Source organism: Eurosta solidaginis, chromosome 2, assembly GCF_040869045.1.
Source record: "Eurosta solidaginis isolate ZX-2024a chromosome 2, ASM4086904v1, whole genome shotgun sequence".
Lineage (NCBI taxonomy): Eukaryota > Metazoa > Arthropoda > Insecta > Diptera > Tephritidae > Eurosta > Eurosta solidaginis.
In genome coordinates, this window is record NC_090320.1 from 157,686,060 (window position 1) to 157,758,148 (window position 72,089).

At 39.5% G+C, this 72,089-nt stretch overlaps 1 pseudogene; it reads right to left on the bottom strand.

Annotated features, from left to right (window-relative positions):
* Positions 1-24,247: 24,247 nt before the first annotated feature.
* Positions 24,248-29,769, bottom strand: LOC137241728 (uncharacterized; annotated as a pseudogene).
* Between the last annotated feature and the right edge of the window lie 42,320 nt (positions 29,770-72,089).

Genomic DNA, 72,089 nt, shown 5'->3' on the forward strand with positions numbered 1-72,089 from the left:
CCTATTCACCGTTCAGCAAAGCCTTTCAGCCACGGTGAAGCTTATCCGTGTTCGACGCCATAGCGGGTGCACCTATGCACGTATATGCATTCCACTAATCAACTACTAATACATGCGCGTATTTGGCCAAGTGTGTGTAAGTTAGGTTACGTTAGGTTGGGGTGGCTGCCCGAGGGCACACTTAGGTCAGTAGTACTAGGCCCGTTGTGATACCACGAAAAACACTGTTACCTCTCCTCTTCGAACCATTTTGAGGACCTGATGAAAGCTACCAGGTTCTTGACGTCATGCTCCACAACCTGACTCATAGTATCAAGAAATGGAGCTCCCAGAAAGCGCTGCCGTGCTCCGCTTAGCGCTGGGCAGTTGCAAATGAGGTGAACCACCGTTTCCTCCTCCTCATCTTCTTTACAACTCCTACAGCAACGACGATAAGGTGCTCCTAGCCTTTCTGCATGCCTACCTATGAGGCAATGACCCGTTAGTGCCCCCACACGTGTGGAAATTGTATCCCTTCTTAGGTTGTACACGTGACGGGACCTTTAAGGATCCCATTTAGGCCAGGTTTCTTTCGACGTTCGACATCCCGGTGTTTGTAGCCATCTTTGTCGGCTTGACGGTAGATGTGATCTTTTAGCATTAGCTTGCATGTGGACAGGGGCATACCTAAGCGTTCTTGTCCAGGAAGAACCTGCTTGGTTGTATCCTGCCTAGCGAGTTCATCTGCAATGTAGTTTCCCTCGATATCCCTATGTCCAGGGACCCATGTGAGGTGTATACGGTTCTGTTGAGCCATCTCTTGAAGAGATCGGCGACAGTTTAGTGCTAGTTCAGAATTGAATGAGTGGGAGCCCAGAGATTTTATGGCAGCTTGGCTGTCGCTGAAGATAAAAATTTCTTTGCCGACAATGTATATCCCTATCCTAGCTGCGGCTTCTATTATGGCTGCAACTCCTGCCTGGAATACACTGCAGTGGTCGGGTAGTCTGAATGAGAGCTGGAGGTCAAGGTCCCTTGAGTATAATCCACCCCCAACTCTCCCGTTTATCTTGGAGCCGTCCGTGTATATGGAAATGCTGTTCCCCATAGCAGTGTACTTATCCGACTCCGTCCAGTCATCCCTGCTGGGTATGTTTATCTTAAAGTTGGTTTCCGCAACTGTTGTGGTCGCACAGCGATCTGTGCTAGGAGGGAGAAAACTGTATTTGTTTAGTATACTTGAGTGTCCTGTGGTCCTGTTGTTCCAGCACGACAACTCCCTTAGACGCAGGGCTGACGTTGCCGCTGCTCGATGACCAGCCAGATCCAGTGGAAAGATGTCAAGAATGACCTGAAGAGCTTCGCTAGGCGTTGTTCTTAGAGCCCCGCTTATGCTTATCATGCTGGATCTGTGGACTTTACCCAACAAGTTTAGGTTTGACGCCTTGCTCAAGGCTGGCCACCATACGACTACCCCATACAGCAGTATGGGTCTGATAATCGCGGTATAAATCCATCTGCATATGTTGGGGGTGAGTCCCCATTTTTTGCCAATGGCTCTGTTACACGTATATAAGGCAATGTACGCTTTCTTTTGTCGCTGGATAACGTTGTCCTTCCAGTTCAGCTTTTTGTCTAAAACTACGCCTAAGCAGTTGATCAATTAGTCCCACTAGGGGTCTATTTACGTCCAGATCAGTTAAAGCAATGTTAACGGCGTCTGCACTTATGTTGTTGAATGCTCCTTCAATGTCTAGGAAGTCCACAAGACAATAATCCTTTTCGAACAAGGATGTTTCTCTAGTAGAGACTAGGCTGTGTAGCGCAGTCTCCGTAGAGTTACCTTTGGTGTACGCGTGTTGATAGTCCGAAATGAGATTCCTGTCAATGCTTGTAGTGAGAAAATCGCTAACTATTCTCTCTAGGGTCTTGAGTACGAAGGATGAAAGACTGATAGGTCTATAGTCCTTCGGCTCGTAATGCGAGGCTTTGCCTGCCTTAGGAATGAATATGACCGTGGCGCTCCTCCATGCACACGGAATATAGTTCATAGCCAAACAAGCGATATATATGTGCCGCAGCCAGTTGGCTGATACCTCCAAAGAGTAGATAAGTTGAGCGGGTACAATCCCGTCTGGTCCAGCAGCCTTAAAAGGTTTAAAACTTTTGACTGCCCACCTCACTCTCTCCTCAGTGATGGGTATATTCACAGCTTGGTTTGCTGCAGGTACTTCCGGTGCGTTGGTCATATTGCCCGGGAAATGTGTGTCCAGTAGCAGCTCTAGAGTTTCCCCTTCTGTGCTGGTCCAGGTACCATTCGGTCTCCGCAGAAACCTAATAGCTGTTTGCGTCTTAGAAAGCACTCACCGTAGCCTGGATGTGTCCACGATACTTTCGACTCTAGTGCAGAAGTTTCTCCATGAAGTTCTCTTCGCTTGTCTCCGGACTTTTTTGTAGGTTCTTAGTTTGTCCTTGTATTCTAGCCATTGTGACCCTTTATCAAAGAATTTGGCTTTGCTAAACTGTTCTCTACAGGATTTACGAAGTAGGTCCAGATCATGGGACTACCAGTGAGGTTTACGCTTACCGCGCGGTTTTGGCAATGGACAGGCCTGTTCTAAGGCTTTTGAGAAAGCCGATGTGAAGGTTTCTACCAGACCCTCTAGCTCCATCGTTGATGAGTGGCTTTGTGGGGGCAGTTCTGGTAGTTCTATTGCTAACAGCTCATTATGTAGTTCCCAGTTTGTATTACGTGGGTTACGTCTCGCAATGGGCCGATCGACGAAGAACTCTAACATTACTTCAATATAACGGTGGTCTGAAAAGGAATGATCCTCAAGAACACGCCATTTTTTAACCCACCCATAAACGCTTTCTCTACAAATAGTGAGGTCAATAACCTCTCTACGGTTTTTAGTAATAAAAGTTGGTTCATTACCTACATTGCAAACTACAAGGTTAGTTGTTAAAAGGTACTCAAAAACTGACTCACCCCGAGTGTTTATGTCGGAACTACCCCACTGCACGTGGTGGACGTTTGCGTCTGTCCCAATTAGCAGATGGCCTTTGCTTGAGTCGCCCACCAGATCCTTTACCGTCTTTTGCGGAGGAGGTTCATCTGCGTCGTACGGCATATAAACGGAGGCTAGCGTTAATTGGGTGCCTCCGTTTGCCAAGCTGGCCGCTGTGACGTCACCATTGCTATAATTAGGCAAGAGAAAGATATTTAGCTCAGACTTTACTAAAATGCATGTTCTCAGTTTACCTTCATCTGCAGCTCGGATGAGCTTAAACCCAGTGGCCCCCAATCCGCAAATCCTTGAGTTGTTCACCCAGGGTTCTTGGATAAGGACCACTTCGACGTCGCCTTTAGAAAGGCGACTGATGAGAGCAGCCGAGGCTGCCTTACTTTTGTGCAGGTTTATCTGGAGCCGCCTCAGCATGAGCTTGCTCAGACTCCCCTGCCTCCATCACCGTGATGTTGGGATCCTCTCCGTCGCTATCCAGCAGAGCATCCTCCATCGACAAATTGCCCAGAGCCCCTGCGCAATTTGACGTGGCGGAAACCAGGCTTTCGGCGTCGGAGATTTCCGCTTCCACTTCGGGTGCCTCAATGTCCGTGTCCAAAGAGGCACTCGAAAGGGATGCGCGCTGTGCGTCCCCACGGTATACGTGAATTACGACCTCCCCGAGGCCGTAGAACACTCTTCCTTTGCTCCGTCTAAGGGGCTCGAGAGCTTCCTTATTCAGGGCTAACACGACCTGTCTCCTAGGTCCTACAGCGTCCTCGACTTGGATGACACTCCAGTCCTGCGTTGGGAGAGCCGGGTTCATCAGTTGCAGCATCCTGAGAATTCTCTCAGGTTCTGCTGGAACCGCTGGAACCCATGCCCTGGCCCTTGGCCGAGCCGGAATGTCCTTCCAGTCAACGACCTCGATAATCGCGCCGGGATAGACTTGTCCCAGCTTCGCGGCTGCTGCCTTGTACAGCGCAACAGACCTTGCGTCCTCGCAAGCGAGTACCTTGATTTGGCCCTGGTACCATCCTGCATCAGAACCTCGCGGCGGACTACCCGGAGACTCCATCAGCACGTCGAGAACAGCATTACCGATTTCATTCCGGACCACGGTCATTCCCTCGGTCCAGGATTCCTATAAGGATCCGGCCCTTGGCTACCTCGGCAAAGCTGGGTTTGGCTACCGCGGGGTGATTCTGGTGCCTTTTCGGCGGTGGTTTGATGTCCTCATCGGACCTTTGACGTTTATATGGGGTTGCGCTTGTTGGCAGAGAACCCCGAAAATTCGGCAGTAGAGCTCGCGCCCTTTCCACCGAATTCCTGGCGTTCTCTGACAGCGCTTCCAGCGGAACACCCTCATACCTTGACAGGACTTTTGCAGCCCTTCTTTTGTTCCTGTGGAACGATCCCTTGTGGGACTCTTCTTGAGAAGGAGTCTGACCCGTAGTTGCCCTCGCGGTCGTACCCCCGGATGATGTCTTCATTATGGCTCCTTTCTCCTTTGGCTCAGTGTGACCAGATCGTGGGACCCCTGTCACAGCCGTGGGGAGAACAGTCGCCATACCGGCGTCAGACGGGCGCCCAGCATCAGCAGGCGCGTCAGTGTTCGCCGTTGCCAGCGCAACTACCTTCGCCGCCATACTGGTGCTTGCCCCCGTCCGATCACCTAAGACTGTGTTGACTGAGGTTGCCCTCTTGTCGTCCATGGGGAGCCGACTCGTCGTTTCCAACGCAGTCGCTCCCCCGGTTAAAGTAGCTGTTGCGGCCCGTTTTCCCTTGGCTCGGAGTGGCCAGGTCCAGCGACCCCTGCCACAGCCGTGGGAAAAAAGGTTGCCGTTCCGGCGCTTGGTCGGTGTCCGACAACAGCAGGCGCGTCAGGGTTCGCCGTTGCCAGCGCAACTCCCTTCGCCGCCATACTATTGCCGACCCCCACCAAGTCGCTCTTCCCTTTAGCGTTGGTAGCATTGGTAGCCCTCCCTCGTTTACTAGGGCGTATGGATGCCAATGCTGTTGTCCTTCTCCCTGTGGAGGAGGACGAATTATCTTTTACTTTGTTTTTTTTTGTTTTTGTTGTTCATCTTGTTCGTACGACCCCTTGCTAGACGAGGCCAGCTTAGGGTCACTTTATTGAAAGGGGGAAAAGTGTCGTCCGCCGCGGCAGAGCCCCTTACCGCGGAAAGACTATTTTTACTCTCTGAGGCGGCCCGGTGTCAGAGAGGCTCCGTACAAATACAGCCAGATTAACCTCCCGGCTGCAAACCATCCAATGGGCACGGTGCCGCATAACACCCTGGATTGGGAGGGGACAGATCTTGGTCATCGCTCACCCTAGGACTAGGCCACCGCAGCCATTGAGATCCATGTGAACCTGCATCCTACTGGGTGGCATAGTCCCGTGGTCAGCGACTAAGCCCTCGCATCGCGGCAAGATGTCTGCCCTTCGCGAGGGGTGTGTAAGTTAAAAAGGGGAAAGATTTTTGTATGCCGTTGCATACACATCTGATCATATACCCGGTTTTGTAAAAAAAAAAACATAAAAAAATTGACTACAAAGGCTGCCGTTACAGGCTCGCATCCGCCGATGGTGCCTGCATGATGGAGCGTGAGCGTAAAAGAAATTCATAACGCAGCCTTGGGTTTGGTTTTGTGTAATTATTAATTAAAACAATTAATTACAAAAAAAAAAGAATCCAATAATCAAGTCTACTAAATGGTCAATCATGCACCACTGCATCGGAGGTCGTCTAGTCTAAACAACTGTACCTAATATATGCAATGACGAGATCACAACACTTAACATCTAAGACAAGGACTACACATAACATGCAGCTATTATGCGAACAAGTCCTTGGCGTGGTATATCCCTATTGTCTTGCCACTGACGTCGGCGAGCTCGTACATAGCATTCCCTGTCGCTTTCAATACAATACATTTCAACTGTTTCGGTGCCAGTTTCGCGTTGAAGTTATCAATTTTAGAACTCTGCTTGAAGTTGCGCCGGAAAACATTTTGACCAACTTTGAAAACCACATCCTTCGCTCGCGTATCTTAAACCTTTCGACTTCTCTCGTGTGCCAACTTCAATTCTACCCTTATCTTGTTTCTGAGCATCTGCAGATTATCTTCCTTTGCACTACTTCTTAATCTGCATCCTTCAGCGCGCTTATCTTCCGGCTCAGTTCATACGATGCTCCGTGTTGCATCATCGGTAAATCGTCGATGCGTCACATTGTATGTAGAAATGTCTGTCAAAGTCCGGATGCACTAGTACTGGTGCAGATATCAGTTTTTGTTTCAACACCTCGACTGCCTTTCTGGCGTCCTATGTCATCGTAATTTTCTTTATGTTGTCTTTCGTCAGTCGGTCGTGTAGGTGCGCTGCGATGGTGCCATAATTCTGGATGAAACGTCTATACCATCCTGTTATCCCTAGGAATTTTCTGAGCTGTTTTGGGGTTCGTGGTTCGGGAAAGTCCCGCATTGCTACTATTTTGCTATCATCCATGCGGATGCATCCATCCCCAGCCACGTGTCCGAGATAACGCACTTCCTTAAAACAAAACTTGCTCTTTTCAAAGTTGATCGTCAATTTTGCATCACGAAGACATTTAGCCACTACAGACAACAAATACAAATGAGACGAAAATCCTCGGAACATACAAGCAAATCATCTAAGTAAACGAACACAGACTCTCGAAGGGAAGCAGGTATCACCTTATCCATCAGTCGGCACATTCGTTGTGCAGCGTTGCACAGCCCGAATGGCATGACTGTGAAATGATACAGGAGTCTACCAGGTCAGTAAAAGCATGTTTCGCCCTGTACTTTCGCTCTAACGGTATCTGCAAAAACGTTTCCTTCAAATCAATGGCAGATATGTACCTGGTATTCTGAAGACGCCCATCGATGTTCGGGAGGGGTAGGCATTCTTTATGGTTCGTTCATTTAACTTTCTTGCATCCAAACACAATCGGTTCTTCGGTCCTATAACTACAAGTGAGACAGGGGAATTCCAGCAGCTGTTGCTTTCTTCGATCACGCCCATTTCCAATATCCTGTCCAACTCTGTGTAGACCAACTGTTGTATAGCCGGAGAAATCGGATAATGCCTCTGTTTAACTGGAAAGTTTTCATCCGTCACCTCGATGGCGTGCTGCTCTAAATCAGTTTTGCCTAACCCAAGGACTGCGAATGAGGGGAACTGAGCTTTAACACGATCTAAAGCCGTTGTTTCATCAGAATTCAACACACGTTGCACCGCATCGAATGACAAGTCCCCTTCGGCGGGTGCGTGCTCTGATACGACCAACCCATTAGACGTAATACTCGGACCTCTGCTGACTACGTTCAGCTGAAAGGCTTGCCAGAAGTCGATCCCTAGTTAGACCTCCTGTTGTAACCCAGGCACTATAAGGAACTCCAGCTCTTTGATGGCATTGTCCCACAACACTGGAAGACTAACTGTTTAGGTCCGAGACCTAAATATTTCGGTCCACCCTCGTAAATCAATCCGCATACCGGTCTACAGGCAGAACCAATAGTTTCGCATATCTTTATATGCACTAACACAAACACGGCTTTGTGTTTGCCGCTATGAGCTTTTAGCACCGGAGCCTTGTTAAGAGGAAACTTAACGAAGGCTCTTGTACTGAGGGTTCAGCGTTTTTTTGCAATTGATTTCCTTTTTTCTTGAATCACGACCGGCAACGCGAGCAATTCTAGCCATCGAGTGTCAAGGTAAGAGTTACATCACTATTCACATATCCCAAACACAATTTTGTTGTTAAAGGCTTATTATTTAAAACATTAAAATCATTATTTGAATATATATTAATTCGAAACACAATTTAATTGTTACATAATTATTCTTGAATTCAATAAAATCCTTACTTGAATGTATATTTATTAACATCTTCCGTATTTTTTAACTTTTCTTTTCACGGCGTTCAATTTTCCATTGGCGATTGCGTGGAGATTCGAATCTTTCACGTAATAATTTGGTCCTTCCGAAGCCGAGAATTTAACAACCAATCGAATTACAGTCAACAACAAACGACAGCGATTCAATTTGGAAAGCAAACAGAGCGATTGAAGTTAATTACATTGGTAAAAGCATCTGCAGTCATCTTGGTTAGGAGAAATTGGGAAAGTAACCCAAAGGCAATTAACAGCGCAGAACACATTATACGGCAATTGCGAAAAATTACAACAAAAGCAAAGCGGACGTTTTTTTCCACAAAAAATTTTTCAACGAACTTATAAGGTACGTGGTTTTTAAAATTCGGGCACGTGTGTGATTATTTTTGATTTGAAATTTAAATTTAAAATAATAAAGTTGCAAGTAATTATTTACTTTTGTAAACTTCCCTTGACGCTCAGCGGTGATAACTTCTATTGTGCTTGACGTACACACACACACACACATACTTAAAACAATTTTCTTAAAATCCTCACAAGTGATAAGATCCTCCGGTCACAGTGTAAGTACGGGGTAACATAACCCCAAAAATCGAATATCACTTCACCGCTGCTCAACACATTTGCAGAAATAAATTTTAGTTAATTGAAAAACATCTTATTGGCATTAATTCACAACTGAATCTTTATTTGACATCACACGGTCACACAGCGAAGCAAACAAAAGTCACTTAACAGCGTGATAGTTGAAAGTTCTTCTAGCTATCCGCATATGTATATACACTCTACACCTATTGTTGTTTTGGGCGGGAAAGTTCGGAATATTTTTTTAATACAAACTCGCTATTCATATTGCCGGAATATACGTCATAATTCCGGCACAGTCCACAAATTCGTACGTAGCGGCGAGTGTACTTGCAACCCAAGGAACACCTTAAAAATTACTAGCGCTGACGTACAACAACCACAAATACACGAAGTGAAACGTAACGTGCAACGACACTCCAGTTGCCAAAACCTTTGCAGGACTCACCTTCGGCATTTTGTCAACCACGCTTTCTTCAAGTTTTTTTTTCAAATTGGGAGTAAGCCCTTGTGTCAGAGAGCTTAACTTTGTCCACTGGTCGGCCAGTTCTGTCTTTTTTTTTACTTTCACACGGTTTCTTATTAAACTTTGCGCACAAATGAAAAAATACTCGGTACATTTTCTGGCCTAATTAACTGGTCGGTTCTTTCAAACTAAGTAGCAGTTGTGCCACAGTCCATAGGAGTGTGTTGCACTTTAATCACTTTTAACACATTACACAAATATCACTTGGGTTCGTGCACATACCCATTTACCTATACTAGTTACGTATAGAGGCACGATTGTAATATCACTTCCGCGACACAGCGAGTGTAGCAACTCTCAGTCCCTAGGATGTTGACCAGTCACCTCATACACGACTCTCTGCAAAGGCAAATTTCATTAAATACTTTGTGTTTAATAATTTCGTTTTCCATTTAATAACAAAATGGAGAGCTATATCCGCCAGGCAGATGCAGTGGCAGAATTTGAGGTAGATTATAATGCCATGCCCACAACAGAGCTCAGTAAACACTCCTTAAAACTTCAAACGGAGGAACTAAAAGCCTTGTGGGAAAGACAAAACGGGCATACGACGATCTTCTGAGTTCATCAGACTTCCTAACAAAGGATATATCAGCAGTTAAAAAGAAACATAAAGCCACTTATTTCAATTTCTTACAATGCCAAGCGGCAATAAATGAGCTAGCTGAAAAAATAGAAAAGTTAGAGAAAGAAACAGATTCCGTGGGTCGCGAATATAGCATACGTAGGCCTCCTTGTGACACAGATGTCTTTAAAGGAGATTATATTTCATTGCCGTCCTTCAGGGACATGTTCAGCGCCATATACGTACTTAACAAACGCCTTACCCCAGTCGAAAAGTTGTATCACCTCAACCAAAAGACACAAGCGGAGGAGAAAAAAATAGTGCGACGATGTCCACTAACTAATGATGGGTTCCAAACAGCTTGGAAGAATCTATGCGATCGCTATGAAAACAAGCGTATCTTGGTAAATGCACAATTGAAAATTTTGTTTAATTTAAATGCAATTGACAGCGAATGCGGTAGCTCGATTAAAAAACTGCAACGAGATATAAACAATTGCATCTCAGCGCTTCAGTGTCATCAAATTAACATATCCAACTGGGATGCAATCTTAACATATTTATGCTCCACTAAACTGCCTGAAACTACATTGGCTTTGTGGGAGCAAACAATAGAAAACAAAACTGAAATCTCAAAATGGGTTTATATGGAGAAATTTTTGACGAATAGATTCCAAACATTGGAAACAGTCACAGGGCTGAAAGGAAAGCCCCCTAAAAATCCATCCTCTCGACCAAGCGTGGAAACACCATCGAAAAAACTGACCTTTCAGACTAGTGTAGCCAAACCAACATGCAAGATGTGCAAAAGTACCGCACACAGAATCGCAAAGTGTGAGAAATTCTTACGCCTGACTCCAAGCAGTCGCATTGAACATGTGAAGAGCATGCGAGAGTGCTTGAATTGCCTATCCGCTGGACATACTGTTTCTAAATGTTCCAGCACATATCGTTGCAGAACGTGTCAGTCAAGACACCACCCAACACTCCACCTTCCAATTCAACCCCAAGCAAACACGACACGTGATTCATCTGACAACAGTCTATCTACATCCAGACAAGCCAAAGCTAGGCGCGAAACTGAAACAGAAAACACTCGGGTTAATAACGTAGACTCATGTTTCGCAAATTCAAGGGAATACTACTAGGCACAGCGAGAGTCAATATACAACATAATGGAGTTAGGTTCTCAGCAAGAGCTTTAATAGATTCGGGATCAGAATGCTCATTCATAACCGAGCGACTCAAACGGCGAATTATGTTGCCTTCCAAAATAGTAGGTGCCCAAGTATCGGGCATTAGCAACACGATTTCTGCACAGGTAAAGGAAGCGTGTCACATACAATTAGGTTCATCAATAAGCCCTCTAGTTATAATGTATTTATAATGAATTTATTTATTACGGCTTTCCTAAGCCTAACTTAAATCTATTTTAAATGTTTATAATTGTCTTCTGGATTATGCAATCTAGAATAGGTACATCTATGTCCTACCTTGGAGTACTATGGATGGGAGACTTCCAGATCATGCGAACAAAGCGTTGTGCTTGTGTAGTATGTAGGCATTTTGCGCATGTTAGTAAAGCGCGAAGGCAACATCTGCACGGCGATGCACTGAGTTAATCGAGTGATGCGCCTCAGTATGTGCTTCGGCAGCCTTTTTTGTATGCGTACAAGAGCTTGGAAGCCTTGGCGCTACATAGCAGTATAGTTTCGCTGCACTTCTATCGATGCTATGGAAGTCCGCCTGTCCAGCACTAAATTGGTAGTGTTTTGCAATAATTGTACAATTTTTGTTTAAATTTATTGGAATGACATGATTTAATATCATTCGGTAGTTCATTATAGGATTTAAGACCTTTATAATACAGATTACATTTGTCTGCTTCAGTTTTATAAGCCGGCAGATTAAAATTATTTTTATTACGAGTATTTACAGAGTGCATATCTTTTACATATTTTATATTAGTCCTCAAATACGCAGGCAAAGTTCCTTCTATTATGTTTTTAATAAATTTTATGGTATAATAAAAAAGTTGCTGTCTAATGCTAAGCCAATTAAGAGAGCATAGCATGTCTCTGATAGGTTTGTCATACCGTTTTTTGAGAATGAATCTCATAGCGCGGTTCTGTTGCTTTTGTAGCTTGTATATCTGACTATCTTGCAAGATGAAAAATATAGTTGGGCAATAAATAAAACGAGGTTCGATTCTAGCTCTGTAGACGATGATTTTATACCTTCTATTTAAATATTTTCAGGTTCGTTGTGTAAAATATAACTTTTTCGCTATTTTTCCTACCGTATAATCCACGTGCTCGTTGAAATTCAGCTTATCATCTATTTGTATTCCCAAGTATTTTATGGTGCTGACTTTTTCAATTAGTTCGTTATTTATATTTAAGTTTTGTAGCTCACTTTTTTGAAAATTGCGTCTAGATATATCCATAAATTTCGTTTTATTGACATTCACTTGTAGTCTGTTTACGCATAACCAACCATATACGCTGTTAAGATCTTCTTGCAGCTTAGCATATATTTCAGTAATATTGTTCCCACTTATCATCAGCAATGTATCATCAGCAAACAATTTTATTTCACAGTGCTTAATGGAGCTAGTTATATCATTAATATATATATTGAACAGTATGGGTGCCAGCACAGACCCTTGAGGTAGACCAACAGGTACCTCCCTTTTATCCGATACGGACGTTCCAATCACTGTTCTTTGGTATCTGTTAATTAGGAAGTCTTGAAACCATTTTGGTTCTATACCAGAAACGCCAATGCAAGAAAGCTTTTTCAGCATTAAGTTTTGGTCGATCGTCTCGAATGCACGCTTTAAGTCCAAAAACACAGCTAATATCTGTTTTTTCCTGCTTAAGTCTTCTTTCCAGTTAGCTACAACCAAATTCAAAGCACTTTCACATGAATGTTTCTTTCGAAAACCAGATTGTTGAGGTATAATAATTACATTATCTTCTAAATATTTTACCAGCTGATTTTTTACCACTGTTTCCAAAATTTGTTCATCACATTGTAACGTGTTAATAGGTCTTATCTCCTCAGCTTTGATGGTATTTTTAACTTTTTCTAATGGCACAACTATAGAAGATTTCCATAAACTAGGAACGAGACCTTTATCTAAGCTCTCATTAACAAGTTGAGAATAGAAAAAACCGGTATACGTTATGGAGTATTTAACGACTCCTTCCGACACAAGTTTCTTCCCTCCAATTTTATTTTTAAACTTACTTACTATATCAACTATCTCTGAAGTGGATACTTTCTGAAACTTAAAAACATTAGGGCCATTTTGCTCATCTATAGTACCTTCATTACTAAAAGAAGTAGGAATATTCATGCTAATCTCCAATATACTATCAACGAAATAGTCATTCAAAGACTGCGCTATTTCATTTTCCTCTGTGTAGAGTTGGTCGTTTATTTTAATTTTTTTAATACCATTATTTTCTTTAGCCATGCTTATGTAATTTTTCAAGTTTGTCCACATGACCTTACTATCACCAGCACTATGGTTGATTTTGTTTTCCATGTACTTGGCTTTTTTTTTATCTTAATTGGCCGTTTATATTGGCGTTTCGCACTATAATATTCACTCCATTCTCCAGTGGATAGGCTGATCTTGTAAAGATTTAGCTTACGTTTATTTAAGTTAGCCAGCTCAAAATCATACCACTTGTTCATAAGTTTGACACTGACTTCTTTAGAGTATGTCAGGGTGGTCACTGCGCTTGATAGCGTATTATATAGGAATGTTGCCTTATTTTCGATGCTCAGATTTTCAAAGTCAGTGTAGTTAAGCTGTCGTAATTCATTAACAAGGCTGTCGCTTGTATAATTTTCCCAGGAAATTATTGTTCTCTTCGTTCTCATCTGAAAAAACTTATGTAATTTGATTTTGAATTTAATCGTTTCATGATCTGAAATCTTAAACTCTTCTAATTTTAAACATGATATAGAGCTACTATCTGTAAATAACAAGTCGATCAATGTATCTGTCTTATCGCCATTTCGTGTATAAAAATCTATTTTTTGCTCCATAGCAAAGGATCGAAATAAATCAACTAACTGTTTACTATAAGTTGTGCTCTTGTAAAGGTTTATATTGAAATCGCCCACGAAGATAATATTATCCTGTGTTACGCAGTTATTATTTAAAATGTCGTATAAGTACGTTATAAATTCTGCATCACTCGAGCTCGGTGAGTGATATATCAGAGCTATTTGATATTGGGGGAAAATATTTTTAACTTTTAGTATAATACACCAGATGTTCTTGTTTAATGTTCTGTTGTAACTTATTGAGTATTCAATTGTTTCATTTATATATATTAGCACACCGCCTGTGTGCCTGCTGTGGGAATCGCACCGTACAAGTTTATATGTTTGTATCTGTAGCTCTTGATTCGTTATTTCTTCAGTCGAACAAGTCTCCGAACAAAATATTAAATGTGGTTTATGTACATCTATCAGACGCTCTAGTTCAGCTTTATTGGCGACGATACTACTAATATTTAAATATATACAACTTAGCCCCTCTGGTATTCGTTGCTAAACTCGTGCCTTATTTCTTGGCTACGAATATTTTTTATACGCAGGACAATCTTTGCTGAAAGCGTAATGGCTAACATCGACGTCAATAACTTTTTTTTGAACAAGTTCGCTACAGTTTACACATTTAACAATGTTAGATGTGCACTCTTTGCTATCATGGGGTCCAGTACATTTGCTGCAAGCTACTTTATTGGTGCACTCAGCTGCTTTGTGCTTATATCCCAGACATTTAAAACACCTCAGAACACTTATATGCTCGTAAGCGACGCAAGTATCCCACTCTATATATAGTTTCTTTTGTTGCAACACATTATCGAATGTTACTCCATCTGTTTCCACTAACGCAATGTAGCTTACTTCTCTACGATTGGTATTTTCATACAGTTTTAACACTTTAAAATCCTTTCCGTTACATGAGTCATTTTGCTTAGTTAAGCATTCTACCAAACGCTCATTGCTAACTTTTTCAGTTAAACCAACAATTTTTATTTTCTTTTTTATTTCATCCTTATTTTTTGTTTTCTCTGCTTCGTAATCGTTTCCAATACCTTCTCTTACCTTTAGCTGGACTTTTTCACAGGCGTCTTTATTTTTACATTCTACAATAATGGCACCACTATTTACTTCTTTAACATTTTTAACAAGGCCTTCGGTAGGTTCGACAACTTTTTTTAGAGCTTCCTTGGTTTCGGTTTAATGACAATTTTATTCTCATTTACAGAAGCGACCTGAGCATAAGATAGTTTTTCTGGCTGATCATTTGCCACGCGTAAATCGTTAAGCAATTCATTGCTCTTTTTTAATTCATTAGATAAATCTTTTACTATCTCATTCTTCATTGCAATCAATTTTACTTCTATGTTATGCTCTTAAAGGAAGTTGAAGTCCGTAATAATGCTACTTTTAATCTGGGAGAATTTATTACAGAATATCTGCTCGACTATCTGTTTAATATCAACGGCTTTCATTTTTGTTTCTTCACATTTATTAATCAAATGTTTGATTTCCACAAATTTAGTATTGGTATCCGATAATGCACATACATTACAGAACCATTTTATGTTCATATTATCTTCTATTATCTTTTTTTCATTTCTTTTAATATTACTGCATTTCAAGCAGAAACTATAGCCACACCCACCAGAGCATGCTAATATGTCATCTACCTGTAGCAGTTTCGCAGTAAATTCTTTGCACTCTGCTGGCATTGTAAATGTATATCTTTATAAGAAAATGTAAAAGATATGCAACTTTACATGGCAACTTTGTGATACACAACTTTAAATATTCGCAAGACTGGTTTGAAAAAATAACCTAAAAAATATGTATAAATATATATTTTTCTACCGTGATGGCAGCCCTGTTTTAGGCTGACACTTTTCACTCTTTTATGTCTTCCACTTGCCCTTTCTATCATTCACCTTTGTAAACAAATTCAATGCTTATCAGGCGCTAATTTTTCGGGCTAAGTTAATGATAGCAAAGAAAAGTCAAAAACACAAAATAAAGAGCACAATTAGTAGCGACAGTATAGCAACAAAGCGGCTTGACAGGTTGTTGATGTTCTCACCCGTACTCAGCGTATCAGCAGGCGTTTGTGTGAAAGTGTGCTTGGCGATGTTTGCAGCGCGCCGACTGCGGTAATGGCAGCACAGCAGATAGCTTTTGCAAATTACTAACCACCTATGTAAATACTCCACTCTCCCAAACTATGTTTTTAGATTTGTCCACTTGAATACAGCTTCCCGCACCTGTTGTTAGATGTTGTACGTTTTTTTAGCGCTTTTGTATGTTGTTTACTATTTTTTGGTTTAATAAAAACACGGAGCACGTATCAAAACGACCGTCTTGTTCTTCTCTTCTCTGGACCGACAATACAGAAAATCGTGTTAGTCTTACCCCAACTAACAGGAAATCTCCCTAGCTGCCATGTAGATCCAATGACACGACAAACGTTCTCTGATCTTGTTCTAGCCGACAAAAGATTCTTCGTGAACGAACCAGTCGACTTGGTATTGGGAGGAGACATATATCCTCAAATCATGTTGGGCGGATTGAAAAAGGATGTGTTAAATAATTTGATAGCGCAGGAAACCGTATTCGAGTGGATCCTGACAGGGCGATCAGACTCGATCAACACCACCCAGAACATAGTATCATATTTCAATGAGGTTACACTGGCCAAACAATTGTCTGCGTTCTGGGAAGTAGAGGAAATCCCAAAAAAGAGGAGTGAGCACGAGGATGATAAATACTGTGCAGAACTCTTCAAATCCACCACCGAAAGAAACAGCGATGGGAAATACGTAGTTTCTCTACCTTTTAGAAAAGAGGTATGTTTAGGGCCATCACTAGAAAACGCATGTGCTCAATTCTATCGAAACGAAACACGTCTTGGAAAAAACCCAACCTTACAAACAGAATATAATAGAGTCGTATCCGAGTATGAAACATTGGGGCATATGAAATAAGTAAGAAACATAGCGCCAGAATCGACAGACTGCTACTTCCTTCCGCACCATGCCGTAATTAACGAGGACAGTACCACAACCAAAGTACGAGTTGTATTCAACGCATCTTGCCCCACGACAAATGGCAAAAGTTTGAACGATGCCCTCTATCCAGGTCCCATTCTCCAAGCCGATCTTACTGTATTGATACTCCGGTGGAGATTGTTTAAATACGTCTTCAACAGCGATATTGAGAACATGTATCGTCAAATTTGGGTAAATCATGATCAAACAAAATATCAGCGGATCGTATTCCGAAAAGATCAAAAAAAAAGTCTGTACGAACTTAAAACAGCAACTTTTGGGGTGAAATATGCTCCATACTTGGCAGTACGGACATTAGATCAACTCGCCGATGACGTGGATCACACGCATCCAATGGCAGCAGATATTCTGAGGAATTATATGTACATAGACGACGTACTCGCCGGCGGCCACAGTATTGACACCGCAATAAAGGCGAGAGATGAAATAAACGAGGCATTAAAATCAGCAGGATTTCCATTAAGAAAATGGACGTCGAACTACAAGAAAATTCTACAAGGCATACCGAAACCATATTTGCTAACGGAGAATTTTTTAGAATTTGAAGATACCAGCATGGTAAAAGCACTGGGCATAAGGTGGAATGCGCACGCTGATTATTTCTATTTTACGGCGAAACCAATAGAAGATTACAGCGCCACTACAAAGCGAAGCATACTCTCAGAGATTGCTAAGCTTCTCGACCCTCTTGGCTGGTTAACTCCAGTGATAATAGTCGCCAAAATCGTTATGTAAAAGATCTGGTTAGAGGGTACAGGATGGGATGAAGCCGTTTCACCAACCAGACTTGATCGCTGGCAAGCATTCACGCAGGAATACATGCGGATCAACGATCTGCGCATCCCGAGGTGGGTTCATTTTACGGAGAGAGACAAGGTCGAAATACATGGATTTAGCGATGCCTCGGAAGAAGCATACTGTTTTTTTTAGAGTTCAAGAGTAGCCCCAGTTAAAATTATTTCGTTGCCACGAATAGAGCTCTGCGGTGCCGTCCTGCTTGCCGAAATAACAGAATCGGTTCTTGAAAACCTAAACCTTGCAAATCGAGAAGTGTTCCTCTGGACAGACTCAACGATAGTTCTCGCATGGATCCGGAAGTCACCGTGCTCGTGGTCTACCTTCGTTGCCCACAGAATAGCCAAAATCATAGAAAAGGTAGGAATCAAGGTTTGGCGGCACGTCGACTCAGCGTCAAACCCGGCAGATTTAGCAAGCAGAGGACTGCCAGCGTCGGATTTAATAAAAAACTCTCTGTGGTGGCAGGGCCCTTCCTGGTTGCAAGAAGACCACGAAAACTGGCCAGCGCAAGAAGGCGATTATAATACGAACATCGAGGAAAAAAGGGTACGAATTCACGCAACGACCCAACAAACTAATTCTAACGTTCTTGATAGGTTCTCCGATCTGTCTCAAGATTTACGAGTAATTTCCTATATTTTCCGATTTTTTAAAGCAATCCACCCGAAGACTAAATCTTCTGGAAAACCGAGGTCAAAAGCACTTTCTCCACTCGAAATAAAGGAAACAACTCAGCGTTTAATAATTATCTTTCAGAATAAATATTACCGCGAAGAGTACCATTGTTTAAATGAAGGGAAATCGATAAGTGGCAAAAGCGAAATTCTACCCCTCAACCCCTTCATAGATGAAAATAGCATCATCTGAACAGGGGGGCGACTCGGCGCCTCCAGTGACCTCCCCTACAACGAACGCCATCCTATTATTCTCCCTTACTCCTGCAGGTTCTCTCGTTTATTGGTTCAATTTATCCATTCTATCTCACTGCACGGGGAAAGTCAGCTGATGTTACGCCTCATCCGCAATCAGTACTGGATTCCTCTCATCAAAAATATGGTTAGGTCTGTCATCCACAATTGCAAGGTCTGCACAATCTACAAAAAGCGTTCGCAAACGCAACACATGGGAATACTTCCTAAGGAACGTACCACGTTTTCGAGGGCGTTTACCAATACCGGGGTGGACTTCTGCGGACCGTTCGACATCAAGTCATACAGCGGTAGAGGATGTCGGACTTCAAAGGGCTATGCCTGCCTATTCGTCTGCTTCTCCACCAAGGCCATTCACCTTGAACCGACGAGCGATCTTTCCACCGGATCTTTCCTAGCCACTTTCTCCAGGTTTGCCGCCAGACGAGGCTGTCCGAAAAACATATATTGTGATAACGGTACTAACTTCATAGGGGCTTCGCGATCGTTAAGATCAGAACTCAAAGCATTTCTGCAAGAAACCAAATATCGTACCGTTTCAAGATATATCCACCAAAACTTGGCATGTCATTTCATACCCCGGGCGCTCATTACATGGGGGCCTGTGGGAAGCTGAGGTTAAAAGTTTTAAAATACATTTTAAAAAGATCGCTCTGGATCACAAATACACCTTTGAGGAGTTTGGCACCTTATTGTGCCGAGCAGAGGCGTGCCTCAATTCAAGGCCTCTCAGTCCTGCATCCACCGACTCTTCTGACCTGGAACCGCTTACCCTCGGTCATTTCCTCGTGGGGGGCATCTGTTAGCTCCTCCCGAACTGGACAGAGACCCCGGCCTCCATCGTAAATCGATGGCAGAAACTCAAAGCTCTACACCAAACCTTCTGCAAAAGGTGGAAGTCCGAGTATCCCACTGAGATACAAAAGCGGGTTAAGTGGCAACGATCGCAACCCAATCTCAGCCTAGGGGACTTAGTAGTCATTAGGGAAGATAACCTACAACCGGGTGGAGAATGGGAAGGGTCGTCAAATTGCACGCTGGTCCCGATGACCGTATGCGCGTAGTCAACCTGGATACCACCAAAGGGCAAACAATACGCCCCGTCGCTAAGTTGGTGCTATTACCAGCGTCCAGCAGCGATACAGACACTACACCCGCTTAACCCTTCAGGGATCCACGATCCACTGAGAAAACTCAATTCCTACTACCCACTCCGAAGTGCCGAACCATAAAAATAACAAAATCTCTATAATACAAATTATAAGCCCGCAGATTCATCCCATCACAATTCCAACATCTCCCAAAAGTATTTCTCTTTAAGAAGTAAATTCAAAAAGAAAGCATATTAATTTGCCGACTGACAACCCGAAACCTTCTCCTTTTGCCGATGAGGTTAAACCGGCATTTGTGCATCTCAAAATTAAACTATGATCGTTAACTATTTACCAACAAATTGATCAAGATACAATACAATACTAAAAGAAGACACTGAACTCCAGCGCTAAAATACAAAAGAAGAAATATTCACAATTTATCCAAAACGGTATTAAAAAGGAATAATTGGGGATATGTGAAAGGAACCAACAAAAAAAAATATATTGTCACGGATATTAGCATCACTAAATTATCCCATCACTAAGGCGATGCCAAGCAGTATTTACGTTAATAATCAAATCCAGTATACACATATATAAGGCAGCCCAGAGAGATGTCACACACAGATGCATTTACTTATACGCCTATATGCGCGCGAGAGACTGTAAACTACAAACATTCCCATCAATAATTCAATCATTATGTATCTACATAAACGAATAAATAATTGCGTCTACACATATGTACGTATACGAGCAGCGGAGCGGCAATGCCCAAACACATGCATATATCTTATCTGAGTTGTCACAAGAGAGAGCAATAATTTATGCACGTAGTTGTGGCTGGCGATTTTGTAGCCGAACTAACTAGTAACTTCTGGAAATCGAAGAGCCTAGAAGTATACAGCGTAAACTATAAAAGCGGGGCAGGCGAGTAAGAAGTAATTCAGTTTGAGTTGAGCTATCAATCAGTTTGATTAAGCACGCGATCTGGCGGCCATTAGTAGAGTTTCATTTGAGTTATCAATCAGTTTGGTTATTAAGCCAGCGAGTAGCAAAGTATAAGTGTGATTGTGAAGTACTTAATAAAGGCCATTTTTTCCATCATTCAATATTGGAGTTATTTATTCAACAGTTTAAGTGATTCGAACTTAGCAGAGGATTGCAAATAAGAGGATTTGCAGCAAATTCGTTACAATTGGTGTCAGAAGAGGAATTGTTGAATAAATTCCAAAGGACAACAAGGACATGGCAAAGTTCAGTGAATTGAAGATCCAGCAACTAAAGAAGGAGTTGGAGACCCGTGGATTGAATACAAGCGGCGTTAAACTTGAACTTCAGGCACGGCTACGAGAGGCAATGGAAGCAGAAGGAATTGATGTGGAAGAGCATGTCTATCATCTTGATAGCGAGGAGACAACAAAAATTGAAGAGAAAAACGAAACATCGCAGACGTTTACCAGTAAAGACTTGAACATGATTTTAGCTGCAATATCTGCTCAAACATCGACAGTGTCATCTCAACTGGCAGAACAGCAAACATATATGGAATCGCAGGAGAACCGTATAACATCCAAGATGGAAGAGCAGGAGAACCGAATAACATCGAAGATTGAAGCACAGGAAACACAAATTTCTTCACAACTTGAAGAACAGAAGACATATATGGCATCCCAACTGGAATCGCAGGAGACACGCATAACATCAAAGATGGAAGAACAAGAAGAGCGCTTATCATTACAGGTGGCACAAATGTCTTCACAGTTAGAAGCACAGGAAGCAAGGGTAACATCAAAGCTGGAAGCGCAGGATGCAAAAATCGCTCAATTTCAGGCAGAAGTCGATGATTTGAAGGGTCGTATGGAGCAGTTACAATTAAATCGTCCAGCAGTTTCAGCGAGTAAGCCAAAGGTAAAAACAATATCCTTTGACGGTTCTGTTCCTTTCCAGGTCTTAAGCTACAGTTTGAGAAGACCGCAGCAGTGAACAACTGGAATGTGGAAGATAAAGTTGCCGCGCTCTTCGTAGCATTGAAAGAACCAGCTGCCGAAATCTTACAGACTATTCCAGAGTACGAACGGAACAGTTATGACGCATTGATGGCTGCTGTAGAACGGCGATACGGAAGCGAACACAGGAAACAGATATTTCAAATAGAATTGCAAAACCGCTACCAAAAAGCTAACGAGACTTTGCAGGAGTTTGCTTCTGACATTGAAAGATTGGCTCATCTTGCAAATGCGGATGCACCCGTGGAATACACGGAAAGAGTGAAGATTCAGAGCTTTATAAATGGCATACGGGACGTCGAAACGAAGCGAGCCACATACGCTAACCCACAGCAAACATTTTCTGAAACGGTATCCCATGCATTGACTCAGGAAACGGCGTCATTATTGAGTAAACCAGCATACAAAGCTCATCGTGTGGAAGTAGAAAGGCCAGAGTGGGTAGATACAATTTTGGAAGCTCTGAAGGGATCTCAACAGAAGAATACCGGAGTTATTAAATGTTTCAAGTGCGGCAACCCAGGTCACATTGCACGTCATTGCGATCTTGGTCCTAATAGTTCCAACAATGTGGGTGGCCGTAAACGCAAAGCTGGAGGAGATGAGCAAGAGCGAGTAAGAGGTAGAGAGCTAGATCCAGCTATTGAATGCCCTGTGATATCTGTGTCGCAAATTGGTAGAAAATCGAGCAGTCTTACCGTCAGAGGGAATGTGGATGGCAACGAACGAATACTGACTGTAGATACGGGCGCATCTCATTCCTTGATCCGATCTGACTTGGTCAACAGGAGAGTAAAACCGTTACCTGGAGCAAAGTTGCGTACGGTCACTGGCGAGTATAACCAAGTTCAGGGAGAAGTGATATGTGAAGTATTGATTGGGAAGGTCATGGTTTTACACAAATTTGTTGTGGCGGAGATTGTTGATGAAGTTATATTGGGAGTGGATTTCTTGGTTGACCATGACAGCAAGATCGATATGCAGAGAAGGGTGATGCGTTATGAGAACCAAGATGTGCCACTTAACTTTAGTTTGGAAAAAGGGTTCAGCAGTAATCGGGTACTGGTGGAGAAGACTCGACGAAGGCCACGAAATTCAAAGGTAAAGGTTGATGGAACAAATGGGCCAAACAAATCAAAACCGAAGGTACCTGTGAGAGAAAAACTGTCATTGAAAATCCCTAACGGACGTACTAAAACGAAGAAAGAATGCAAGGGTGGTCTCAAGCCAAGGCACACTACTGTTGTGAAGCGTCGGAACGATACTGATTATGCAAAGCAAATCCGTCCAGCGCAAGCTCTGCGAAGTAGTTCTTCATTGGCCGAGCAACGGAGTGCGAGGGAACGATCCAGGATAATGAGTAGTAAGATGAAACACAGGTACGACAAGGAAAATAATTCGGAAGGTTTCCGGGAGGCAGATTTGGTACTGTTATACAACCCTCACCGGCGGAAGGGTGTTCCATCCAAATTTCGGTGCAGTTGGGAAGGCACGTACAAGGTTGTGAAGAAGATCAGTGATATCATCTACCGCATTCAAAGCATTGAGAAACCACGGAGTAGAAGAGTGGTACATTTGGCGATGCTGGCAACGTTTAGATCGAGAGATTTGTCTGATCGGGACGATCAGACTTAGGTGGAGGGCAGTGTCACGGATATTAGCATCACTAAATTATCCCATCACTAAGGCGATGCTAAGGCCATGCCAAGCAGTATTTACATTAATAATCAAATCCAGTATACACATATATAAGGCAGCCCACAGAGATGTCACACACAGATGCATTTACTTATACGCCTATATGCGCGCGAGAGACTGTAAACTACAAACATTCCCATCAATAATTCAATCATTATGTATCTACATAAACGAATAAATAATTGCGTCTACACATATGTACGTATACGAGCAGCGGAGCGGCAATGCCCAAACACATGCATATATCTTATCTGAGTTGTCACAAGAGAGAGCAATAATTTATGCACGTAGTTGTGGCTGGCGATTTTGTAGCCGAACTAACTAGTAACTTCTGGAAATCGAAGAGCCTAGAAGTATGCAGCGTAAACTATAAAAGCGGGGCAGGCGAGTAAGAAGTAATTCAGTTTGAGTTGAGCTATCAATCAGTTTGATTAAGCACGCGATCTGGCGGCCATTAGTAGAGTTTCATTTGAGTTATCAATCAGTTTGGTTATTAAACCAGCGAGTAGCAAAGTAAAAGTGTGATTGTGAAGTACTTAATAAAGGCCATTTTTTCCATCATTCAATATTGGAGTTATTTATTCAACAGTGTAAGTGATTCGAACTTAGCAGAGGATTGCAAATACGAGGATTTGCAGCAAATTCGTTACAATATATATATCGCATACCGAAGAGGGATACTCAACCATCTTATCCACCCTATTATACGCGACCACATTGTCAGCAAACTATTTCAATGATTATATTTGCGGAAGAGATTTGCAAGCAAAATCCCACAGGACCGTGCTTAATAATCCGTTTTCCAGATTGAATCCTGAAAGTGTTAAAGGATTTTCGAAGGAAAAATATATGGTTCACTTTAACACTAATTCGTGCCCAAGATATTTTTTCGTCCGATTAAAAAAAAAATACGAAAACATCAAAAATGAGTTAAGTTATCCCCATATATTGAACGCACATAATCCGTGCCGACACTATATTTACAATAAATCAATATAACTTACGACAATTCTGTTGTTTGAATTTGATTTTCCAGGCGTAGAAAGCAAGAATCCGCGTAATCTTGTGACCTTTGTGTACAACCATTGGCGTCTTTTAGCTGAGTATTCGAGGGCATAATACTGATGAAATCCTGCCATTAGAAAGGAAATAATTAAATAAATTTACAATTTTTCAGCCATTAATGTGAAGACAACAAAGCCACGGACAATGAGGTTAAGAGACTGGTGCTCCACTCACATTCCCAGGCTTTGCTTAATGTTTACATGTCATAGTTCCTTGTGTGCCATCATTATTTCCCTGACGTTTTTCTCATGCCGAATTGTTTTTCCCTTGTGATCGTGATCATAAGTGAAAAAAAGGCGCATCGTGCGTTCCATGAAGAGGGCAGCATCCATATGATGAAAACGTTGCAAGGAGCACTTTCGAAATATATGTTTTAGATATTTCTCGGGCTCATCGAACTGGCCTTGCAGTAGCTCCACCCGCAATTGATCACTCCGATCTTCGTCACATTAAAAATATCATTCCAATCGTCAAATTGCTCCGCGGTCTTGAATGCTTGCGTTGGGATTACACGTGATTGTATGCTAAAGAAGTGTAAAACTGGTCGACTAGCTTCGGCACACCTTTCACCTCAACAGGACAAATGGATTCCTGTTTTGTCGCCGGAGCTTCTTTAACCGTTGATTTCGTATTCAAAATTTATTTCAATTCGTTTTCGCGTGAGATGCATAAGCTGCGTTAGGCGAAGCACAAGTATATTTATGAATGGCTTACGTCATATGTAGATGAACTTGGCAGTCATACAACCTTTAAAGTATACATATTTTTATTCTTTACATGCGGATCAACGATCTGCGCATCCCGAGGTGGGTTCATTTTACGGAGAGAGACAAGGTCGAAATACATGGATTTAGCGAAGCCTCGGAAAAAGCATACTGTTTTTTTTGGAGTTCAAGAATAGCCCCAGTTAAAACTATTTCGTTGCCACGAATAGAGCTCTGCGATGCCGTCCAGCGCAAGAAGGCGATTATAATACGAACATCGAGGAAAAAAGGGTACGAATTCACGCAACGACCCAACAAACTAATTCTAACGTTCTTGATAGGTTCTCCGATCTGTCTCGAGCTTTACGAGTAATTTCCTATATTTTCCGATTTTTTAAAGCAATCCACCCGAAGACTAAATCTTCCGGAAAACCGAAGTCAAAAGCACTTGCCCCACTCGAAATAAAGGAAACAACTCAGCGTTTAATAATTATCTTTCAGAATCAATATTACCGCGAAGAGTACCATTGTTTAAATGAATGGAAACCGATAAGTGGCAAAAGCGAAATTCTACCCCTCAACCCCTTCATAGATGAAAATGGCATCATCCGAACAGGGGGGCGACTCGGCGCTCCAGTGACCTCCCCTACAACGAACGCCATCCTATTATTCTCCCTTACTCCTGCAGGTTCTGTCGTTTATTGGTTCAATTTATCCATTATATATCACTGCACGGGGAAAGTCAGCTGATGTTTCGCCTCATCCGCACTCAGTACTGGATTCCCTTCATCAAAAATATGGTTAGGTCTGTCATCCAAAATTGCAAGGTCTACACAATCTACAAAAAGCGTTCGCAAACGCAACTCATGGGAATACTTCCTAAGGAATGAACCACGTTTTCGAGGGCATTTACCAATACCGGGGTGAACTTCTGCGGACCGTTCGACATCAAGTCATACAGCGGTAGAGGATGTCGGACTTCAAAGGGCTATGCCTGCCTATTCGTCTGCTTCTCCACCTTGAACCGACGAGCGATCTTTCCACCGGATCCTTCCTAGCCACTTTCTCCAGGTTTGCCGCCAGACGAGGCTGTCCGAAAAACATATATTGTGATAACGGTACTAACTTCATAGGGGCTTCGCGATCGTTAAGATCAGAACTCAAAGCATTTCTGCAAGAAACCAAATATCGTACCGTTTCAAGATATAGCCACCAAAATTTTGGCCTGACATTTCATACCCCGGGCGCTCATCACATGGGGGGCCTGTGGGAAGCTGAGGTTAAAAGTTTTAAAATACATTTTAAAAAGATCGCTCTGGATCACAAATACACCTTTGAGGAGTTTGGCACCTTATTGTGCCGAGCAGAGGCGTGCCTCAATTCAAGGCCTCTCAGTCCTGCATTCACCGACTCTTCTGACCTGGAACCGCTTACCCCCGGTCATTTCCTCGTGGGGGGGTCATCTGTTAGCTCCTCCCGAACTGGACACTACAGAGACCCCGGCCTCCATCGTAAATCGATGGCAGAAACTCAAAGCCCTACACTAAACCTTCTGCAAAAGGTGGAAGTCCGAGTATCTCACTGAGATACAAAAGCGGGTTAAGTGGCAACGATCGCAACCCAATCTCAGCCTAGGGGACTTAGTAGTCATTAGGGAAGATAACCAACAACCGAACGGATGGAGAATGGGAAGGGTCGTCAAATTGCACGCTGGTCCCGATGACCGTATGCGCGTAGTCAACCTGGATACCACCAAAGGGCAAACAATACGCCCCGTCGCTAAGTTGGTGCTATTACCAGCGTCCAGCAGCGATACAGACACTACACCCGCTTAACCCTTCAGGGACCCACGATCCACTGAGAAAACTCAATCCCTACTACCCACTCCGAAGTGCCGAACCATAAAAATAACAAAATCTCTATAATACAAATTATAAGCCCGCAGATTCATCCCATCACAATTCCACCATCTCCCAAAAGTACTTCTCTTTAAGAAGTAAATTCAAAAAGAAAGCATATTAATTTGCCGACTGACAACCCGAAACCTTCTCCTTTTGTCGATGAGGTTAAACCGGCATTTGTGCATCTCAAAATTAAACTATGATCGTTAACTATGTACCAACAAATTGATCAAATTTAGATACAATACTAAAAGAAGACACTGAACTCAAGCGCTAAAATACAAAAGAAGAAATATTCACAATTTATCCAAAACGGTATTAAAAAGGAATAATTTGGGATATGTGAAAGGAACCAAAAAAAATATATATATATATATCGCATACCGAAGAGGGATACTCAACCATCTTATCCACCCTATTATACGCGACCACATTGTCAGCAAACTATTTCAATGATTATATTTGCGGAAGAGATTTGCAAGCAAAATCCCACAGGACCGTGCTTAATAATCCGTTTTCCAGATTGAATCCTGAAAGTGTTAAAGGATTTTCGAAGGAAAAATATATGGTTCACTTTAACACTAACTCGTGCCCAAGATATTTTTTCGTCCGATTAAAAAAAAAATACGAAAACATCAAAAATGAGTTAAGTTATCCCCATATATTGAACGCACATAATCCGTGTCAACACTATATTTACAATAAATCAATATAACTCACGACAATTCTGTTGTTTGAATTTGATTTTCCAGGCGTAGAAAGCAAGAATCCGCGTAATCTTGTGACCTTTGTGTACAACCATTGGCGTCTTTTAGCTGAGTATTCGAGGGCATAATACTGATGAAATCCTGCCATTAGAAAGGAAATAATTAAATAAATTTACAATTTTTCAGCCATTAACGTCAAGACAACAAAGCCACGGACAATGAGGTTACGAGACTGGTGCTCCACTCACATTCCCAGGCTTTGCTTTGTGTTTACATGTCATAGTTCCTTGTGTGCCATCATTATTTCCCTGACGTTTTTCTCATGCCGAATTGTTTTTCCCTTGTGATCGTGATCATAAGTGAAAAAAAGGCGCATCGTGCGTTCCATGAAGAGGGCAGCATCCATATGATGAAAACGTTGCAAGGAGCACTCTCGAAATATATGTTTTAGATATTTCTCGGGCTCATCGAACTGGCCTCGCAGTAGCTCCACCCGCAATTGATCACTCCGATCTTCGTCACATTAAAAATATCATTCCAATCGTCAAATTGCTCAGCGGTTTTGAATGCTTGCGTTGGGATTACACGTGATTTTATGCTAAAGAAGTGTAAAACTGGTCGACTAGCTTCGGCACACCTTTCACCTCAACAGGACAAATGGATTCCTGTTTTGTCGCCGCAACTTCTTTAACCGTTGATTTCGTATTCAAAATTTATTTCAATTCGTTTTCGCGTGAGTTAAACAGATGCATAAGCTGCGTTAGGCGAAGCACAAGTATATTTATGAATGGCTTACGTCATATGTAGATGAACTTGGCAGTCATACAACCTTTAAAGTATACATATTTTTACTCTTTACCGTTAAAGGAAAGCAACCTTTCCATAAGATAAGATTGAGACTCTTAGCTTTCGTTTGACTTTATAATTAATGCTTAAACCAGGGATGCACCTTAACGTTAAGCTAATCGTTTATGAAAAAATTTCCACCGTTTCCGTTGAAACACTTCGAAATATTATCGATAAAGAAATTATCAAGATAAACTGTGTCTCGTTTTTAACCGAAACGAAAAGCTTTCGTTAACGTTAAAAACGTTAGCAAAAACGTGATACTTTATGTTTGAATAGTGCTGGCAATGCTATAGCCATGGTGAAGCCGTAAGGTGGTAAGAGCGAGCGGACATACACACAAACTCCATGTAATTTGTTTGTGTAATTCGTTGGTGGTAATGTCAAAAATACTCTGAGAAATATTCGTACTGTCAAAATTAATGAAAAAAGTTGCAATCAGCATGGCTAATGCTTTCACCTTTAATGACTCCGCCATCAATCAGCTTTGCCAGCATAGTTTGAAATTAATAATCAACATAAATGATTTGATTTCGTTTGATATGGCAGAAAACGAAACAAAATCATTTCGTTAATTTGACGTTCTTAACGTTAATAAACGAAACGAAATGACTTTGTTTCGTTTATTAACGTTAATTATCGTAACGAAGTGATATCGGTTCGTTGGTTAAGCATGCCTGGCTTAAACTTTAAACGTGAATTATATCTGTTACTCAGGTATGTAAAGAACTGGTAATAAAACGCCACGTACTCACAAAGTTTTAACGTCATAGTGATGCTAGTCCGGTGTGTTTACCTTCCCGTGGTAAACTTCGAAGGATTCTCCAACAAACCCATTTCAGCGGTAACAGCATGGGTATCCAGTTCTGGTTCATCTTCTGTATCAACAGTATGATTAACATTAAGGTTGATAACAACTTTTTCCTCATTCGATTCTTTGGTCAACTCTACATCGGCGCCATCCAAAGTAACACAAAATCCCTCTAAGGCAGTGGGCATGGTTTTGACCTTCTTTGTTTTGCGTTCAGCCAGTAATTCTTCAGTAAGAAGCTCCACCAGTTCTTTTTCAGCTTTGCTATGCATATGTTTCTCACTGCCACAACCGCAGCTACAGTTCATACTTCGTTTGTGACCATTTCAGACTTGACTCGATACTCCAGAAGATTCCGGATTGTTGCACATTTGCCAGAGTGTCCGTGTAAAATCGCGTTTAGCAAATAAGTTTTCCAAGGCATTTGATGAATTAACAGTCATCAAACCATTGCCGAAACGCAGCATAGTTTTTACAAATTTACTCATTTTAATAATTAATAAAATGCAAGTTCAAAGAAATTTCACCGTGGAATGAAGCTGCAGCAATTTTATAACCTCACACGATTTTAAATTGATTTCTTATCCGCTTTCAATTTCACTTTCGCTACTATTGTAAGTGTTGAGCTTGTTGGCGGCGGTGAGTACCTGCTTTGACTAGCGCTACTTTCCCGTTTAATTTTTTTGCAAAACCAAGGGAAAGCTCATGCCTTAAATCAACTATTTGTCTTGTTAAGTTGAGAAATAAATTTTCGAATGTTTGCGCATTGTTAACATCGCAGCACTTGCAGGGTGCCGTTCTATATGGCATTTTTCTCGTCTAGTGTTGATCCCAAATAAATGTTGGAAATTTTCCGTTTTTCCAGAATAATCATAAGCGAGTGGCACACGTTTCAATAAAACACGTCGTACGCCATGTTCTTGAAATGAATGCCAAATGCCAACCGACGCACAGTGTTTCGTGTAGAACAAGCTAGCTGGACAAAATTATTTTATAAGATTTTCCGTTTCATATGTAGTCATTTATTACAACTACGTAATTTTTTCAGCCATATGTTCTTTTTTTTATTTTTTCCAAAATTTTACTTCATATGCATACATTTGCTTATTTCATATACAGTAACTCATGTGAATAAGTGACATGGATCCAAAAAAATTTAAAGGACTTAAGAATATTACTTTATTGTACTAAAATTGAATGGTCTACAAATCTCAATACTCTAAAAAATTCTAAAAATTCGGAAAAAAATTAAAATTTTTTTTGAAAATTCGTCGAATTTTTCAAACATTTTTTAAATATAATTTAGGTTTTGTTATAGATCGTGACAAATTTTCTTATGGGAAATTAGTTAAAATATGAAAATTCGTCGAATTTTTCAAATATTTTTTAAATTTAATTTAGTTTTTGTTATTGATCGTGACAAATTTTCTTATGGGAAATTAGTTAAAATAAATTTGCGAAAGCGAAAATTGTAAGAATTGTCCAAAAAGGGGTGTCTACTTATTTATGTGAGTTATATGTACATACATATTTTGTATTTATTTGAGTATTTATCCTGGCACTACAATTTTTACAAAATTTTATAGTACCAATCAGGAATGTAAAAGTGAATTACAATAATAATAATAACAATGTAAATAATTAAATTAATTATGTGAAAATTACTTATTACAAAAACTTAAAAGTAAAGTATCATACAAAGTAGAAAAGACAATATGTTTAAATTAAATAAAACCTGATCCAACAAAAAGTTATAGGGTAGGTTACCTTTTATAATTATGTTATTATTCGCTATCATCACTTTCATTCGATGAGTCACTTGTGGAATAGTCATGAGCATCAGCAAAAATACTGTATAAGCTTGAAACAACTGGGTTATTTATTGACTCCTCAACATTATCGGGGGACAGTAAATTTAAGACTTCTGAAGTCAGACTTTTAATTTTTTTCTTAGGTATCTCCCTAAAACTGTTAACTAAAGGATCCGATGTTATAAGCAACGTATTCATAAGATCTCTATTTGTGGCTTCACGCGACTGCTTTTGTGTGTTATCATCCCTGAATCGTCTCAAATCTTTATTACGGGCTTCCTGTGCTTCCTCAGAAAGTTGATAAAATTGCTGATTTTATAATACCAGTACTATGCACTAAGATTTTATGAACTGTAACAGACATATTAAACCATGAATAGAGATCTATGTATAGGTTTTTAGCCTCGACCGCAAATTTTTCAAATCTTTGGATATTTATATTGTACCCAGATGCTAATGCGCGAAGGAGGGTGTCGAATCTTTTGATGAGCGTTACATACGATCCCGTAATCTCAGCACTAGCCTCAGAATTTTCGAAAAACCTACGAGCAGTGTTGCCGTCATTGGTATTGCCGAAACCTGGTTTTGGTTTATCTACTTTCAATCCAAGTACACTTTTAAATTTATTCTGGATTTCGTTGGAACGTAGCTTTACACTCTCGTTATCTGCCTCATTCCTAAACTTCCATTTTTTTACTTCGAATCCCGTAATCTCAGCACTAGCCTCAGAATTTTCGAAAAACCTACGAGCAGTGTTGCCGTCATTGGTATTACCGAAACCTGGTTTTGGTTTATCTTCTATCAATCCAAGTACACTTTTAAATTTATTCTGGATTTCGTTGGAACGTAGCTTTACACTCTCTTTATCTGCCTCATTCCTAAGCTGCCATTTTTTTACTTCGAGGCGATAACTTATGTGAAGCAAGCATTCAAAGCATCTTATCCATGCATGGAGAGTAGACAAAGATTATCTCGGTTAGGCGTACAGTCCCGTAACTAATTATTCATATCTTTTGGAGTGGCACCACAAATATAACAGTTTTGTGCGGAAGAAGTTTCAGTCAAAGCATTGCAAACTTTTCCGTCAATCATTGTTAGAAGCATATTGTGATTTACGGAAACTTCGTATTCTTCGAGCATGTACTTTGTTGGCAACAACGCATTTATCTCCTCTAAAACTTTGTCCGTTTCAAAAACAATACAATCTTTTGTTTCTTTAGAAAAAATAAATTTAATTGGACGACAATACATGGTAGAAGAAGGTCGAGGATTCTGTCAGAACTGCATGTAAACTTTTGCTTATATGTGCTATGGCCAGAGCTTCCATCGCAACCCCACTTGCTGATTAAAGTATACGTCAAGTTTTTAGGTAATAAACTAACAAAAGCTTCTTGATTTGCTAAAACTAAACGCTCAACAGTTTTATCTAATACGGACTGGACTTTAATTTCACCCACATCAATTTCATTTGGATAGCATTCTGACTTAGCTTTTCTTAGACTATAAAATGATGGATAAACCTTATGGCCTGCCTTCATGCTCCACTTCCGAGTCGTTTTGTACCCATGAGTCGTCGACTTGCTATCTACGTAGTATGCTAAAGCTTCTACATTGCTCAAGCATCTTGCATCTGGCTCACATGTCATCTTTTTACCGGATATTTGAGTGGTTTCCTGTAATTTTTTTATAATGTTAGCAACATTCCTGTTTCCGGACATACGCGTTGATACTTCTGCCGCATAAAGTAACTCACCAGGACTTCTAGATTGCAAGAGGTCATCCACTCGACGCCGTTTGGTTTTTTCACTGCAGCTAACAAAGTCCTTCTTTCATCTTCCGGTGCCAGGGTTACCTGAAGAAGTGGTTGGTTGGTCTGATGGCAACTTTGAATCCACCGTTATTGTAAATGTGAAGTCTGGACTCGAAAACCACTCCATGTTTTTATTCAAAAATCGCTCCTTATGTCTTCCAGAAGTGTTCCACTTTTGATCCGGCTTCGAGGAATATGCCGATATTTGTAAGCTTAAACTTTTTATCGAATACTCGGCTGCTTTGCTTAAATCGTACTTAAGTACAACAAAACTCAATAATTCTTTATATCTGGTTTCCTTGGAATGTTGAACCCAAATGTCAAAAAACTCCGTTCTTGGTACGGTTATAACTAAACTGATTTGTGTTGTTGATTTTCCGACAGGGTGAATAGTTGATGATTGTTGTGCTGCCATCTTAAGTGTCGTTGATCGTTCTGATTTGTTATCAGTTGTGCAGTATTTATATTACATTCAGGTATTGGCGTAGATGCTACCAAATGGTTTTGTTTTGTGTAGCGTTCCTGTGTGGTTATACCTGCATTAGGATTGCTTTGTATGTACCTGTTTTTATGCCTTGGTGACTGGTGCGGTAGGTTGTGGCAGGTTGAAGTCAGTGATCTTCGCCTATTTGCTTTTGGTGTGCTCTTGTTGACCTTGCGCGTTTATTTTTGTGTGTTTTATGGCTACGTGTTTGTTCCCTGTACCTGGAATTGGTTTTGCCGTTTGTAGATCAGCTTTAAAAGTTCAAATATCTCGTCGGAGCTGGTACGTACATACATCCTATTTTATATGTAAAGATAACTAAATCTACAAAAAAAAAACACTAAAAATAGCTGTGCAAATAATTAGAGAATACTTGCGACTATAACATATGTAAAACTTAGCCCGGATGTCCGCGGATGTATGTAACTTTTTTGTCCCTAAAGTTAAAAATATAGAGAAAAAATACCTTTTCTTCTTAATAACGGAATGTTAAATATATTAAAAATACTCTAATTGCGAAAGAATTACTATTAAAAAATTTTACTTACCTTGGAGTTTAGAATCATTCAAAAAAATTACATAAAAGTGTTCACTTAAAAGAAATATGAAGCTTAATATTAGACTTAGAATAATAATCATTTCAATGGGTGTGTTCAATGAGCACTCAGGGCTAGGTCACATGTGGCGCGTTTCACGCTTTATGTTATGGTACTGCGAAAGCCATCGCACACATATCCAGGCGTCTCAAAGCACAGAAATTCAAAAAAGGGGAAATAATTTTATTTACAATACCTTTTCCCGCAAGCCATGACCCGCTTAAATTTCTAGAGCTATTTATTCTCACTATGCACATAGGTCATTGTTCTTTTTTTCTTGGGGTTTCCACATCCCAAGCAAAACAACAATAAATGGTGTATGATAGAGTAATGGTCATGATCCGAGTTTCACCTTCTTTGCAGATCATGAGCCACGTTTCGAAATTCTATAAACCTACGTACCACGTTGACTGCCAAATGTGTAAGGGGCAGCACTCAATTAGGATTTGTCCGGAGTTCCGCGCTATGACTCCCGATGAGAATTTCGAGCGGTCCTGCTTCATAAATACTGTCCGAACTGTCTGTGCCCCTTCCATCGTGTAGGAAATTGCACCTGCAAGTACAGGTGCAAAAGGTGCCAAGAATGGGCGCAGCAGGTGGAGGAAAAGGAGGAATTACAAGAGGAAGGACCGAAAGCAGCATCAGCCTCGATTAATCGCAGCCCAGCGCAAAGTATGTTTCGGCCGTTATTGTACCATGAGAAATGAGGAGAAGATATGATTGAGAGTCCAGAGATAACCGACTGGCGTCAGGTCAAGCAAAACCTCAGCCCCCCTAATCGAGGTCGAGTGACTAGGCAAAGAGATGAGATTAACAGGAGATGCTCGAAGACCCGACAACATAAAAGGGCAGCGCCATACGTTAAGGACGTGCGCCATAAAATCGGTCACCGAGCTATAGAGAGAGCCACATTCGCCGGGTTCCGAACGGGTCGACTACAACCTAATGCGGCTCCACTGCCAACCATGCGGCCGTTCGTGCCAATAGCCCCCACGGCCATTGTGCGTATAGAATCGCACGGCCAGCTCCACGTAGTACGAGCAATTATCGACCCTTGCGCGCCCACCACCATCGCCGATAGTGAGCTGGTCCGAGATCTACGTCTCGAGCAGCAGGGACCCAAACGGTGCACCATAATACTGCGAGGGAAGTACGGCGCAACAAAGCGCATTTATATACATGCCGTCGTCATGACATGACATCATATGGTGAGCCCGCCATACAGCATAGATCCCCAAAAAATTGCTGTACCCTTCCAATTTATGCGTCTGGCAGACCCCCGATCCTATCACCCATCACCTATTCGGCTTACACTCACCGAACTGATGGTGAGTGATACGGCGCCTACCACCGTAGGCGGGATATTAGCCCAACCGACGGTCTTCGGTCTGGTCGTATCCGGGGTCTGCCAACAATAGGTCCACATGTACATTCATCCACACACATCTAAACGTAACTAAGTGCCATCGAATTTAAACCACGTATATTTCTTCTAACCGTTGTCTCTTTCTTTTCTCCTTAGAAAACATCCACAACACGTATAGTACAGCGACGTGCAGTTTCCGCAATCCGCAACTGCTCATCCGCTCGCAGCCTTACCTGGGCGCAGGAGGGCTAGGTTGATTTTTTTGGTACTTTAATCTATGGTCTATTTCCTTACCATTGCTCGCGGCAAGGGGCCGGCATGTTTAGGTCCGAGACCTAAATATTTCGGCCCACCCTCGTAAATCAATCCGCATTCCAGTCTACAGGCAGAACCAATAGTTTCGCATATATATATATGCACTAATACAAACACGGCTTTGTATTTGCCGCTATGAGCTTTTAGCACCGGAGCCTTGTTAAGGGGAAACTTAACGAAGGCTCTTGTACTGAGGGTTGAGCTCCTTTTTGCAATTGATTTCCTTTTTTCTTGGTTCACGACCGTCAACGGGAGCAATTCTAGCCATCCAGCGTCAAGGTAAGAGTCACTATTCACATATCCGAAACACAATTTTATTGTTAAGTGCTTATTATTTAAAACATCAAAGTCATTATTTGAATATATATTAATTCGAAACACAATTTAGTTGTTACATCATTATTCTTGAATTCAACAAAATCCTTACTTGAATATATATTTATTAAAATCTTCCGTATTTTTTAACTTTTCTTTTCACGGCATTCAATTTTCCATTGGCGATTACGTGGGAGATTCGAATCTTTCACGTAATCACTAACTATCCCTACGACTGTGGTCTCACCCCCGTTGGCTATCTTCACTTTTGTCCCTGAATCGGCAGATTCAAATGTCCTTATCCTGATAAGATCTTATCGGAATTCTTCCCTAAGCAGCTTGCCCCAGCCCCGGAATCTAAGAGTGTTAGCACTTCCATTCCACCGATCTCCGTTTTCGCGAAAAACCTGTCGTCTCCCTTAATAGTTGCAACAATTTTATGTCGTATACGTTGAAACATTTTATGTTTTTCCCTCATTTTCTGTATTTTTATAAAATTGTTGTTACTACTCTTCCTATTTTTCAAATCCTCGTAAAATATCCGTCTACGTGCCTCATGATATTTCATTTTTCGCACATGTAGACTTTCACCTACAGCCTCACGTTTCTTTACAATTGTATCACTCAAATTCACCCCTCTGTCTCTCTTTAAAATTGTCAACTTCTTATCTCCATCTAATCATCCCCGGGTGATTTGGAGTCTGGACAGAGTGCCCGGTCATCTCTGCTAGTGCCCGGTTCCCCTCTTCAGGCTTAAAGACACAAAACCACGAGTCCACACGCAAAACATTTCATGAAGTAGAAGGACGATTTACACTTAGTGTCTTTCGCTGCTTCTGCTGGATTCTATATGTAAAAATTCACCGGCATGCCGCAGGAAAAACACAACATTAGGTGTAATTAGAAAGGACAAAACATCTGGTTTTGGGTGGGGTTAAAACTTTTATTAGGGACATTAGGCGAAACACCTACATTAGGACGATGGGAAGGGGTTGGCATAGTGGGCTTTGGCGGGTCTCGTGCGCTTGACGCACCTGGTCGGTTCTTATCCTTGCTGAAAGCTTCCAGCACTACCTCCTCCTGGCACTCTGCCCATGGCTCTCCATTGACCCCTACCTCGCTCACTGGCGTTGCCCTTGACCTATTGTCCTTCATCAACTTTTCAGCCCTCTTACATTCTAGCTTCAAATCGGCTAATGCGTCGGTCTTTGTTGCAAAAAATAGGTTCTCTAAATGTGGTTTAAGATTACCCTTAATTATTTTCACCAACTCCTTCTCAGCTTTCTTATTCCTGAGGCGAAATGTGAGATCGTGGACGTCAGAGTAGAACTCCTCGAAACTTTCCTGAGGCAGCTGCCTCCTTTACATAATCTCCCGGATTACCTCGTAATCTGATTCTGCCGATTTAAATTGGGCCAACATCTCCCTCTCCAACCCAAAATAGTCGAAACCCTCATCGTCGGCATGGTCCTCCAGTATTTGCCAATACCTCTTAAGAGCTGGCCCTGTCACTTGGCAATGAAAATCTGAGAAAATTTCTTCGAACGAAAGTTGATGTTGAACTCGCATGCGCTCTAAGCGGAAGACAAAGCTCTCCACCGTCATACCCTTCGCCGATCCATCAAATTTTAAGTCCCATTTATCGAAGTCAATTTTATTCCTTGGTGCGTAGTTGTACCATCGTCCTTTTCTTTGGGAATGACTCTTGCTGGTATTACGATGACTTGTCGTACTTTCTCTTGTCTGGTATGGTGCCGACGTAGTAGCTTGAGGGGATGATGCAGCTTGATTGTGCATTGAAGTTTCCACGCCAGCGACACGATTGCTCAATTTGGATATATCAGCTCTCATCTTACGGACCTCCTCCATATGCTGTGCCATCTCCGCGTTTTGTTGCATCATAACTTCCATCATTAATCCCAATTGCTTGATCCTATCCGCCAGCGATGCCTGCCGCAGTACCCCCTGATGGTGGTGGTGGTGCTCCTCCAACTGCCCCCTCTTCCGACTCAGGCATCCCTAAAATCCGCTCTAACTTGCGCGTAAAATTTAAAGAGGTATCGGAAGTATCTATCGAGGTCCTATCTGTGACCGAAAACCCTAGCCATGCACTGGTTCAAGAGGTCTATGGGGATGAAATCGACTGGACGTTCAATGCCGGTATCTATTTGGGTGAACAGGGATCCTGCCACCTGGTTTACCAATTGTCTAGAGTAATAACGCGTAACTGGTCTGTTATGATTTGAAAGTCCAAGGCCTGGTTTTGGAATCACTCCCTGATTCCTGGAATTCTCCATAAAATAAACGGCTAATAACAAAAGGGAATCCGCGACGCAGAAAACCGAAAAGTCGTCGACAACCAAAAAGGTAATACCAAAAGAAGTACGAACCTATGACCCGAAATATCAACAAAATCCTGAGTGTTGGGAATATGCCAAAACTATATTTTCAAAATCGTCAATAAGAACTTGCAACAAAATAAAAATCCAAAAGGCAAATAGAATTCAGCACAAATAAATACAAATTATAATACCAAAGTATAAGTATGAAAATATGAGAATCCAAGTAAAAATTTTAAAAGTTTAAAAATTCACAACTAAAGTGATATTTCTAAATAAATGTGCATATGTAAGATATGTATATATATGAATGGATGTATGTAAATTAAGAGTATAGAGGAATCGAAAAATTCACAACAAAAAAAAATATTAAGATAACGATAAAAATGTGCGTATGGATAAACGAGACTAATAATAAAAAATAAAAATTGCAAATAAAATGTCTCGATGAATTAACGAAACAATGTTTGATCAAATTCCAAAACGCAGTGGGGTAATTAAAAAAAACAAACAAAGTTTAAAAATTCACCACTAAAATATACTAATATTAACTAAATGCGCTAAGGTATAAATATAAATATATGCAAATTATGAAAAAAAACTTAGTTAAAAATGTTGAAAAAATATCCACAACAAAAATGCGCAAATAGTAAAAATCCAAATGGCAAATAAACTTCAAAAAAAAAAAAAAAAAAATTATAATACAAAAATATAACTATGAAGGTATTGAAAAATGTATAACAAAAAAAATAATAATGATAACGAAAAGTATATATATATATATACATATATGCATGTAAATTAAAAAATGGATGTGCAAATCAAAATCAAAAGAATCAAAAAATTCACCACAAAAATATGGTAATAATAGCTAAATATGCCTATGTATAAGCGTATGCATATAATAATTCAAAAATTTCAAAATAAAAATTCAACATAAAATGTGTTGATAAATAAAAATACAATGTTTTATTCAATTCTAAAATGCAATGGAGCAAATTCAAGGTGTGTGTGTGTATATGTGTACTGCCTAAGCTATCTGCCAAAAGAGTTCAAATGACCGTGTGTGTGTCACGTGCCCTATTCTAACTAAAAAAAAAAAAAATAAATAAATAAAATGGTTTGTAAAAAAAAATTAAGTTTGCAGTTTGTTTTTCACTTGAAAAAAAAAATTCAAACACTTTATATTCTAAATAAAGTGCCTACCATATGAAACTTTACGATTTTGAATTAAACTGCGAAAAAAAGGTATCTTGCTAATCAAAGGTGTGTAACTGTTGGTGCATGCTAGGTGTTGTCCTCGCCGAATGCTTCAGTGAGTTCATAGAGCAGGAGCCCGTGACAATCAGGCCTTAGTTAAAGTATAAAATCTAAAAGTTTCTCTGTGCATGTCCACTATACAGGTAAGAACGATCCCAGGCTATGAGACTTGGGTGGCGGTGGCTTTGGCAGGTAAGAGGTAGTAAAGGTGTGTAAAATTGTGTCTCAAATTAGGTATAGTATAAAGCTCAGTTTTCACATATTTTATTAGCGCTAATCTAAGAAATCGCCTCGTCCGCAGCCAGACACTTAATGCAGTTCCAACCCCCTGCCAGACACCCTTAAAATAGGGTTAATTTTAGTTGCACTTTAGTTATATTATAAAACCTGAATTTTATATATGTTACTTGGAGAACTATAAAATGATGTTTCCTCAGTAGCCAGACAGTTTTGATGGTTCCCCTATATTGCTAGACACATTAAAGGTCTAGTATTGGTGCGCGCGCGAGGGATATATGCCTAAGCGGGTGCGAGTGAGATAGTGCGTTCACGAATTAATCTTTAAATCAATAATCCAAAAATGTAATTAATTACGCTTTAGAGGTTTGTAAGCTTCATTTAAATATTTAATTTTACAAACAATTTTTTATACTGTAAGGAAGGAATAATTATTGTGGTAGTAAAACATTGAATGAAAAAGAAGTTTAATTATAATTATAGCCACTGAATACAAAGTAAAAAAATAATATTTTTAATCGAGTATTATTATAATTAAATTCAAAAAAGTATTCAATTATTTTCATCGTCCTCACCACTTCTACTTCTGTCCGTGGATTCGTCGTCGTTAGTATCTTCTTCTTCGCCATTTTCTGTAATAATTTAACCAAGTTAGCATAGTTATGAATCGTTTGAAATGTTTCTATAATAATTTGACATCATAATAACATACCTGACGAAGTTGTTAAAGAATCACTGACATAATTTGGTAGTTGATCCCCTTCAAACCATTTAAAATGGTATTGGTCATTTTCCAGTACCCAACCATTATTTTCTGGCCCATAAGAAGTTGGATTTTGTAGGTGAGCATTGTTCCAAATAGTGCATATATAATTTTCTCGCAAAAATTGCTGTAATAATTCACTTTTACAAGGTGGTAAACTGCTAACGTCGAAGTTTCGCCATTTTGTTCTATTAAAAGCTTCATTCACATCAGACACTGTATACGAATCTATGAAGGTTTGAAGTCTAGCTGCATCAACATCAATGATATAACGAATATTGTATATATTGCATACAAATTTTTGAATAATATTAAACACGTTTTCTTGTTCAACTTAATTTTCGATTAATTCACTGTCAACGAACCTAATGAAAGCTTCCTGGAATTCATCAGATTTTTTCAAAAGTTTATAAGGTTTTAATTTTCCTTTCCTGAATAATGAAGGATTATAGTCGCACCCTGTTATTGCATGGAATCCAGGTAAGCTTTGACAAACAGATTCTCCTAATTCTGCGTGTATCTTTGTTAGGTCCACGTATCTTAAGTTGTTTACAGTTCCCGTCAGCATCCAAACAAACGAATCATTTTTTAGGTGATGCATATGAGCAAGCATTAAAGCCACAATGTCTGTATCAACACTTCGGATTACAATATTCGCTGGATAGTTGATGTTACACTCATGGTACATTATTTTTGTATCTGCTTCTTCATGTTCCGGGCATGACAGTTCTTCGTCAATACTTGATGTAACTTTAGAATTATTAGATGTGAAATAATGACATTTTCTAAAATTTACGTTTATAATCTTTTTACCAATAAATGACGCCATTTCATCAGTTGTCCAATGTAAAATAAAAAAATCCACAAGAGCTTATTAAAAATTTGAATTCTTTAGTTCTTTTGTAAAATCGCTTTGTCGCGATTGCTCAGGTCCAGTTATGTTATACCCCAATTGTGCAGATTCAACCCGTTGAGAATGCTTATAATCTTTAATAGATGGTGTAAGGTATTGATTAAAGATTACATCAATTCACAACGCTTGTAATTGAGTAACCATTTGCAACATTTTTCTAGAAATACCTCCAATTTTTTTGGAACGTTTTTCATCGTGTGCAATAAAAAGAAGCCACCAATTATTAATACATCAATGTGACGTGGTTGCTCGTGCGTCACCTCTTTCTCTAAACACTTCATCAATGCTGATTTATCTGTTTTACAAATAGTTCCATCTATATGACACATTGAGAATGGCACCGAGGTAATTGGGTATGATAAAATCTTAGATATATCTATTTTGTAGTCCATGAAAATTCCTAGCATACGTCCAAATAAATCTCTTTGTATTTTAACTTCTTGAATTTCACCACCGACTCGAACATTTTGCACTTTATTATAATCTTTCGAAAAATTATCAATTGATGTTTTTTTTATAGCTTTCTCAAATCTGCTGACATCCAATTAACATTCAGAAATGAAAGTTTGTGACAAGAATCTCCATTTGTTTCAATATTTAAAAGAAATTTCTCAACCGATGGTGATGCAGATTTTCCGGTAGAAATATTAATTAATTGATCTTGCGGCACTTCATTGCTGAAAGGATTAATAAATCGTTCGAAAGTGGCCATAAACTTATGCAGTTGTTTGGTATTTTTACGGATGTTATGAAGATTTAAATCTTCCGAGATATCTTGATGAGTTTGTAATCCTAGTTCGGGACGAACTTGACTTATTATAGTAGATCTTAAATCGTGATTTCGAGCCCACCTTTGTCGTGCCGAAATTGAATTAGTGAAGTATATAACACCTGTCAACCTTCTCGCAGCGTCCGCATATATCGTTTGCTCTAGTACCAAATCCTCGATATAAATCAGGATGAGTTTCTGCAACTCTCGATATATTATCGGAGTATTTTACACTCCACCGTACATAGTTTGGTTGGTTGCACATAAAAAATAGATTAGTTATTTTAGGCAACACTGATTTGAAAAGATCGAAATGTCCAGCACGAATGCTGCAGGATAAGTTCAAGTAATGATGTGTGAGATTTATATATATCATGAAAAATTGTGAAGTTTTTCCATGTTCACCATTAAGACTTTGTTGTTTATAAACTTTATAATTATTCATCAACTCTTTCAGATTTTCATTTTCAACGTTGAATGACGATATCTCGCACTTTTGTAACCTTTTCACTTCTTCGATAATATCATCTGTTAAAGTTATATTGTCATGTTGTAAAAACGATTTAAAATGGTATTTCTAGTCCTAATGTAACTAAGGGATGTAATCTTTTACAACGGTTAAAGTGTTTTCCATCCAAGAACCCATTCTCTGTACCATTTGCCAACAAACTACTCTCAACCATAACATTACTCAATCCACAGTCACTAATCATATTACCGATGGCTTTAAAGTAAGCCATCATTATGTGAAACGGTCCTAAATGGATGAATAAATTATCAAACTGAGGTTTTTCTGTAGCTTGTATTTGAAGAGCGACTTTTGCTATCGCAAGATCGTACGTTACCTGTATGTAAGGTTGCTGTAAATCTTGAGCAGTTTTTTTACTTTGTTTCATAGTTTCTAGAGCTATGGTTGTACTGGTTGGTGAGTCATTGATTGGAGTTAAATAGGAGATAAGTTGTTGCGAGTCATCGCGATCATAAATCCTACCATTGAAACCAACCCACATAGGTATATCAGGTAATTCTAGAGCATGACTAACCATCCATATATTGTCTATTTCACTGTAGTTTTGATCGTCAATCGTTTCTTCATCCTCAGCCGTTGATTGTAACTTACTCGTCATTTTTGGTTTTTTAGGATACAGAATTTCATCTAAAGTTATTTCTTCAAAAGTTCTTCTTCTTCTATTTTTTTATTTGGCGAACTGTTTACATTACTTAGAGTCGGAGCTTCGGACATTTCAGATTCTTCAGTTGTATTTAAATCAATGTTATGGTAGATGATTCCTACAGTATCGTGAAGAGTATCCTTTCCATTTGTAGTTTCCACAAAACGGTCGAAATTGTCATAAGCCACACCAGTAAAAAGTTTAAGATTTTTTTTTAATTTTTTCTGGACATAAAGAAGAATTTTCAATTGAAATATAAGTGGTCTCTGTTTCAAGTTCTTCGACGCCTTGATAACTAATACAGTGTCCATATCTGTTAATCATATCAATAATTTTTCTACTACTTGTTAAGCTCTTCAAAGTCATACCTTCACTTGACCGTTATGGATTCCATAAATTATATCTTGGCCATAAGACCGAACTTGACGAGAACATTTGATGCTTTTTTTTCGCTTTTGATTACACCCACCTAGGAGAGTGAAATAAAATTCCAATAATGGTTGTGGTATTGAAACTTCTCCTGCTATCAAATGCTGAGCTGTGATATTTTTAGAGGGTAATTTGTTTTTTTCTATTCCAAGTATTAGTTTTCTTAGAATCAATGCAGATTTTTGTAAAACATTTTCTGTTTGTAGGTTTTCAAATATTCCACAGCTTGTACATATTATTTTTTTATTACGAACAGTAAACAATTTAATGTCGTTAGAAAATACTTTCATAATATTTTCTTCAAGTTGGTGAGATGTAAAAGTGAAGTTCATTTCAACGGAATTTTCTTGACAAATTTTTTCCAACGAATTAATAAATAACAGCGCCCTTTTTTGATGCCGTCTTCTTCAATGATGCTGCTAATTTCACTAAAAACAATATTGTGATATTCTCGATGATTATGCCAGTCATTTTTACTGGATGATTTATTTTTAAATACATGTTCAATGATGGGTAAAATGCAAGATTTAAATTGATTTGTATCAGCTGCATGAAGTGGAACCATTTTAGATCGTGCTTTTTTTGTTTCTATTACAAAATATACAAACGATTTGAGAGTTATTGATGTTGGCATCACTTTCGGTCGGAATATTTCCATCCTCAGGTGCATGGTTATGTTCACCATTTTCGGGATTACTTACGTCAGGACTTTCTTCATAAGTTGTAGAATGTGATGTTCCTGATTCAGAAACTAAAACAGCTTGTGATGTTGTTGAAGTTTCAGTAAGTACAGGCGGTATTTGAAATTGCTCTTGAGAAGTTGAAGGTTGCGGTTCTATTGATTGAGGAAATAAATTTTGCTCTGATGCTGTTGGAGATACTGTTGTTGAGTTTTCAGTCAACTCAGGTGTCAATGGCGTGAATGAAGATAAGTTCTCTGCAACTGCAATGGTTAATTGTTCATTTGCACTTCTTTTCTTAGAACGTACAGGTTCAGAAATGTAATATTATTTCATAAGCCCTGTGAACGCTTTATGACATTCCCGGTGATAACCCCATCATTACATTCATCAGGCAAAATAATGTTTTTGTATTTGAGGTTATGTTTTTTTCTCACTTCCTAAATAGTGTGGCATTTCTTTAATGTCTCTTCAGAAAATAATGTTATTTTGCCATCGCTTTTTTTACAAACAAAACAAATTTATTTGCTGCTTTCCTCTTCCATGAAAACACTTTTATTACAACACAATTATTACAACTGGATTGCACAAATAAATAATAAAACTTTTGCTGTACGTATAACAGTTCACTACAGCATACCACAAAAGGTCGCCGTGGACCGAACGCAGTATCTCTCTCGCACCCGCTTTCGCATATATCCCTCGCGCGCGCTCCTATACTAGATCTTTAATGTGTCTGGCAATATAGGGGAACCATCAAAACTGTCTGGCTACTGGGGAAACACCATTTTATAGTTCTCCAAGTAACATATATAAAAATCAGGTTTTATACTATAACTAAAGTACAATTAAAATTAACCCTACTTTAAGGGTGTCTGGCAGGGGGTTGGAACTGCACTAAGTGTCTAGCTGCGGACGAGGCGGTTTCTTAGATTAGCGCTAATAAAATATGTGAAAACTGAGCTTTATACTATACCTATTTTGAGACTCAATTTTACACACCTTTACTACCTCTTACCTGCCAAAGCCACCCCGACACAAGTTTCATAGCCTGGGATCGTTCTTACCTTTATAGTGGACATACATAGAGAAACTTTTAGATTTTATACTTTAACTAAGGCCTGGCCGTCACGAGCTCTTAGACTATCAGTCCTCTCGTTTGACAGGACAGGCCTCCATCTTTTGCCCCTCTTAACTCTGCCCCTCACGGTTATTCCTATTTGTTTCAGCTTTCTCTTCTTTTACAACATATGCAGGTATGAACCCCCTTTTTGTTCATGTGGCTGTGGGTGAGGACGGTGGTGAAATACCCCGCCCAAGACGACGAGCTAGCCTGGGCCCGCAAGCGTACCTGCTTGCCGCCGCTCCTCGCCATCCAAACAGTCAGCCACGTAGCAAGATCGTCGACTTCTTTAGATAAAAAGCGGGGTTTATTAGGAGAGTCTTCTTCGAATTTACTCAGCAATTCTTCCATTACTAAGTCTGCAATGATAGTTGATGCTGGTGACCCCATTGGAATTCCCGACCGATGTTCATATATTTTATTATTTAATTTCAAATATCGGTTTTCCTTAATGCAAAATCTCACAATTTCCAAAAAGAATTCTTTACTAATACTCATATGGGCTTTTAATTGGTTCCATTTAGATGCTATAATATCCAAAGCATGGTCGACTGGAATGCTGGGAAACAAGGAAACCACATCGAACGAAATCAGACATTCATCGTCATCTATATACGTATCTTTTACCTTGTTTTTGAATTCTACCGAATCTCTGACATTGTACCTCGAAGTTTTGGTTAGGTTTTTGAGGACATTAAAAACATATTGGCAACTTGCACTGCACCGTGGGCACTGTGCTGACTCCTGTTTACCTTACGGTGCCCCCAAACATGACAAGAGTCCGTCCGTCCGTCAAAAATTCATTTCCCTATGTTCACCTTCACTTACCCTTATCGCGCGCAAGCGCAGCACCTACACCAAATATTTAAATTTAGCCCTGCATGACAAAAAAAAGGAAACCTATAATTCAACCATACATTCTTTAAGATTTATTAACAATTCAAATATTCCTTAACCTCTACGTAACAATAAGTTATGATTGATTTAAAAGAGAAAGGAAATAAAAAAACTAGCCTACGATTTCAAACAAAAAACCCTAAATAAATCTTATCTTGATTGGCCTTATCTCACCCTAATACTAAGACTACTATTTCAATTGCCAAATAATTCAAAATAAGCAAAAGCGATTACCAATAATACATAAAAGAACTTAAGCTACGTTGATGCCTAATTACAGAACATTTAACTTCCAATTCACAACGAAATACCGTAAATATAAAAGCAAAACTAATTATATAAATGGCCGCAAGGCTAATTCAAAACATTTCATGTGGGGTTTTGACCCACCCTAATATGCTACTTTCCGTATGGAATCTTATAGATACAATTTCAAGAAAAAAATTCAGTGACAATCTTCCTCACGCTAGTAACAAAAAAAACCCACAAAACAAACAAAGCCCTATTCCCTGACCTACTCAACATATAAATGTAACAAGAAAGGAATGTATGTACAACGGGAAGAATTACTATTTTTGCATATAAAAAGAATGACAAAAAGAAATCGAAATTATAGAAATATATACGTATCAAAATATGTATATGCAACCATAAATTTCCACGAAATTTTGCATGCATATATACTCAAATAATAATGCAAATTGTAGTTGTTTTACTCACTTACCAAATCACTCAATTCGTTGAGGGCGCCTTCACGTGGTTGAGTAGCTAAGCTGGAAAGAGAGGAAAACACTCAGAGCATATACGGTCAATACTCAACACCCATTCAGCTGTTGCTTTATTGATCACTTGCTGTTGATTATGGATAATGAGTGAATTAGTAGTATCGATTCTACCAACGTGGTGATCGTCTTAATTGCAATTTTTGTGCAGGATGTAAAAAAAAAAATTGGAAAATAAAAAAAATGCAAATTCCAGCTTTCAAAGCGTGGACTGTGCGCGTAAATTCCCGAATAATCTATTTGCAACTTTTAATGTTGCACCAAAAAAATGTTTAGGTAAGAATTACCAAAATATCAAAACTTCGTAATTTTGAGTTAGCCGCCGCGACTAACTAGGAAACGCGAGTATACCGAAACTAGAGTACGTGACCATAAAAAATAATGTCAGAAATAAAGCAGGATTAAATGAAAGGTAAAAGAAAAAAAAATGAAGTGAACAACGCGCAAAAGAAAAAAATGAAAATTGGAAGCAAAAATGAAACCAACTAAATGGTAGGAAAAAGGGTAGAGGGATTTTTTTTTTGTACAAAAACAGAGCTGAAGTGAATTTATGATAAAGGAAAAATAAAAAAAAATGGAATTTTTTGAACAAAAAGGAAACTAAAAAAATTAATAAAAAAAGGAACACGAGTGAATGCACACTAAAAGAAAAAAAGGAAAAAGAAAGTTATGAAATATTTATGTAAGAAAACTAACGCAAACGATATAATTTATGATAAAAGAAAATTATGTGGCAAAAAAAACGTTTCCCCCCAAACTTCACAAAAATTATGAAAATAGGTAATTATTCTACAGTAATCTAAATCTACAATAATCTAAAAAAAAATCAAAAGTGACTCCGTGATCCGTGCCCTCTCGGACGTCGGGACTGCTTCTTCTCCGCCTGGTGTTGTTGTTGTTGTCGCCGTCTCCAAATGTTGCTGGTTTTATATAACAAGGTTGGTGGTTGTTGCTTTTCGATACCTTTGATTCTTGTTTCGTGGTTAATTGTCAACCATGACTTTTGGGCAGAATCTCGCCGGTGTATAAGTAATAGTGACAGGTGTTTTTGGTGTCGTTACCAAAATTTGCTGGAACTATGGGCCGGTGAATACGAGTATAAATGCTTGAGTTATGGTAGTTGCTGTTGCTGCATAACCTTGTGCATGTGTGTATGTTGCCAATGTTAATTGTGCGGTTTGTGGATATAAGCCTTGTTCCCGCTTATCATCGAACTATGTTGTGTGGAGGTACTATCACAAATTATTGTTGTAGTTGTGGTCATGGCTTAGTACCAAAAAGTGTCAGGCCTAATGGCCGTTGCATAAAAACATTGCTATATTGAGGTTTACGCCGCCAAATCGGGTTTCGAGCTGCCAAAGCCAGTGCCCAGTGAATCCTCTCCAACCCAAATGGGGTGTTCTAAAAAAAAAGTATTGGTAAAAAAGATTATTTCTTAAAATAACGTTCATGGTAATGAAGACACCGGATTCATATATGTGCATACGTATATTAATTAGTTGTTTGCATGGTTAATATATTCCCCTACATACATATATCTGTATGGAGGTGGGAACGCACGCATGCAAGTTTGATTTTGGCTTGCCTTAAAAAAATTGGCTATATGGAAGCCAACTTCCCAAAGGGCACGCCAGATAGACAGTAAAATGTTGGTGTCACTTACCTCAGTCTCCAGGATTAGCTGCACCAAAAATAGTAATATCGGGGGTTTAGTTCCCCAGGACTTTCCGGACTCCGTGCCCCTATCAACTTTTCTGGCGGGTTCAAAATCGCGCACTAAAAACTTCTTTTCCTTTTTAATTAGGAAAAGTATTTATCTAATACTGGACACTTCACTTCGCACTTCACACCAAGCACTGAAATAGAACTTTGGCCCGTTGCCTAACGTTATGCCCTTTTATAGCTACCGCCGTGGCAGCGAACGTTACCCAGAACGGGAAACTTCTTTACCTATACGTATAAAACTTTCTTTCGGCTTTCCCGTATTATCATCCTTATACTTTCACACTCATGCATTCATACCTAAACGCTTGTACGAACTAACACTTATATATTTAACAACACAACACAAACACATAGATAGACAACATTCGTGCCCTGACCGCTCACGGCCCTGATTGCTCACACTGATGCAAACATATACGTGTATAACAGTGTGTTTCATTTCATAGGCACGCGTGCCAAATTTTTCTCTTCTGCTTTCACACGTATAGTACGACACCTGCGCTGCTTTCGCGCACATATTACCAATCAGTATGAAGCAGTGTTGCCAATACTTACTGTCTCGCTGTGATCGCGGAAGGGTTTTTCTCCTCATTCAATGCGCAACTTTCGAGCAGACAAGTCGTGGTAAGTCGCATTAAAAATGATTAATATGAACTGGGAGGTAGATTTTTTAGTTGTTGATAATAGAAAGAGAGGAGCAAAATGCATGGTGTGCCATAAAGAAATTGCGCGTGCAACAAAATTTTTTGTCAAACGCCATTATCATACATGCCATGCTAATGAATTTTATGAGCTCAGTAGCAAGGAGAGGGAAAATTTTGTTCTAAGGCTCAAGAGCAAATTGAACCTAATTGGTCCCAATAATGAAGGGAAGAGGAGTAAGGAAATTAAGGCAGCATCTTATATGGTCGCTATATCTTTAGCAAAAAAATGCCGCCCATATTCAGACGGAATATTTTTTAAAGACCTCTGTAAGGATATTTTTCAATTATTTGGCAAAGAAGGAGAAGAGTTTGGAAAATTATTTGATAAGATTTCACTTTCGAAGCAAAGTATGATTCGCAGAACGGAAAACGAAAGTAGGTATATTTATTCCAGTGTTATGAAGAAATTGCAGGATAGCTTATATTTTTCTATATGTCTGGACGAAACTACCGACATTTCAAGTACAAGCCAACTTGCAATTTATGTGAAGACAGTAAATAAAAATTTTGAAATTCATGAGGATTTTCTATGTCTCGTTTCAATGCACAGCCACGTGAATGGTAAAACCTTATGGGAAGCAATAAATACTCAAGTATTCAATAACGTGGATAAAAATAAATTGAGTGCAGTATGCACTGACGGTGCTAAGGTTATGACCGGGAGGGATAAAGGGTTTGTTGGGTTTTTACGAAAAAATAATGTTAATGTTCCTGCGTTCCATTGCGTAATACATCAACACGCTTTATTTTTGAAGCATCTTAATATGATGAATGCAATGGACTTGCAATAAAAGTAATTAATAGAATAAAGGGAGGACACAACGCATTGACGAACAGAAAATTTAAATAATTTTTAGCAGAGGTTGAAGCAGATTACGGAGATCTGCTTTTGTTTACTAACGTTCGCTGGCTAAGTCGCGGGCGAAGTTTGCAACGACTTTTTGATTTACGGGAAGAAGTTATTCAATTTTTGCAACAAAGCCTAGCAGAAAACTGCGCAGAAATGATTTCACACTTGAAAAACTACGAATTCATATATGACTTAGCTTTTCTTAGTGATATATCACTCATGTTGAATGAATTTAATCTCATTTTACAAGGTAAAAACAAACATATTTTTGATCTGGTTTCTGCAACAAATCAATTGGGTCATAAGCTCAGACTGTTAAAAAATGAAATTCTTAACAAAAGTTTTACATTTTTACCAAGGACATCAAAAGTATTTGCGGAACTTCCAATTCAAAATAAATTAACAGAGTTTGTAGAAATTATTGTTACCTTGATTAAAAAATTTTCTGAAAAATTTATTGATTTCCATATTATCAAAAATGCAATAGATCTTCACGACAATCCATTAACATGCAATATTGAAAATTACAGTCAAGAAATTCAACAAGAGCTGAAAATTATGCAAGCCGATCCATCACTGCCCTTTGGCACAGGACTAAAGTTTTGGGAAAAAGTAAGCGATGTGTCTTATTCAAAAATAAGGTCTGAAATACTAAAACTATATTCAATGTTTGGTGCCACGTATAATTGCGAAGTCCTTTTTTCTTTTTTAAAAATAGTTAAGTCTAAATATAGACATAATTTAATGGATAACCATTATTATTATTAATAGATACGAAAATGATATAAATATTGAAGAACTTGCAATGAATTAAAAAATATTTAAATAAGAATTAATTTTTTATTTTCCTTAATTGCAAAAAATTAATTTTACGAATTTAGTTCCTTAAAGGAAACAAAAAAATATTGAGGAAAAATTCACATTTAATTTTTTTGTAATCTCTAAAAGTGAATTTTTATAGTTTTTATATTTGAAACTGTCTTTAAACTTCGGTAAATATTTATTTCTTTATTATTAACTTGTTGTTGTTTTTTTGTTGATTCTCAAAGCTAAAAATAACAAAAAAAATTTTCGGTAACATCAATTTGGCTTTTCATACATAGAGTAAGTTCGGGTAATAAGGAATACATACTTTTTCACCAATAACTTCACTTTCACTTTTTTGCACCCGCCATTTCCAAGACTTTTTACAATGGGCGCATTCCAAATCGCAACTGTTGGACCCGTTCTACAAACAGTTTAGCTATACGTCAAATTGCAACATATAAAAATCCCTTTTTAAAATTAAAATATTAGGTAAATATCAATTAATTAAAGTACTTAAAATGGGTAAGTGGCTATTAATCAATACAATTTCACCATTACTACTAATATTTAAAAGTCCATTTTTCCTTCCACAATTAAACCATGAATTTTTTCGATTTCAATACGTTGGCAACATTGATTTTTTAGACGCGTGAGCGACTTGTTCTCTTCAGTCTCTCATTGTCCAGCAGAACCGCAATATGTGATTGTATATGTTTTGGCCGTAGCTGGTGTATAACATTTGCGTACAGGCCGCAATGTAGCTAGGCTGATTGCAACATGGTATCTAGTAGATGATGCCAATGGGCAACATTTTACTTCCGCTGCAACATTGCGGCAGACCTTTAACATAGGAACATGTTGTCGTATCTTTGAGCCAGTGTGGTGAAAGGCTGTCGTTACAGGCTCGCAACCGCCGATGGTGCCGGCACTATGGAGCGTGTGCGTAAAAAAAAAAACTTTTCAACGCAGCCTGCAACATCTTCCCGCCCAACATGTGGCCTCGACCCACGTCTCAATGCCGGGCCTGTCTCTACTGTAATGCCTGTATTTCATTTATCTACTGACTAAGTACTGGGCTATTTCTACTCCTTATACCATACTACAAGTATCTCACAGATAAAAGGTAAAAAAATAAAATTAAATTAAACTTTAAATATCACCGATAAAAATGTTGAAAAAAAAATAAAATTAAAAAAAATAAATAAATAAAATATCACAGATAAAATCTAGATAGAATCTAAAATAAAATGTCACTGGTAATAAAAAAGATGAAATAAAAGGATTAAATAAAATAAAATATCACAGATCATATAGTCAAGTAAAAAAAACATAGGTATAATAAATAAATAAAAAAATCTAAATAAATGCAAAAATAATCAAATAAATAAAAGTCAAGAAAAATAAAAATATTTTAATAAAATAATCACATACGTCACTAAATTAATAAATACAATACGTCAATAAATAAATAAACAACATAGAACAAGAGTACTAGCAGTACAAAAAACATTAAACTATTTTGCAAAAATATCTTTAGCGTGGTATCCGCCGATCTTTTTCCCATTGCTATCGCCAAGCTCATACATTGAATTCCCTATAGAATTAAGTACGATACATTTTACTTGTTTCGAAGCTAGCTTGGCGTTGTAGTTATCGACCTGGGAACTTTGTTTAAAGTTTCGGCGATATACCACTTGTCCAATTTGAAACTTAACATCCCTACTCCTAGTGTCATATACTTGTTTACTTCTTTCATAGGCCAACTTCAGCTCAGTCATAATCTGGTTCCTAATCATTTGCTTTCTATCGCTTGTTGCCTCTACCTCACAATCAACATCCTTTACCGCCGCCAGCTATCGGTATAGCTCATATGATGCAGCATGCTATATCATAGGCATACCGAAAGTGGCAAAATATGGCGACATGTTGATTGCAGAATGTGTAATGCTGCGGAGTGCAAATGCGGCATCACTGACGCACTTGTCGCAATTCTTTTGATTGTTCTTTAGAAAGGATCTTATGACTTGCAAGGCAGATCTATTCACCCTCTCCGCGGCGTTACTTTGTGGCGAATAAAATGCGGTTTTTATATGTTTGGTGCCATATTTTTCTAAAAAGTTGTTGAAGATCTCAGATACAAACTGTTTTCCGTTGTCCGAATGGACATATTCGGGCACGCCGAATATGTGGAAAACATCCCTCTCTAAATATTTTATGACTTCAGCTGACGTTGCCCTTCTCATCGGTTTTAAAAACACAAACTTCGAGAAATTATCAAGACAAACAAAGACATATACATTACCATCTACAGTACGCGGATAAGGACCCATAAAATCAATGAACAGACGTTGGAAAGGTCGTTCTGTGACTTTTTGTTTCCCCATTAACGGTTGTTTAAAAACGTTTTGTGTCTTATTTGCTTTGCAAGTTTCGCAGTCTTTAACGAATACACATACATCGCTTGCCATGCCTGGCCAGTAATATTTTTGACGTAGTCGCGATAGCGTTTTGTGGATACCACCATGACCAGCGGACGGTGATCTGTGAGACGACTCTACCAGCCCCGGTCGCAACTCCGACGGAACCCAAAGCTTCCAGGTCTGGTCCGCTATAAGGTAATCCCCCCGGTCGAATTGCGTCCGTTTATACACGTAGCCGTCCGATACACATAGGTCGGATAGTTTGTCCTTGTTCTCGGTCACCGTCTTTTTTAACTCCGTATACTCCTCCTACTCGAAGCACGGTGACTCGGGACACACGTCTATGGCTCTGTCATTCATCTGTATTTCGTCCATGTGCATTCGTGAGAGTGTGTCGGGAACCACGTTTTGCGCACCTTTTCGATGTTGAATATCGAAGTCATAACCTTGGAGCTTCAAACTCCACCTTGCCAACCTCCCAGGAAGATCTTTCTGATTCATGAGCCATTTGAGGCTGGCATGATCAGTTATGATGGTGAACGGATTTCCCTCCACGTAAGGTCGGAATCTCTTGACACTCACGATGGCGGCGTAGCATTCAAGTTCCGTAATGCTGTAATTTTTCTGCGCCTTATTTAATTTTGCCGAAACGTAGGCAATAGGTCTTTCGTTCTGGTCATCGTCCAGTTGAAACAAAACCCCTCCCACTCCGTCCGTTGATGCATCACATTGAATATAAAAACGACGCTTAAAGTCAGGATGTGTGAGCACCGGTGCAGAAACCAAACTCTGCTTTAAAATTTCAAATGATTTTATTGCTTCTTCCGTCATTGCAAACTTTTTGATTTTGTCTTTCTTGAGGCAGTCGTGCAGCGGGGCTGCAATAGTCGCATAGTCCTGTATGAAACGCCGGTACCAGCCCGACATACCCAGTAACCGTCGTAGCTGCTTCGGGGTTTTCGGAACTGGAAAGTCCCTCACAGCCATCACTTTTTTGGCGTCTGTCCTAATGCAACCATCTCCGACTACGTACCCTAAATATCGTACCTCTTTAAAACAAAACTTGCTTTTCTCTACATTTATGGTTAATTTAGCCTCGCGAAGACACCGAGCGACCTTTTCCAACAGACACATATGGGACATAAAACCTTCAGAACACACTAACAAATCATCCAAATAAACAAAAACATTTTCACGTAAAGCGGCCGGAATGACCTTGTCCATAAGGCGACACATTCGTTGTGCTGCATTGCACAACCCAAAAGGCATGACAGTAAATTGGTAAAGGGGTCGGCCAGGGAGAGTGAAGGCAGTCTTTTCACGTGATTTCCTCTCGAGGGGAATCTGCCAGAAAGCATCCTTTAAGTCGATTGCGGAAATATATCTCGTGTTTTGTAGGCGGCTCAAAATTCCATCAATATGTGGTAAGGGGTATGCGTCCTTTATAGTTCTTTCATTCACCTTGCGAGCATCTAGGAAAAGCCGATTCTTCGTTCCTTTAATGACCAGTGGTACGGGGGAATTCCAACTACTGTTGGACTCCTCGATGACTCCCATGTCCATCATTCGATCTAACTCTGCGTATATGAGTTTTTGTATGGCCGGCGAAATTGTATAATGGCGTTGCTTGACCGGCAGATTCTCGTCCACCACCTCGATGACGTATTCCTCTTTGTCTGTCCGGCCTAACCCCAGTACCGCGAAGGACGGGAATTGGGTCTTCACACGCTCCAACATATGGTTTTGTTCCGTCGTCAAAACGTGTTGGATTGCGTCAAAAGAGAGGTCACCCTCGGCGGGCACGAGCTCCGCTACACTGGCAGCATTCACACTACCATTCAAACCTTTGCTCACAACACTCATACGGAATGCCTGCCAAAAGTCTATACCTAAATAAACTTGTTGTTGTAGACCTGGCACGATCAAAAATTCTAATTCTTCCATCGAATTATCCAACACAACCGGTAACTTTATTACTCCTACCCCGGCGGTTTCCTCCCCGTTCGCGATTCGGATATCCTGGCCCCTGATTGGCACAATCGAGGCTTCCTTTCCCCGAAGGAGTACAGCTGAGTCTTTGCCTAAGCAGCTGGCACTCGCCCCTGAGTCCAAGAGAGCCAGAACCTCATGACCTCCTATCTTTGTTTTGGCGTAAAATCTGTTATCTCCTTTCACGGTAACAATTGTTGCAACTATTTTATTCTTCAACCTTTTAAAATATTTTCTCTTTTCCCTCATCTTCTCTATCTTCATAAAATTTCTGTTTTTCCTACTTGCATTTATTGTATCACAAAATATTCTTTTTCTTGCTTCTTCGTACTCTAGCTTTCTTTGGTGTAAACTCTTAATCTCCTTCTTTTCCCGTGTCATTCCTGCTTGTTTCACTTCTTCCCTGTTTTCCCTATCCATTCTCCTCAAAACTTTTATTTGAGTGTTGCCGGGTTGCCTGTCTTCTGGCTGGAGTCCCCGGTCAACTCCGCCAGCCTCGGGTTTCCCTGCTTGGGCTTAAAAACACAAAAGGACGAATCACTACCACAAGCAAAACAGACCATATTATGGATCGAAGACGAACATTTATTTGGTTTTTGTGCTTCTGCCGGGTTTTTCACAAAGTGATCCACCGGCATACCACACGAAAAACACAACATTAAGTGGAAGGGGGAAGCACAAAAGGAGTTGACAGTGGATTTAGATGCAGGACTAACAGAGTCACTAACAGACGGACGTACACTATTTGGATGGGCTGGGATTTGGGGTTGGGGTGGAAGTTGAGGCTTCCTATCAAAAGCTTCTATTTTTGGTTCCCTTAACTGCTCTGGAGGCTCGAAACCTACCTCGCTGACTATTTTGGCCCTGCTCTTGTTTTCCTTGATGAGTTTGTCAGCTCTCTTGCATTCCGCCTTGAGCTCCTCCAACGAGTCCATTTTTATGGCGAAGGTCAAGTTGACCAGGTACGGTTTGAGGTTGCCCCTGATGATGCCAACCAACTAATTTTCAGGGATCCTCTTCCGCAAACGGAACGTCATGTTGTGGACTTCGGCATAGAAGTCATCGAAAGCTTCCGCGGGCAGCTGTTTCCTCTCCATTACTTCACGGATTATTTCATAGTCGGACTCAACAGACATGAAGTGGCTTAGCATCTCGGCCTTCAGCTCATGATAGCCGAAGTCGGGCTCGTCCGCATGGTCCTCAAGGACCTGCCAGTACCACTTCAAGGCACCGCCGCAAACCAGACTATGAAAGTCCGTGAAGAGCTGGAAGAAGGAAATATTATGCTGCTCGCGCATCCTCTCTACCCGAAAGATGAAGCTTTCGACGCTTATGCCCTTATTGGTCCCATCGAATTTGATGTGCCACTTTTCTAAATCTAGCTTTTTCCACCTTGGGGGGTTACAACTATCTCTCTCGGTAGTCTGATTGGTAACCGGAGTACCGTCGCGAGCAGTAGTTCCTTCCCTCTGGTTTCGAGGTTGGGGCGTGGATGACAAGGCGGAACGATGTCCCGACGCTTGTGTAGAATCCTCCATTTCTGCTACGCTACCACCAAGATTCCCAGCATTGGTTTTGATGTTCCGCACCTCTGCCGCCATTTCTACAACCAAATCCTGTTGTTGCGCCATCATCGCCATCATTCGGCTCAGCTGTTCAACATTGGTTGCATTTTCACTGGCGTCAGCGCGGGGAACACCAAGGCCGCCGGAAACCGTTGGTGGTGCGTTCACTGCAGAAACACCGCCCCCCGGCCACCCACGTCCCCACTATCCGACATCTGGCACACCAAATCAATCTTTTGTGAGAAGTTCAAACTATTTTCGGACTCGCTTAACGACACCCCGTTCGCGAAAGAGACCCTAATTGGACGTTCAGGGCCAAAAGTTCCGAAGATCCGCGACGTACACCTATTTAGGTAATCTGTGGGTACAAAGTCTACTGGATGTGGAATCCCGGTGTCGATTTGAGTGAAGAGGGACCCAACGATTTGGTTTTCAAGTGTCCGAGCGCGGCTCCTAGTAACCCGCCTGTTGGAATCTAGGACTCCTAATCCCCCAACAACTCTTTTTTCGCGTTCCTCGTTCTCAGATATTCACTGCCTGAGAAACCAAAACAAAACGGTAGTAAGACACGCAAGAAAATTACGGCGATAGGGTCAGACACCCTAATGTCCACTTACCCAAATTCCGACCAATGTAAAACTCAACCGCAAATTGAGAAAAATAAAAAAAAAAAACAAATGCTATCGGAGATAAATAGTTTATCTTAAGGGAAACAAATCAAACCAAGAAGGATAAAAATAAATGTAATAAAAAAATCATATAAAAACTTAATATATATTTATTTTTAATTTAGATAATATGTTCGTGAGTATGTGTGTATATAAAGGAGAGTTCAGGTTATGGATGTGTGTATCAAAAAAAAAAAATTAACTACTATGTCTTAAATGCCTAGTAAAAAAAAAAACTTATTAAAATTTACCCAAACCCAATAACATAAAAGGAAAGTGATCCTAAACTCACGGATTAAGAGAAAATAGGTATTGCTTCCACTGCTCTATTCGATCAAAGTAAAATATAAATTTTCAAAATAGCTAAGAAAAGTGATAAACTGAATCCAAACACTAGGGTTGAGTGTGTTATAAAAAAATAATAAAAACCAAAATATCAAAAAAAAAAAAGATAATAAGGAAATGAAGCTTATGTCCATATAGGCAACAAAAAAAAATGAAGTATTAAGATGATTAAGACAAAAAAATGGCTTCGAATATGTTTGCGTGAATATATGTATATGCATGCAAAACCGAATTCCAATTCAAGTTGCATGAGTGATGAAACAAAAGATGAGAAAAAGGTATAAAAAAAATTAATAATAGATAAAAAAAATGCTAAAACAATAGTACCATTCAAACAGTATGGTTGTACTTTAGGAGATTTCAAAATACTAATAATTTCGCAATAAAAAATAAATTGTGACTTAAAATCCAAAACTTCCTAATACCCAATGTAAAAAAATCAACTTCTGTAAAAAAAAATTGGAAAATTTATGTTTGCTTTGGTGATTCTGGTGCTGCCTTGGCGAAGGGTCGGTGAAGGCGATGACTTCCGTCTCTATAATGTGTCTAGTTAGTCGTCTTGCTGTCCGTGGAAGTCTGGCACATCATACCTATCACTAGTTTCTAGGTGTGGCTGCCACACCCCCCTACTCCTATTTATCGTGGCGACGTCTGCAAGCCTCACTTACCGGCCATGCGGGATCACAGGTAAGGCAGCTTCAACAGCTCGCCACGATCTGCTATTAACGTCCGTCTGCTAGCTGGGTGCCATGCCAGATACCACTTTGCCAAACTGTCGAAGTTCAGCAAAGGAGCCCTGACATGGTCACTCAGCTTATCCCTATCCTCTGGTCATGATGACACTTGTCGATCAGGTGAACCCAACCGGCGTTGCCATCATGACTGTCCCTGTCCTGTCAAAAGACGGAAATAAGGATTGGGTTTGGAAGGGTAAAAGAAAAAAAATGGAAAATCTAAGAAAGGAAGGGTTGAAAAAAATTAAGAATTTCAAAAATGACAAATAGGAAATAATTAAATTAATTAATTATAATTAAATAACGTAAAAATGGGAAATTTAAAACAAGAGATCATTAATTAACGTGTAAATGAAAAATTGGTCGAGCTATTAACGTTCGGAATACCAAAGCTAAAAACTTATAGAAAATTTTGGAAACTAAAAAAAAAATTTAAGCGGAACTTGAAGGATTAATGGAGATCGAAAAAACTGCAAAACAAAATACAAATTGTGAGTGAAAAAGGCGATCGGGCTATTAACGTTGGGTGCCATTGTTACGTGGCTGACTGTTTGGATGGCGAGGAGCGGCGGCAAGCAGGTATGCTTGCGGGCCCAGGCTAGCTCGTCGTCTTGGGCGGGGTATTTCACCACCGTCCTCACCCACAACCACATGAACAAAAAGGGGGTTCATACCTGCATATGTTGTAAAAGAAGGGAAAGCTGAAACAAATAGGAATAAACGTGAGGGGCAGAGTTAAGAGGGGCAAAAGATGGAGGCCTGTCCTGTCAGGTGGAGTCTACCCTCCCTCTGCAGTGCAACTTGCACTGCACCATGTGCACTGTGCTGACTCCTGTTTACTTTACGGTGCCCCCAAACCTGACAAGAGTCCGTCCGTCCGTCAACAATTCATTTCCCTATGTTCACATACACTTACCCTTATCGCGCGCAAGCGCAGCACCTACACCAAATATTTAAATTTAGCCCTGCATGCCAAAAAAAAAGGAAACCTATAATTCAACCATACATTATTTAAGATTTATTAACAATTCAAATATTCCTTAACCTCTACGTAACAATAAGTTATGATTGATTTAAAAGAGAAAGGAAATAAAAAAAACTAGCCTACGATTTCAAACAAAAAACCCTAAATAAATCTTATCTTAATTGGCCTTATCTCACCCTAATACTAAGACTACTATTTCAATTGCCAAATAATTCAAAATAAGCAAAAGCGATTACCAATAATACACAAAAGAACTTAAGCTACGTTGATGCCTAATTTCAGAACATTTAACTTCCAATTCACAACGAAATACCGTAAATATAAAAGCAAAACTAATTATATAAATGGCCGCAAGCTAGTTCAAAACATTTCATGTGGGGTTTTGACCCACCCTAATATGCTACTTTCCGTATGGAATCTTATAGATACAATTTCAAGAAAAAAATTCAGTGACAATCTTCCTCACGCTAGTAACAAAAAAAACCCACAAAACAAACAAAGCCCTATTCCCTGACCTAACTCAACATATAAATGTAACAAGAAAGGAATGTATGTACAACGGGAAGAATTACTATTGTTGCATATAAAAAGAATGACAAAAAGAAATCCGAATTGTAGAAATATATACGTATCAAAATATGTATATGCAACCATAAATTTCCACGAAATTTTGCATGCATATATACTCAAATAATAATGCAAATTGTAGTTGTTTTACTCACGTACCAAATCACTCAATTCGTTGAGGGCGCCTTCACGTGGTTGAGTAGCTAAGGTGGAAAGAGAGGAAAACACTCAGAGCATATACGGTCAATACTCAACACCCATTCAGCTGTTGCTTTATTGATCACTCGCTGTTGATTATGGGTAATGAGTGAATTGGTAGTATCGATTCTACCAACGTGGTGATCGTCTTAATTGCAATTTGTGTGCAGGATGTAAAAAAAAAATTTGGAAAATAAAAAAATGCAAATTCCAGCTTTCAAAGCATGGAATGTGCGCGTAAATTCCCGAATAATCTATTTGCAACTTTTAATGTTGCACCAAAAAAATGTTTAGGTAAGAATTACCAAAATATCAAAACTTCGTAATTTTGAGTTAGCCGCCGCGACTAACTAGGAAACGCGAGTATACCGAAACTAGAGTACGTGACCATAAAAAATAATGTCAGAAATAAAGCAGGATTAAATGAAAGGTAAAAGAAAAAAAAATGAAGTGAACAATGCGCAAAAGAAAAAAATGAAAATTGGAAGCAAAAATGAAACCAACTAAATGGTAGGAAAAAAGGGTAGAGGGAATTTTTTTTTTTTGTACAAACACAGAGCTGAAGTGAATTTATGATAAAGGAAAAATAAAAAAATGGAATTTTTTGAACAAAAAGGAAACTAAATGAATTTATAAAAAAAGGAACATGAGTGAATGCACACTAAAAGAAAAAAAGGAAAAGGAAAGTTATGAAATATTTATGTAAGAAAACTAACGCAAACGATATAATTTATGATAAAAGAAAATTATGTGGCAAAAAAATTTTTTTCCCCCCAAACTTCACAAAAATTATGAAAATAGGTAATTATTCTACAGTAATCTAAATCTACAATAATCTAAAAAAAAATCAAAAATGACTCCGTGATCCGTGCCCTCTCGGACGTCGGGACTGCTTCTTCTCCGCCTGGTGTTGTTGTTGTTGTCGCCGTCTCCAAATGTTGCTGGTTTTATATAACAAGGTTGGTGGTTGTTGCTTTTCGATACCTTTGCTTCTTGTTTCGTGGTTAATTGTCAACCATGACTTTTGGGCAGAATCTCGCCGGTGTATAAGTAATAGTGACTGGTGTTTTTGGTGTCGTTACCAAAATTTGCTGGAACTATGGGCCGGTGAATACGAGTATAAATGCTTGACTTATGGTAGTTGCTGTTGCTGCAGAACCTTGTGCATGTGTGTATGTTGCCAATGTTAATGGTGCGGTTTGTGGATATAAGCCTTGTTCCCGCTTATCATCGAACTATGTTGTGTGGAGGTACTATCACTAATTATTGTTGTAGTTGTGGTCATGGCTTAGTACCAAAAAGTGTCAGGCCTAATGGCCGTTGCATAAAAACATTGCTATATTGAGGTTTACGCCGCCAAATCGGGTTTCGAGCTGCCAAAGCCAGTGCCCAGTGAATCCTCTCCAACCCAAATGGGGTGTTCTAAAAAAAAGTATTGGTAAAAAAGATTATTTCTTAAAATAACGTTCATGGTAATGAAGACACCGGATTCATTTATGTGCATACGTATATTAATTAGTTGTTTGCATGGTTAATATATTCCCCTACATACATATATCTGTATGGAGGTGGGAATGCACGCATGCAAGTTTGATTTTGGCTTGCCTTAAAAAAATTGGCTATATGGAAGCCAACTTCCCAAAGGGCACGCCAGATAGACAGTAAAATGTTGGTGTCACTTACCTCAGTCTCCAGGATTAGCTGCACCAAAAATAGCAATATCGGGGGTTTAGTTCCCCAGGACTTTCCGGACTCCGTGCGCGCTATCAACTTTTCTGGCGGGTTCATAATCGCGCACTAAAAACTTCTTTTCCTTTTTAATTAGGAAAAGTATTTATCTAATACTGGACACTTCACTTCGCACTTCACACCAAGCACTGAAATAGAACTTTGGCCCGTTGCCTAACGTTATGCCCTTTTATAGCTACCGCCGTGGCAGCGAACGTTACCCAGAACGGGAAACTTCTTTACCTATACGTATAAAACTTTCTTTTGGGCTTTCCCGTATTATCATCCTTATACTTTCACACTCATGCATTCATACCTAAACGCTTGTACGAACTAACACTTATATACTTAACAACACAACACAAACACATAGATACACAACATTCGTGCCCTGACCGCTCACACTGATGCAAACATATACGTGTATAACATTTGGCAAAGGCCGCAATGTAGCTAGGCTGTTTGCAACATGGTATCTAGTAGATGATGCCAATGGGCAACATTTTACTTCCGCTGCAACATTGCGGCAGACCTTTAACATAGGAACATGTTGTCGTATCTTTGAGCCAGTGTGGTGAAAGGCTGTCGTTACAATCTGTTCGCCATCGTAAAAATTGATGCTGTAGAGGATATGCTGACGAACTTAAACAGTTATAACAAATCAATAAAGTTTACCCATGAAATTGAAAAGGATGGCCAGTTACCTTTTTTAGACACCTTGGTGATAAGAAAATACAAAAAACTATACTTGGACTGGTATAAAAAGCCTACATCGTCAGGCAGATTGATTAATATCCACTCGAAACACAGCAAACCAACTATAGTAAACACAGCAAAAAATTTTGTTCGAACAGAGAAATTATTGTAAAAATGCTTAAAAACAACGACTTTCCGATATATCTTATAAAAGGTTATATCCGCGATTATTTTGAAAAATAAGTATATATATAATAAGTAATAAATAAGTACCAATCGAATAAATAATAATGGATATAAAAAATATAAAACGTCCGTATATGTCCCTGGACTGTCCAACAGACTAAAATATTCCAATATGTACTTATGACCACGAAAAATTCAAATGGCCTTCACTTACAACAATAACGTACAACAAATTTTTAGCAAAACAAAGGACAAAATCGAAAAATACGAGAAATCTGACTTAATATACCAAATTCGATGTAACGGCGACGGGTCCCACGTATGCAATAAAGTATATGTCGGGACTACAAAATCAAAATTAAAGACAAAGATTTCCGCGCATAAATCAAATATCAAAAATCGGGACCCCGCTAATGATAATAATACAGCTTTGACACAACATGCAAAGTAATCGGGCACTCTCCAGATTTAAACAACGTAGCAGTAATTCAACAAGAGAGGCATTACAACAAAAATACACATTAGAAATGTTTCATATTATCAATACACCAAGAGATCGAAGAATAAATTTTAAGGCAGATGTAGCAGGCTGCGTGCCAGCCTATCGTCGATTGATTACAACAACTGCAATTCCTCGTGAGAAGATTGTCGTCCCAAACACGCGTCCCAACGCTAATGTGCTGAGCGCCACTTACTACTTATTATTTAACATATTGTTGTTTATGTAAAAATTTGTTTATTATTACGGTTCTTTAGATGTTAACTTTTTTGTTTATCGTTTTCCCTTGTGCTGGATTATTTTAAGATCCTTTAAATTAGTTGATCAGGTGAACTCAAGAGTGTAAGTTCAAAATTATGGAATTTTGTTATGTTTTATGTGTTAACATGTTTTTGTTTTTATATGCCTTTCAGTCCTGAAGATGATTTCAGTTTGAAATCGAATATCGATAAAAATAAACTTGACAAATATACAATTTATATGCAAAATTAACATTTTGGTGTTTCAATTTACATATACATGTCCTAGAGCTCGGAAAAAGTTTTTATAAAAACGTAAATTTAATTTTAATTTAATTTACTTTTTATTTGATTTAATTTTTATTTAATTTAATTTAATTTTCATTTAATTTAGTTTTTATTTATTTTAATTTTTATTTAATTTAAATTTAATTTAATTTAATTTAATTTTCACTTAATTTAGTTTTTATATCAATTTTATGGGCTTCACCTTTTTTCCACTAACTTCACTTCATAATACATATTGTGACGAATATTAGCATCACTAAGCGATACTATCATCACTAAGCCGATACTAAGCAGCCACTCGTATGTACATAAACAAATCAATCATCATTTAAGGGCTAATTAATGGTGACTTATAACCATAAAACCATAACCAGATAAAACAGCTGATCAACCCAACCTTAGGGAAATCAATGTAATCGATTAATGGTGCCATACCATAGCGCTTAAGCCATAGCCATACCATAGTCAACCAATTGGTTTTTGGTTTTTCGCCATATCCATAACCTACAAATATTTGAGTTGGTGAATTCATTAACTTTTTGTATATTTATTTATTGCTTTGGATACGCTTTGACTAAGAGGCTTATTTTTTGTGGAATATGTTTGAAATTTTTTGCGTTTTCTTCATTTTTATGAAATTTTCACGATTTTTAGGTTAAGGCACCATTAATCGATCACACTGGAGATGGATATGGATATGGGTATGGTTACGACTATGGCGTTAGGGTTAAGGAAGTTTAATTTGGCCTTTATACACATGCATACAAGCCAGCGAAGGAATACTCACAAACGCATGTCATCATCAACCGACGTAGTACTCACATATACACACGCGTATAGCTACAAACTACAAATATACATGTATATGGTCGGTAACCGAGCATGAAGTTCACGAAATTACTAGACCTTAGGAGAAATGGGTGAAAGATGAAACCGAGAGTATAAAAGCAGTGCAAGCTGAGGCATGACTAATCAGTTTGATTTAAACACGCTATTAGTTGCGAAGTAAAGTATAATTGTGAAGTATAATTTTACTACTCCCAAATTTGTCAAATAAAGACCATTTTGCAATATAGAATATTGGAATGATTTATTCAAGAGTTTAGCGATTCGAACGTTAGCAGAAGGTTTCAAATAAAGACAATTTCCCAAAATTCGTTACAATTGGTGTCAGAAGAGGAATTGTTGAATAAATTCCAGATTTGCAGAGTACAACAAGGACATGGCAAAGTGGAGTGAATTGAAGATCCAGCAACTAAAGAAGGAGTTGGAGAGCCGTGGATTGAATACAACCGGAAATAAACTCGAACTTCAGGCATGACTACGAGAGGCAATTGAATCAGAAGGAATAAACGTGAAAGAGTACGTCTTTCATCTTGATGGCGATGAGGCAACAAAATTGGAGGAGAAAACTTAAACTCCGCAGACAATGGCGAACACAGACCTGAACATGATATTGGCTGCAATATCGGCAAAAATGTCCGAAAAGTCATCACAAATATCCACCAACATGTCATCGCAACTGGAATCACAAGAGACACGTTTACCATCCAAGATGGAATCACAATAGACACGTATATCCGAAATTTCGTCACAAATGACATCCAGGATTGAAACGCAGAAGGCACGTATATCCGAAATGGCGTCACAAATAGCATCCAGGATTGAAGCACGTATATCCGCAATGTCGGAGCAAATTGCAGCCGAGGTATCATCGCAGATCTCGCACAACTGGAAGCCCGTATGGACGAAAATATAATGCAGTTTGAGAGCAAAATCGAGGCTGAGATGCTTTAAAAGATCGTGTACAGGAGCTGCAAATATTCGCCCAGCTGTTTCAGCAAGTAATACGAAGGTAAAACTCCATATTTTGACGGCTCTGTTCCTTTCTAGGTATTTGAGCTCCAATTTGAGAAGACGTCAGCCGTGAACAACTGGAATGCGGAAGATTAAGTTGCTGCACTGTTCGTGGCATTGAAAGGGTCTGCAGCGGAAATCTTACAGACTATTCCAGAGTACGAACGAAACAGTTATGAAGCATTAATGGCCGCGTATTCCATCCAAATTTTGGTGCAGTTGGAAAGGCCCGTACAAAGTTTTGAAGAGGATTATTGATACCATCTACCGCATACAAGCCATTGGGAAACCACGAAATAGAAGGGTGGTTCATTTGGAGAGGCTAGCAGTGGTTAGATCGAGAGATTTGTCTGATCGGGACGATCAGATTTAAGTGGAGGGCAGTGTGACGAACATTAGCATCACTAAGCGATACTATCATCACTAAGCCGATACTAAACAGCCACTCGTATGTACATAAACAAATCAATCATCATTTACACACATGCATACAAGGCAGCGGAGATAAACTCGCAAACGCATGTCATCATCAGCCGACGTAGTACTTACATATACACACCCATATAGCTACATACTACAAATATACATGTATATGGTTGGTAAACCAGCATGAAGTTCACGAAATTACTTGACCTTAGGAGAAATGGGTGAACGAGGAAACCGAGAATATAAAAGCAGCGCAAGCTGAGGCATGACTAAGCAGTTTGATTTACAATATATATATGTATATGTGCTTACCTGTAGCAGTACTCACAGCGGCTTCCTTCCAGTTGCCTGTGCTTTGCGGCTTATAAACTGACCACAACTGTTACAAAAAAAACTTTTGTAGCAAAAGTATCAAAATGTTACGTTGTACAATGAATTGCTCTTGCCCAATATCCAAAATGTAGGAACAATTATCCAAAAATTTGGAGGTTCTGACGAGGCTGGTCCAAATATCCGAAAGGTTGAAGTTCTTGAGTTACTTAGTGGGTGCGTGCCGGCAGCAACACAATGAAAAACGTTTGACTATATATTATGTCACATTAGAGATTTATTGTTCAAAAAGTGTAGCAATGGATGTTGCTTTTACTTTATTTTAATTTAAGTTACAAACAGGGTTTGTTTTACCCAAAGACTTAAACTTTAAAATTTCACAAATTTATAGCTGCTCAAGTCAAAAGTAAAAAAGGAAGTCAAAAAGTATAATGTGGGTGTATCTGCATTTTTGCGTGCAGGGTCGCATTATTGCCGATAGGCATGTTATAAGAATGAAACATCAGCTGATTGGTTTTGATGTGGTGAGATTCTTTTGATTGAACTTAGTGTGCCATTACATCACCCTCCCTTGGCAAAGAAGGAGGTGGCAGGGTGATCCATTCTGCCGGCTTCTTCTTGCCCAAGATCATTTGATGTAAGACACCCGAATTGAATGAACTCAACCATACACCAACTTATGTTCCAATTAATGACAAGTTTTATGAATTTAGTTATAATGTGAAATAGATTCAATAAGTGATAAGTAAATTTATTTATACAATGCTATTGAACTTATTTAATATTTAATATGTAAAGTAGTTTTAATTAATGGTAATTAAATTTATTTACACAATGTTATTGAATACAATGCTATATGATATATGTTTGAAATTTTGATATAAGAATTCAGTTCGGTCTTTTTTTTTGTTTTTAATGTATTTTTGTTCTATGAGAATATTTTATTTTAGTTTTTTTCTGTTTTTTTGGTTTTGATTATGATTTTTTGTACTTATGTGTAAGAGCATTTAATATATTAATGAATATAATAAAAACTTTTAATTCGAAACAAAATTGTTTATTTTTTTATTTTTTTTGTGTAATGATGTTTTTGTCGTATCAACGTGACTAGGTATACAGTGAAATCTGTTTTATGTTATTTTTTGTAATCTATTTTTGTGAATTGTTTTTGACTTTTTAGTCTTTTTGTCATAAATTGTTACATTTACGCCATCCATTTGTTTAACTACATATGGACCTTCGTAAATGCTTGCGTGCTTATCGCGCGGTTCTTTTTCTACTAGGACCGTATTGTTTAATGCAATGCCTGAAGGACGTATATTTCTATCGTAATACAATTTATTACGTTCCTTATGTTTATTTATGAGATCTTTTGCTAGTATGTGGAATTTTTGCATACGGTACCTTCCTTCCTTTGCGTAATCCTCAACATTATATATTGGATCAATGGTTTCTTTCCTTAGCTAATTTGGTGAAACTGGGGTTTCTACCAAGTGTTAGTTAAAAGGGAGTGAATTTATTATCGAAAACAGTATTGGATGTTGTATTGTGCAAGAAAGTAAAGTGATTTATTCATGGATCCAAATCAGAGAAGTTATCGTTAAGATATGCCCGTAGTGCAACGGCTCTCTCCTAAATGGCTGCTAAATAAGAAGAATTAAATTGTAGGTGCATTCTTTCAAAGCGGGTCTGCATACCTTGCGTTGCTTCAGAGTGGCTCAGGGAAAATTGCCTGGGCTTGCCTTGACGCATGCAGCGAAAGCCATACAAAAAATATAAATGTATGCAATTGAAAAGATATCAAGCGAAAGAAAAAAAAACAAACACAGGAAACCAAAACTTACGCAGCGACATGGATATACTTATTAGATGTGGTTTCTATCAAAAAAAGGAATTCCGGAAGCCAACTCCAACAACATTTCGATGAGGGAAGCAGAAGGTGTTGATGCTCCCTCTGTCGTAACCCACCCTACCTGTTAACGGTTCGCGTTTTGTTCCATTAACCCAAGTCAAATCTCCTCTAACTTACCATAGCCAATCTCTACATTTTGCCATCAATTAAATAAATTACTCAACAGGCATATTTCTGATTTTATATAGTGACAATATTTAATTCAATATCATCAGAATCTATACATTTCTGATTCTACTTATACTAACAATCTTTAATTCATTACCATCAAAATCTATACATTACTGATTTTACTTATGCGAAAGTTTAAGCTCATGATTTAACTATTTCTGAATCTGCCTGGAACAACAATTTTAGGTCATTAACTTAGAAATTTACCTACTCCAGATTTCACTATATAGATAATTTGAATTTATTATTATTTAAATTTTACATAGCCTATTCTCCTCTTTTCGTACGTCTAAGCTTAACCTGTTTGTTTCGTTAAAGTTTCTACTATTATAAGTTTTAATTCAAACAGAATTTCATGAAATGAGCCTACAGTAAAGTTCCTTGTACATTTGTAAAGGGTTTTAGAAATTTTATCCCGAAAGCACAAAGTTAAAATAAAACAAAAGCGAATTACAGATTTCACTATCCAACCTCGTACCCTCATAATAAAAGGTGTCCAAGAAGGTGTACATCTGTACATACATGCGTGGTGCTCTCGCACAAAAATTTACCAACGATGAGGCATGTACATATGTACATACACACATATGTGTTAGGAAAACTATATGATCAATTATATGTAAATTCTTACGTTTCACTTACCATCATACAAGCAGCATCAGCGAAGGGCCCAACGACGATGATGATGTTGATGTTACGTCGAACATGTTTGATCGGAAGGTTTAGTGATAACTTAGAAGTTCGATAATGATGTTAGGTTTACACATTTATATCATACGGGCTTTGCATAATTTCTGAAACCTTCATATACACATTCCGTGAACATACAATGCCTCTAAGCAAAAACAAATTAGTTAGGATAGGATAGGATACGTTAGGTGGTAGCTGCCCTGATAAGGATAGCTCACTTGGACAACACGAAGGTCCGTGGTGATACCACATATCCAAAAAATAACATTGACTTAGAGAATAGTAGGGTAGCAATGATAAAGCTCCGAATGATACCGATCTCAACTTTGGATATATCCTCGGGAGATCCAAGTGAGTCGCGACCGAAGTACTTTCGCCTAGTTCTGGAAAAAGCTGGACAATCAAGCATAAAGTGATTTGGTGATTCCACCTCATCATCCTCCATACAGCTGCAGCAGGATGGAGTTTCCAGTATATTGAGACGTACCGCATGGATACCCATGGGACAGTGCCCTGTCAAAACCCCAATGATCATTGATAGGTGAGCCTTAGTGAACGAAATTATTTCAGCAGACCTCCTGCCATCCACTTTTGCCCAGAAAGACGTGGTATCCGCCCAACGTTTGCTGAGCTGATTCGAGGCCCAGCTATGGAGGAGCAATCCACAGGTGACCAGCGGGATCCCGAAATCCCTACAGCCATCTTCATCCGGTTATGTTGTACCGATGCGGACTAAGAGGTCCGCTTGACAGTTACCCGGGATATCACTATGGCCCGGGACCCAGATAATCTTAATTGTAAAATAATTCGATGCAATCGCAAGCGAGGTCAGGCACTCCCAGACCGCCCTCGATCGCACTGTAGTTGAGCTCAAGGCCTTGATAGCCGCTTGGCTATCAGAGTAGATGTTAAATTCCCTAACCGTGGTAGCACTGGATAGCATTCCATCCACCGCATCCTTAATCGCAGCAATTTCCGCTTGGAATACACTGCAGTGATCAGCCAACTTAAATTTACGGCTTAAATTTAGCTCTTGACAAAAGACCCCCCCTCCAACCTTTCCATCCAGCTTTGACCCATCCGTGAACAAGTTAACCGGTCCCATGCCCCAGATAATCCCTCTTCCCCAATCCTCTCTCTCTGGAATAACTGGGGTGAAGGTTGTATAGGGAGCAGTTATCGGCATACAGTAGCCCGTTCTGTCCGGGATAAAGTCGGAACTGGTAAGAAGGCTAGAGTGTCCGCGGTCAGAAAGTCTATATCCCATATCACGAAGCCTGACCAACGACCTTGCCCCGGCCGTCTTTCCCGCAATATCTACTGGGTACATGTTCAGCATGACGTTCAGTGCCAAGGTAGGTGTTGTTCTGAGAGCGCCACTGATACCGATCAGCGCCGTCCGTTCCAGTGACACTAACATTTTGGAAGTGCTCGCCGTGTCCAGTGCTTTCCACCAGACCAGCACCCCATATAGCAGAATCGGTTTGGCCACCATCTCATAAAGCCAGTGTACTATTCTTGGCGAGAGTCCCGATCTCTTCCCGATAGCTCCTCTGCAGCAGTACAAGACAATGGCGGCCTTCCTGGCCCGATCTTCCACATAGGGTCTCCAGGACAGTGTCTTGTCCAAAACAATCCCCAAATATTTAACCCTATCAGAAAGTACCAACGGTACCCCTCCAATCGAGGGAGTTCTGAAATCGGGCATCTTATATCTCCTTGTGAAAAGGACCAATTCCGTTTCTCCCGGGTTGACCGCCAACCCACATGATTCAGCCCACCTAGCCACAGTATCCAGGTAGCCCTGCAGAACAACGCGCAGGGTGCCCAGAAATTTGCCTCTGACTAGGATAGCGAGGTCATCTGCACAGGCAACTACCCGAAAACCATTGGCTTCCAGCTCCACAAGAAGCTCGTTGACTACCACAACCCAGAGGAGAGGAGATAGGACACCCCCCTGTGGCGTGCCCCTGCACACCTTGCTCTTAATTATGGCCCCTCCCCACTCCGCTGCAACAATTCTGCCGCATAGAAGTTTGCTAATAAATTCAACCAGAGCCGCCTCGACTCCTAAACCCACCAGAGCTCTTTCGATTGCCCCCGGTAAGACATTGTTAAAAGCTCCCTCGATATCTATCTCTATTTGCTTAACAATCGAATGGAGAGCC